At 44.8% G+C, this 72,089-nt stretch overlaps 1 protein-coding gene across 1 annotated transcript; it reads right to left on the bottom strand.

Annotated features, from left to right (window-relative positions):
* Positions 1 to 21,535: 21,535 nt before the first annotated feature.
* Positions 21,536 to 24,035, bottom strand: NEUROD6 (neuronal differentiation 6). The gene is made up of 2 exons (XM_066584467.1): positions 23,802 to 24,035; positions 21,536 to 22,920 (listed from the first exon to the last, which is right to left on the bottom strand). The coding sequence occupies exon 2, from the start codon at positions 22,897 to 22,899 to the stop codon at positions 21,886 to 21,888; it is 1,014 nt and encodes a 337-aa protein (XP_066440564.1). The 5' UTR covers positions 22,900 to 22,920; positions 23,802 to 24,035; the 3' UTR covers positions 21,536 to 21,885.
* Positions 24,036 to 72,089: the final 48,054 nt, after the last annotated feature.

Here is a 72,089-nt window from a genome sequence, read left to right as displayed (position 1 = left end):
TTCTGCAGGACACCTGCATAGCACCGAAGGAAGAGTCGCACCAAAGAAAAATGCAATAGAACAAAACATATATATATATGTTATATATGTGAACCATATATATGAACCTGCTTATATATATGAACCATAACGAAAACTCCTTAGCCCGAACTTAGAACAGGTTTAGATCCCATAATACCCAACTTTGCATTAGGCCTGCCCCCAGAAAAGCAACAGAGAAACTTTGGACAGAGAGAGTAAATGTAATCATATGATCCCCCTGCGAAAGAGTAAGAGACAAAATCCTGTAGGTGTTGGCTGTCCCACCGCTGCCTGCATATGCTTCACTATAATACAGTTATACAGGCTGGTTTCCTCGGGAGGAGAGCCAACAGGGCCATAAACCTCAAGAAGGCGTCCACCAAGGGAAGGGAGATGCTGTCACATCCAGGGGGTTTCACCTTTGGTCAATGGGGCTGGCGGCAGAAGTGGTGGCCCGATTGACATACAGAGAAGATCACGCTCTTTTGCGACAGCTATGGCAGATGACTCCAATGCTATCCCATTGAATTCAATGGAGCCAGCTCCATTGAAAGCAATGGGCTGCCGGCAAGCCCTGCAATGATTTTCGGGGAAGGGCTTTAAATATAGGCCCTTCCTGGAAAATTATTCCTAAAATGTGTAAAAAATAAAAATAATATATACTCACCTCTCCGCAGCTGCCAGGGCTCAGTCGCATCCAGCCGGGTCTTCTCCCTGCACTGCTCTGGACTGCTTTCAGCTGGCTGCGATTCAAAATCCCTGCCTGCTGAAAGTGCTGCCTCTGATTGGTTGAACATTGTGACCAATCAGAGGCAGCTCTCAGCTGTCATTCAATAGCTGAGTTCTGCCTCTGATTGGTCACAGTGCCCAGCAAATCAGAGGCAGCCCTTTCAGTAGGCAGGGATTTTAAATCCCTGCTTGCTGAAAGCACTTCAGAGCAGTGCAGGGAGAAGACCTGGCTGGACGTGCCTGAGCCCCGGCAGCTGAGGAGAGGTGAGTATATATTTTTTTTCATTTTTTACATATTTTAGGGATGATTTTCAGGTAAGGGCCTATATTTAAAGCACTTGCCCGAAAATCACTGCAAGGCTTGCCCGCAGTCCATTGCTTTTAATGGAGCTGGCTGTAGTGCCGGCTCCATTGAATTCAATGGTAGAACATCGCACTTTTGTGCCACAGCTGTGCCAGAGAATCGCGATCTTCACTGTATGTTCTCAATGGGGCCGGCGCTGCTGCCGCCGGCCTAATTGAGCGCCGGGTGAAACCCCTGGATGTGACAGCATCCTGGGGCTTCCCATCTAAAGTCCGCTGCCCTATATTTACCGCTGCGCATTTTTGTGCGCTGGTAAATATCGAGCATAAGACAGCTGCCATTGAAAAGCATTGGTTCTTAATAGATACGGATCGCAAATGCAAGTAACATGCGTACATAAAACGCCCATCTGACTGAGCCCTTATGACAAGGCACATATATGGATGTGAACAATTTGCACTTAAAAGAATACTCAATTATAAGGAACTGAACCACTTTTATTATATAATCCTGGACAATTAAGAAATGTGGCTCATCATCTTTCAATAACGGACTGTTTACAGGGCTGTATTCTTATATTTTATTATTCAGAAATTTTGATTCTTTTCTATAGCAACTTAAAGCCCATTTACACGCAACGATTCGCTCAAAATTCATTCAAATGATGGCATATGAGCGTTAATAATTGTGTGTAAACGCTACAATCGTTTACTTTTCAACTAAACAATGATTTTATGGTGATCTTAAAATCCATAGTTCAGCCGGAGAGAGATAACAGGAACCGTATGCTGTGTTCTCCACGGGAGTCCGAGATTAGATTGTATTCTGTCGACAGCCCGTGGGAATACAAAAGAGCTGTTTGCAGAGCTCAGATCACATGCTGTGCTCTGCAATCAGCTCCTGGAAGCCCTTTTACAAGCAAATGAAGCTGATAAAGTGCTAATGGACATTAGTGTCCACTAAAACTTTATGCAAAACGATCGCTAAAACTGTCAATCTTTCAATTGTTTGAAAGATTGTCTTTGCGTGTAAATGGGCCTTAATATAAGAAGAGGAATGTTCAGACTGTTGTAAAGCTAAACAAGTTCTAATGACATTAAAAAGAAAACAAGTTGTTCTTCTGCATGTTATACTTGATCTTGCTCTAGTACACACTTGGAGCTTATTCACACGGTAATGTCCATGTTGTACTCATAAAAATCAGGCACAAAAAATTTGGGAGAGCACAAAAACACTGCTTGTGTGCTTTTTAATATTCGCAGAGTCCCATTGTTGCATGTGCTATTTTTGTCCTTGAAAGTGCCATGGGGTCCAGGTAAAAAACTGCTCATATAAATAGCTTCATTGGCTATTATTGGTTTGCGTTCTGTCTGTGAAAGACACAAACAACACATGACCCAAAAATATAACCCTCTAAATGGGCCTTTATTCTTACATATGTAAAAGAAATATGGAGAGGAGTCCAGCAGCTGCTTGCATCCAACTCCCTATGGCAATAGAGGTGCTCCAGTAATTTTTTTCCTAGTTAATGGTGCAGGCAGAGAGGGTATCAAAGCTCTATACAAAGAGAACCAAGCTCTGACCTTTAGTAATAAAAGCTGCATAATAAGCTTTTTGAAAATATTAAGAAATTAAAACTTTTATATAGCTGAAAGAAGACTTTCATCCATGTCTTGTTGCTGCTAATATCTAGAAGGATGTAAAAGGTGGAGGTCTGCTAAGTTCCAAAGGTGGTAGAACCCTCCCTTGAGTCAAGCCCTCCCCTTTTTAATGGGGATACATAATGAAGCCTCATTTACAGGGCTGTATTCAGTTCACTACTTATGACCCCCAAACCATGACTGGAACCTGCAGAGAGATAGTAAAAAGGAAAGATTTGCACCTCTTCCAGATAGACGCACTCCTGGTTTGGGCTTAGAAAAACTGCTGCAAAATACTAACGTGTAAGTGGGTCTTAAAGGGGTTGTCTGACATAATTTTAAAAAATGGGTTTTCCATGACAGAAAATAATAGTAACATACTAACATAGTATGTAAGGCCAAATGTGTTCTGCATCCCCGCGGGATATGGCAGCGGTGGAGAGGTAAGTTTTTTTTTACTTTTCTTTTTTTACACTAAAATGTTTCTTTTTCAGGGAAGGGCTTATATGTAAAGCACTTCCCTGAAAAAGAATGCAGGGATGCCGGCAGAGCATTGTTTTCAATGGAGCCGCCGGCAGCAGCCGCTGCTCCATTGAAGACAATGTATTCATTCCCAATGGTGCACGCATGTCCTATCTTTGTAGGCACGCACCTGCAAAGTATGGACATGTGCACACACCATAGGGAATGCAATGGTGCAAATACAACCCTTTTTTTGTGCCTGCGTATGCACAAAAAATCCCCACGCTTCTGTTCTAATCCCCACCACCTAAAAGAGAATGTGACTACTCCCCAACCCACCCACTTAACTTACTCCAAAAAATGAGCCTCTGCATACTCCTATTATTCCATCTGATGGATTTGTAATAATTCATTCTCTTAAATCACAAAAATCTCCTAGTGCAGACAGGTTTGTTAACAAATACCCTTCCACTTGATCACAGCTTTTAACAAAGCAAGTTTTTAGCCGTTTGCCAGAGAAGGTGCTCCCGGATACTATAGTTACTATTCCTAAATCAGGGAAGGGCCCCAAACACACCAACTAAGTTTAGGCCATTTTACTTACTCAATTGCAACACCAAGATTTACTCCAAATTATTAGCCCGAAGACTTCTTACAGTTCTTCCCAATATTAACCATAATGATCAGGTTGGTTTCACAAAAAAAAGATAGCATCTTGCTGAAAGTAGGAGGATACTGGATGTTATTGCTAAGGCTGGGGCCTCTCAAGAGCCTTCTTTGCTATTGGCTTTGGATGCAGAGAAGGCTTTTGACAGACTGCACTGGGGTATTACTTTGCAACTCTACATAGGTTTGAATTTCAGGGTAACATTTTAAAGGCAAAACGAGCTTTGTACAGTTCTTCCTCTGCTAGGGTCCTTGAGGATGGGGTTCTCTCCAACTCATTTCAAATCACTAATGGAACATGTCAAGGCTGCCCCTTATCCCTGTTTCTCTTTACCATGGTGATTGAACCACTTGCTGAACGTATTAGATAAAGCCTTGACATCAAAGGTATTCCGGTAGGTCTAAGACAACACAAAATTGGATTGTTTGCTCATGATATAGTACTGACACTTTCTGATCCATTGCCATCTTAAGAGCTGCATACAAAACTTTGCTCCACTTTTTTCAAGTGTCATTCTATAACTTGTACGTAAGCAAATCACAAATTCTAGGGATTAATGTTAATGAGGGAATCCATTAAAGGGGAAGTTACTTTCCAGTAGCAGCACAGCAGTATTCCTTATCTTGCGGTGAAACTCCTGTTTTACGCCTCCTGATCTTGCTTCAATAAATTTTCTTCCATTGCTTTCTGACCTTCAGCTGGAACTAGACTCTTTCTCTAAGAATGGCTTCACACGAGTGTGTGCGTATACAGGTGCGTGCATAGGTGCGCACCCCTGTACGCGCAAAAACACGCGTGTGAAGGTCCGTGCATTGCCTTCAATAAAACCACAGGGGGACACGGCAGCGACGGACAAGTAAGTATATATATATATATATATATATATATATATTTTTTTTTTTTTTTCCTTACACTAAAAGGGATGATTTTCAGGGAAGAGCTTATAGCTACTCCCTGAAAATCGCTTCAGGGGTGCCGGCAGACCGTTGCCTTCCATGGAGCTGCCAGCAGCAGCCACAGCTCCATGGAATGCAATGTGCGCATTCCCTGTGGTGCACACATGTCCTACCTTTACCGGCACACGCCTGTAAAACACGGACATGTGAACACACCATAGGAAATGCAGTGGTTGCAATAGACGCGTGTTTTTGTGCGCGTATAAACATGCTCATGTGAAGGCACCCTAACCAGAAATTTTGGTTGATTTTCTACAAGATGATGGTTTTACAAAACATTTTGTACTGTTTTTGTGCGTTGCCTATTCTTATTCCCTACTCCACCATAGCCAAATTCCAAAGACAATCATCAGATTTTGTATGGAAGCTTGGGAAACCTAGAGTCACTTCTTCTATCCCATTTTTCCATTGTAAGCAAGGAGGTTTAGGTATGCCCAATATATGGGCGTATTATAACTCAATTATTTTCAACCAAACCTGGTTTACTTACTCTTCAAATTGCGGTTGGCCTACCATAGAATGCACCTTAACAGATCCAAGTCCTTGGGATCACTTTTAATTGCCTCCACTTTAACTTCTATATACCCCAATTGAACTTTACACTTACACACCTAATTTATGTCCCCTCCCATGCAGGCTTCACCTCAATGTTGGTTTTTCTGCTTCCAAAAAAGAAGTAAGGTCTCCTCAGAAAAATATTAGCTAAAATCCCAATAGAGACTCTTGAATATTTTATACCTGACTTGGTCTATAAAAGATGTTATTCATCTTACAGACCTCATAACTAATGGTGAACTTAAAACATAATGGCTCTATTAGAGGGGCTCAGAATACCAAATAACGACCTCTTTAAATATACTCAAATTTCTTATTTTATTAAATCGTCTCCTATATATGAAATCCTGATTCATTGTTCAATCATCCTTTAAATCTGATGTACAAATGTTTAATTACATTTTTGCAGGGGATCTGGAAGACTCCAATTGGGAGAGAGACCTGGATAATAAACTCCCTCTCGACCAATGGTTACAGTCGTTCATTTGGGTTAACCAATCTGCACTCTGTGCCTCCATTTTAGAAGTTCATCTTAATCAGCTGACTAAATGGTCCTTCACCTCTATAAAATTAGACAAATGTTTTCCGAGCTCTGGAGATTAATTCTTGGGGGAATTGTGGACATGTTGGTTCTAGCTATCATATTTTCTGGAAATGCCCCATTCTGTCCACCTTTTGGAGAGACGTGTTCTTACTCATTGGAAAGATTACTGGGGAACCTGCATCCATGAATACGAGAATTACCTTATTATTTATCTGATGCTGATTCAATCTCCCCTCCCTATAGAAAATTGATATGTCACATTATATTATCTGCTAAGCGTCTAATAGCCACAAATTGGACATCTCCCATGTCTCCTTCTATAAGTGCACTAATAAATATGATCTCTGAACACAGAAAGATTTTTAACCCCCTTAATAACATGTTATACAAATCTTATTCAATGTGAAATCCTTGGCTCCAGCACTTTCCGATATAACTTTGCCTTTGCAATGGTTTTAGTTATGTCTATTTTCTTTTATGTTAAAATTTTAATGTTTAGTTCTACTTTTTTATGAAAATGTACTTCTCCCTTTTCTTTTACTTTTGCTGTATCAGAATGCTTACACTATCTGGATCTGCGTTTCTCTGTTATTATAAATTCTTGTCTGTAGAAAAGCTAATGAGAAAAAAAAGAAAAATGGCTGCAATGGGGAAACTCATACTTTGTAACATATAAGTGTCTCATACATTGCATAGTCAGCAAGGAAAGAGGGCTCAGTTGCTGACTTTGTGGAAGGTAGGCCATATATGGTATGGGATATGACTACTCACTAAAAAAAGGACCAAGAGTGGGTTAAACCTGGAAGCAGTCCTGGTACAGGTTCCTATGCAGTGCCTCTTACTGCCTTCCATACTGGTGTTTGATCTATAAATAGACGCTGCTAGGAAATTCGTGGACCTACTAAAGAAGGTTCCCTAGTCTCCACTACTCATTTCAAGGAGATTTAACAGGGCTGGCACTCAGCTGATACATAGTTACTCACCTATGCAGTATTCCTTCACTTCTTGAGCTCATCAGCTGCTCTGCTTTAGCCACTCTGTCTCTTTGTTGACTTCTGCTTTCTGGCTCACTTTTTTTTATTACTCTCCTCCCTCTTGTCACACAGTGATCTTCAGCTCCACCGGAAATCACTTCCTCTTCTCCTACTGATGTCACTCTGTTTTCCTCCCTGCTGTTTTATTTCTCCACTCTCCTTGTAGTGGATAACAGGACTAGCCATATTGGCCAAGCCTCAGCTCCTGGATCCCACTACAAACTTTCCACCTACTGTACTATGTGGCATTTATAATCTTGGTGTCTACTTACATGACAGAAGGGCAACCTCAGACACAGTTTACTGAGCTATCTCTGAACTTCCTGCAGCTATTTTCCTGCAGTGTAACAATAATAACTTATTGTAAAGGTGATCATACACTTTATAGCTGGGCCTAAGTAGATGTCTTCCAAAGAAAAAGTTCCACAGCTCCAAGACTTCTGGAGGCATTTATACCAAGGTTTGCTCACTCTGAAAATATGAGAAAAAAGAATACATCTCTTTTAAGCCTGTATAAATATACTTTTAAATTCCCAGACATCATGATACAGACAACACATCAGAGACATAAACAGGTACCATTTTATTAGTCAAGGGATTTGCATTTCCCTGAAAGGAACTTAAAGGGGTTGTCTCACGGCAAAGATCAACATTTTACATCAGCCCATTCCCCCTGTCACCCCCCTGGCATAAAATAGCAATTTAAAGCGGTTTTTAAACCGCTTGCTACTCACCGATCTGACGAAATATGAAGTTTTAAAAATCTTCTCCCTAAGATGGCCGCCGGTCCTTTCCCAGGGATGCACTGCGGTTTTCTCCCATGGTGCACCGCGGGTCTTCTCCCATGGTGCACCATGGACTCTGTGCGGTCCATTGCTGATTCCAGCCTCCTGATTCGCTGGAATCGGCACACGTGATGGGGCGGAGCTACAATGACGACGCGGTGACCAGCTCTCCGGCACGAGCGGCCCCATTCACCAGGCAGAAGCACGGACTGCGCAAGCGCGTCTAAAAACGCCAGAAGACATCAGAATTAGACGACACCATGGAGACGAGGACGCCAGCAACGGAGCAGGTAAGTGAATAACTTCTGTATGGCTCATATTTAATGCACGATGTACATTACAAAGTGCATTAATATGGCCATACAGAAGTGTATAACCCCACTTGCTGCCGCGAGACAACCCCTTTAAGCCAAGAAATGGTTTGAATTTTCATAGATGCATCAGGTATGTCAATGGACACTTAAATGAGTTAACCTAACCTGCAGGGCTGTAAGGATGTAAATAGATACAAGTATAGCACAACATGTGGTACATGAGACACACCATGCTATATAATTATCTCAAAAATTGTCATGTACCAATACATTAAGGCAAACATATACAGTATTCACCTGTAGTCATATAGCTTCCCTTTTTTTTACTGAGAAAGAATAAATGAAGATGTTATTTAGTAAGTTTACTTCACTTACATTTATAAAAACCTCTATTACAGAGAGAAATAAAGGGAACTAAGTTTTTTTTAAAGTTTTCATCTGCTCCTGTAAATAAAACTTTTTAAAGCAGTCCTTATCAGATGTAAACTTCAGTCAGGATGCTCAACCATGGGAAAAGCACATTTCACAAAAGCAAATTATGTTACAGGAGCAGATTTTCAACACTGACAATTGCTGACATTTGAATATGTCGCCGTGAATGAAAAAACACTGAAGCCATTTCCTTCTGGCAAGGAACATATGTGCAGAATTTGCTGATTAGCTGTTTATGTGAACAAAAAACAATGCTTTCTTAAAAATAATAGTTCTCACCATATTTGGGATAGTCCAATCGTGATAAAATACTACAGTAATGTCAATAAAGTCTGTAGAAATGTTTTGTAAAACAGAAAGAAAAAAAATCAGTCCTCTAATGAGCATAACATGTCAATATTTACAATATATTTTCTTATTCAAGCAAAATAAAATACAATAATATATCAAATTGATCTTTTCACCTTTTTTGCTGTAAATTATTATTTTTTGATCAACAGTCCCCTTGCATATGCAATGAATTGGAGCATTAATGAGCTTACGTTCCTGTGTTACTGTTAGAGAAAGAGAACACAGCAGATGGAGGCATCACAAATTAGCATTTTAACTTGTATAGGTATGGTTTACATGGGAATACATTTAATTTATACCAGCTTTTTCAAAAACAGCACTTAAGATAGTTGGACATGCTATGGGGTTAATTGTTCCCTTTGCTAGGAACGTAAGTGAACGTGTATGATGTTACGTTTTCAACGCTCATCGTTGACCCCTTCATATTTCTATTGAGGTGTTTAATGGGAGTGATATAAAATCATGATATAGGAAACTAAAATATATATTCGAAAAAAGATACAGCTGAATGCATCTCCGGTATGTCACAGCCTCTTATTGGCATTAAAAAACAAAAATAACCATAAAAAAGCATAAGTGTATTTTGGTTACAATTCCTGTTTGTTATTACCTCATAGGTGCTACCGAATTATACCTCACTGTGAAGGGTTCTCTCTCATTTCCACAATTAACTCTATCTAGGAGAGCAGAACATAATCTTTTTCAGATTAAAAAAAAGAAAAAAAAATAATTTTATATATATATATATATATATATATATATATATATATATATATAAAACATATATCTATATACATATACAGAATGATCCCCATGTATAGTATAAGCCGAGAAGATCATACCGGATTTGGTTCTCTTTTATCTTTATCACTTTGGAATACTAGGCTAGACTCATATGACATTTGATTAAATATATTATTATTAGAGATGAGCGAACACCAAAATGTTCGGGTGTTCGTTATTCGTAACGAACTTCCCGTGATGCTCGAGGGTTCGTTTCGAACAACGAACCCCATTGAAGTCAATGGGCGACCAGAACATTTTTGTATTTCGCCGATGCTCGCTAAGGTTTTCATGTGTGAAAATCTGGGCAATTCAGGAAAGTGATGGGAATGACACAGTGACGGATAGGGCAGGCGAGGGGCTACATGTTGGGCTGCATCCTAAGTTCACAGGTCCCACTATTAAGCCACAATACCGGCAAGAGTGGGCCCCCCCCCCTCCCAACAACTTTTACTTCTGAAAAGCGCTCATTAGCATGGCATACCTTTGCTAAGCACCACACTACCTCCAACAAAGCACAATCACTGCCTGCATGACACTCCACTGCCACTTCTCCTGAGTTATATGCTGCCCAACCGCACCCCCTCCCCCCCACAGCGCACAGCAAACTGTCCCTGCGCAGCCTTCAGCTGCCCTCATGCCACACCACCCTCATGTCTATTTAGAAGTGCGTCTGCCACGACGAGGGACCGCAGGCACACACTGCACAGGGTTGGCACGGCTAGGTAGCGACCCTCTTTAATAGGGGCGGGGCGATAGCCCACAATGCTGTACAGAAGCAATGAGAAATACAATCCTGTGCCACCGCCATCAGGAGCTGCACACGTGGGCATAGCAATGGGGAACCTATGTGCCACACACTATTCATTCTGTCAAGGTGTCTGCATGCCCCAGTCAGACTGGTTATATGCACCTTAACAGTAACCGCGTTGGTGGTAATGTGGTGGTGACTGCGGACCTAGTACCACGGTTGTATTTTGTTGGTTTTCGGAATGTGGCCAGGATTAAGTGGGCCGTGGCGGGGGGATGGTGGGGGGGCTCTCTTGTAGTGTCGGTAAAGGTGAAATTCTTGGACTGCCGCCAGACGAACCAATGCAAAGGCATTTGCCAACAATGTTTTCCCTGTTGGAGGAGGAGGGGGATGTTTTTGAGGCACTACGTGTCCTCTCCACGTGTCCGTGGTTATATGCACCTTAACAGTAACCGCGTTGGTGGTAATGTGGTGGTGACTGCGGACCTAGTACCACGGTTGTATTTTGTTGGTTTTCGGAATGTGGCCAGGATTAAGTGGGCCGTGGCGGGGGGATGGTGGGGGGGCTCTCTTGTAGTGTCGGTAAAGGTGAAATTCTTGGACTGCCGCCAGACGAACCAATGCAAAGGCATTTGCCAACAATGTTTTCCCTGTTGGAGGAGGAGGGGGATGTTTTTGAGGCACTACGTGTCCTCTCCACGTGTCCGTGGTTATATGCACCTTAACAGTAACCGCGTTGGTGGTAATGTGGTGGTGACTGCGGACCTAGTACCACGGTTGTATTTTGTTGGTTTTCGGAATGTGGCCAGGATTAAGTGGGCCGTGGCGGGGGGATGGTGGGGGGGCTCTCTTGTAGTGTCGGTAAAGGTGAAATTCTTGGACTGCCGCCAGACGAACCAATGCAAAGGCATTTGCCAACAATGTTTTCCCTGTTGGAGGAGGAGGGGGATGTTTTTGAGGCACTACGTGTCCTCTCCACGTGTCCGTGGTTATATGCACCTTAACAGTAACCGCGTTGGTGGTAATGTGGTGGTGACTGCGGACCTAGTACCACGGTTGTATTTTGTTGGTTTTCGGAATGTGGCCAGGATTAAGTGGGCCGTGGCGGGGGGATGGTGGGGGGGCTCTCTTGTAGTGTCGGTAAAGGTGAAATTCTTGGACTGCCGCCAGACGAACCAATGCAAAGGCATTTGCCAACAATGTTTTCCCTGTTGGAGGAGGAGGGGGATGTTTTTGAGGCACTACGTGTCCTCTCCACGTGTCCGTGGTTATATGCACCTTAACAGTAACCGCGTTGGTGGTAATGTGGTGGTGACTGCGGACCTAGTACCACGGTTGTATTTTGTTGGTTTTCGGAATGTGGCCAGGATTAAGTGGGCCGTGGCGGGGGGATGGTGGGGGGGCTCTCTTGTAGTGTCGGTAAAGGTGAAATTCTTGGACTGCCGCCAGACGAACCAATGCAAAGGCATTTGCCAACAATGTTTTCCCTGTTGGAGGAGGAGGGGGATGTTTTTGAGGCACTACGTGTCCTCTCCACGTGTCCGTTCCATGTAAGCAATAGTAGCACTCAAGACAGGCCCCAGTAACAATTCTGAAGCAGCAGTATAGCGGGAGCGCAGTCTTCGTTCCATTTCAGTAGCCTTAGTATAGCCAAGGCACAAGTGACATTTATGTAGCTAAACTGTAGGCCAACCCCACACACCTTTCTGTACCATGAGTGCAGGCGAAGAACATAGAAATTACTATGATTACACTGTAGGTGAGGGCCCCAAAAAATTGGTGTACCAACAGTACTAATGTACCTCAGTAAAAATTGGCCATGCCCAACCAAGATGGCAGGTGAATCGCTTTGGTTAATGTGGCTTAAGTGGTAACTAGGCCTGGAGGCAGCCCAGTGTAACGAAAAATTGGTTCAAGTTAAAGTTCCAACGCTTTTAAGCTAATTGAAACTTATAAAAATTGTTCTGAAAAATTATTTGAGTGAGCCTTGTGGCCCTAAGAAAAATTGCCCGTTCAGCGTGATTACGTGAGGTTTCAGGAGGAGGAGCAGGAGGAGGAGGAGGAGGAATATTAGACACAGATTGATGAAGCACAAATGTCCCCGTTTTGGATGGTGAGAGAGAACGTAGCTTCCATCCGCGGGTGCAGCCTACGTATTGCTTACGTATCGCTGCTGTCCGCTGGTGGAGAACAGAAGTCTGGCGAAATCCAGCCTTTGTTCATCTTGATGAGTGTTAGCCTGTCGGCACTGTCGGTTGACAAGCGGCTACGCTTATCGGTGATGATTCCCCCAGCCGCACTAAACACCCTCTCCGACAACACGCTAGCCGCAGGACAAGCAAGCACCTCAAGGGCATACAGGGCTAGTTCAGGCCACGTGTCCAGCTTCGACACCCAGTAGTTGTAGGGGGCAGAGGCGTCACCAAGGATGGTCGTGCGATCCGCTACGTACTCCCTCACCATCCTTTTGCAGTGCTCCCGCCGACTCAGCCGTGACTGGGGAGCGGTGACACAGTCTTGGTGGGGAGCCATAAAGCTGGCCAGGCCCTTAAAGACTGTTGCACTGCCTGGGATGTACATGCTGCTCGATCTACGCACATCCCCTGCAACATGGCCCTCGGAACTGCGCCTTCTGCCACTAGCGCTGTCGGCTGGGAATTTTACCATCAGCTTGTCCGCAAGGGTCCTGTGGTATAGCAACACTCTCGAACCCCTTTCCTCTTCGGGAATCAGAGTGGGCAGGTTCTCCTTATACCGTGGATCGAGCAGTGTGTACACCCAGTAATCCGTAGTGGCCAGAATGCGTGCAACGCGAGGGTCACGAGAAAGGCATCCTAACATGAAGTCAGCCATGTGTGCCAGGGTACCTGTACGCAACACATGGCTGTCTTCACTAGGAAGATCACTTTCAGGATCCTCCTCCTCCTCCTCCTCCTCAGGCCATACACGCTGAAAGGATGACAGGCAATCAGCCGGTGTACCGTCAGCAGCGGGCCAAGCTGTCTCTTCCCCCTCCTCCTCATCCTCCTCATGCTCCTCCTCCTCCTCCTGTACGCGCTGAGAAATAGACAGGAGGGTGCCCTGACTATCCAGCGGCATACTGTCTTCCCCCGCCCCCGTTTCCGAGCGCAAAGCAGCTGCCTTTATGGTTTGCAGGGAATTTCTCAAGATGCATAGCAGAGGAATGGTGACGCTAATGATTGTAGCATCGCCGCTCACCACCTGGGTAGACTCCTCAAAATTACCAAGGACATGGCAGATGTCTGCCAACCAGGCCCACTCTTCTGAAAGGAATTGAGGAGGCTGACTCCCACTGCGCCGCCCATGTTGGAGTTGGTATTCGACTATAGCTCTACGCTGTTCATAGAGCCTGGCCAACATGTGGAGCGTAGAGTTCCACCGTGTGGGCACGTCGCACAGCAGTCGGTGCACTGGCAGCTTAAAGTGATGTTGCAGGGTGCGCAGGGTGGCAGCGTCCGTGTGGGACTTGCGGAAATGTGCGCAGAGCCGGCGCGCCTTTACGAGCAGGTCTGACAAGCGTGGGTAGCTTTTCAGAAACCGCTGAACCACCAAATTAAAGACGTGGGCCAGGCATGGCACGTGCGTGAGGCTGCCGAGCTGCAGAGCCGCCACCAGGTTACGGCCGTTGTCACACACGACCATGCCCGGTTGGAGGCTCAGCGGCGCAAGCCAGCGGTCGGTCTGCTGTGTCAGACCCTGCAGCAGTTCGTGGGCCGTGTGCCTCTTATCGCCTAAGCTGAGTAGTTTCAGCACGGCCTGCTGACGCTTGCCCACCGCTGTGCTGCCACACCGCGCGACACCGACTGCTGGCGACATGCTGCTGCTAACACATCTTGATTGTGAGACAGAGGAGGAGGAGGAGGAGGAGGGTGCTTTAGTGGAGGAAGCATACACCTCCGCAGATACCAGCACCGAGCTGGGGCCCGCAATTCTGGGGGTGGGTAGGACGTGAGCGGTCCCAGGCTCTGACTCTGTCCCAGCCTCCACTAAATTCACCCAATGTGCCGTCAGGGAGATGTAGTGGCCCTGCCCGCCTGTGCTTGTCCACGTGTCTGTAGTTAAGTGGACCGTGGCAGTAACCGCGTTGGTGAGGGCGCGCACAATGTTGCGGGAGACGTGGTCGTGCAGGGCTGGGACGGCACATCGGGAAAAGTAGTGGCGACTGGGAACTGAGTAGCGCGGGGCCGCCGCCTCCATGATACTTTTGAAGGACTCCGTTTCCACAACCCTATACGGCAGCATCTCAAGGCTGATGAATTTTGCGATGCGGACGGTTAACGTTTGAGCGTGCGGGTGCGTGGCGGCGTACTTGCGCTTGCGCTCGAACACTTGCGCAAGCGACGGCTGAACGGTGCGCTGAACTACACTGCTGGATGGGGCCGAGGACAGCGGAGATGAGGGTGTGGGTGCAGGCCATGAGGCGGTAGTGCCTGTGTCCTGAGAGGGGGGTTGCATCTCAGTGGCAGGTTGGGGCACAGGGGGAGAGGCAGGGGTGCAAACCGGAGGCGGTGAACGGCCTTTGTCCCACCTTGCGGGGTGCTTGGCCATCATATGTCTGCGCATGGTGGTGGTGGTGAGGCTGTTGGTGTTGGCTCCCCGGCTGAGCTTTGCGCGACAAAGGTTGCACACCACTGTTCGTCGGTCGTCAGGCGTCTCTGTGAAAAACTGCCAGACCTTAGAGCACCTCGGCCTCCGCAGGGTGGCATGGCGCGAGGGGGCGCTTTGGGAAACACTTGGTGGATTATTCGGTCTGGCCCTGCCTCTACCCCTGGCCCTGGCCACCGCACTGCCTCTTGCAACCTGCCCTGCTGATGCCCTTGACTCCCCCTCTGAAGACCTGTCCTCCTGAGTAAGCGTTGCACACCAGGTGGGGTCAGTCACCTCATCGTCCTGCTGCTCTTCCTCCGAATCCTCTGTGCGCTGCTCCCTGGGACGTACTGCCCTTACTACTACCTCACTGCAAGACAACTGTGTCTGATCGTCATCGTCCTCCTCACCCACAGAAAGTTGTTGAGACAGTTGGCGGAAGTCCCCAGCCTCTTCCCCCCGACCCCGGGAACTTTCGAATGGTTGGGCATCAGTGACGATAAACTCCTCTGGTGGGAGAGGAACCGCTGCTGCCCAATCTAAGCAGGGGCCCGAGAACAGTTCCTGGGAGTGTTCCCGCTCCTGAGCAGGTGTCATTGTAGTGGAGTGAGGAGGCTGGGAGGAAGGAGGAGCAGCAGACAGAGGATTCGGATTGGCAGCAGTGGACGGCGCAGAACTGCGGGTAGACGATAGGTTGCTCGAAGCACTTTCTGCCATCCAGGACAGGACCTGCTCACACTGCTCATTTTCTAATAACCGTCTCCCGCGTGGACCCATTAATTGGGCGATGAATGTGGGGACGCCAGAAACGTGCCTCTCTCCTAATCGCGCAGCAGACAGCTGCGACACACCTGGATCAGGAGCTTGGCCTGTGCCCACACCCTCACTTGGCCCTCCGCGTCCTCGGCCACGTCCACGTCCACGTCCTCTAGGCTTACCCCTACCCCTCAGCATGCTGTATTACCAGTGATTAGATTTCCCAGGCAGGAAATAAATTGGCGCAAGACTGCAGGCCAAATATAATTTTTGCCCTTTTTGGAAAACGAAAGGCCCCACTGCCTCTAGTGAATGAATTATCTAAGTTTAATAACTGTGCTGTGTCCCTGCTTATGTGTCACAGAACGTGAGGGTAGCAGAGTTATTAACTGTGGCAGAGCAGGTATTTTTTTTTCCCAATTAAGGAAAGCAAATGGCGAAGCCAGCAGTAAAGCGTAGCTGGGTGCGTATGATTTAGCAATGTTTTTCACGCAGCTCACACGTCTCCACAGGCGTAAGGACGGACACAGGCTGGACAAATAGATTTCTTTTCAGTTTTTTCCCACCAACAGGCAGCACTGCGTATATTCAATGAACCTGAGAAGTTTAATAACTGTGCTGTGTCCCTGCTTATGTGTCACAGAACGTGAGGGTAGCAGAGTTATTATAACTCTTGGAGAGCAGGTATTTTTTTTCCCAATTAAGGAAAGCAAATGGCGAAGCCGGCAGTAAAGCGTAGCTGGCTGCGTATGATTTAGCAATGTTTTTCACGCAGCTCACACGTGTCCACCGCCCTTAGGACGGACACAGGCTGGACAAATAGATTTCTTTTCAGTTTTTTCCCACCAACAGGCAGCACTGCGTATATTCAATGAACCTGAGAAGTTTAATAACTGTGCTGTGTCCCTGCTTATGTGTCACAGAACGTGAGGGTAGCAGAGTTATTATAACTCTTGGAGAGCAGGTATTTTTTTTCCCAATTAAGGAAAGCAAATGGCGAAGCCGGCAGTAAAGCGTAGCTGGCTGCGTATGATTTAGCAATGTTTTTCACGCAGCTCACACGTCTCCACAGGCGTAAGGACGGACAGAGGCTGGACAAATAGATTTGTTTTCAGTTTTTTCCCACCAACAGGCAGCACTGCGTATATTCAATGAACCTGAGAAGTTTAATAACTGTGCTGTGTCCCTGCTTATGTGTCACAGAACGTGAGGGTAGCAGAGTTATTATAACTCTTGGAGAGCAGGTATTTTTTTTCCCAATTAAGGAAAGCAAATGGCGAAGCCGGCAGTAAAGCGTAGCTGGCTGCGTATGATTTAGCAATGTTTTTCACGCAGCTCACACGTGTCCACCGCCCTTAGGACGGACACAGGCTGGACAAATAGATTTCTTTTCAGTTTTTTCCCACCAACAGGCAGCACTGCGTATATTCAATGAACCTGAGAAGTTTAATAACTGCGCTGTGTCCCTGCTTATGTGTCACAGAACGTGAGGGTAGCAGAGTTATTAACTGTGGCAGAGCAGGTATTTTTTTTCCCAATTAAGGAAAGCAAATGGCGAACCCAGCAGTAAAGCGTAGCTGGCTGCGTATGATTTAGCAATGTTTTTCACGCAGCTCACACGTCTCCACAGGCGTAAGGACGGACAGAGGCTGGACAAATAGATTTGTTTTCAGTTTTTTCCCACCAACAGGCAGCACTGCGTATATTCAATGAACCTGAGAAGTTTAATAACTGCGCTGTGTCCCTGCTTATGTGTCACAGAACGTGAGGGTAGCAGAGTTATTAACTGTGGCAGAGCAGGTATTTTTTTTCCCGATTAAGGAAAGCAAATGGCGAAGCCAGCAGTAAAGCGTAGCTGGGTGCGTATGATTTAGCAATGTTTTTCACGCAGCTCACACGTCTCCACCGCCCGTAAGGACGGACACAGGCTGGACAAATAGATTTCTTTTCAGTTTTTTCCCACCAACAGGCAGCACTGCGTATATTCTATGAATAATAACTGTGTTGTGGCCCTGCCTATACAATTCTTTCCCTGCAGTATCAATGGAGGGTGGAATGCTCTGCAGAGGCGATTTTGAGAAGCCCAAAAAAAATGCAGCACAGCCAACAGCAGCCTGGACAGTACTGCACACGGATAAATATGGCCCTAGAAAGGACCGTTGAGGTTCTTGAAGGCTACACTCACTCCTAACACTCTCCCTGCCTATGCAGCACTTCTGTCCCTAATGCCAGGTGCAACGGTCTGCAGAGGCGACTTTGAGAAAAAAAAAAATCCCACTGCTAACAGCAGCCAACACACAGCTATCAGTGGCCCTAATAAGGACCTTTGGGGGGTCTTGAAGCCTACACTAACTACCAATTCTTTCCCTACAGCAGCTCCGGTATAAACAGCACTGTCCCTCATCTAACTCACACCGCATCTGAGGCGAGCCGCGGGAGGGGCCGACTTTTATATTAGGCGAACACCTGATCTCGCCAGCCACTCACAGCAGGGGGGTGGTATAGGGCTTAAACGTTGCAGGGGGAAGTTGTAATGCCTTCCCTGTCTTTCAATTGGCCAGAAAAGCGCGCTAACGTCTCAGGGAAGGAAGTGAAAGTAACCAGAACACCGCATGGTGTTCGTCACGAATAACGAACATCCCGAACACCCTAATATTCGCACGAATATCAAGCTCGGACGAACGCGTTCGCTCATCTCTAATTATTATCCTATTATATACTACATATTAAAATCCTATTATATACTACATTACGTGAATTTACATGATTGTAGATTCACATAATGTAGTATATAATAGGATTTTAGGAAATTCTACAAATAAAATATCAAGAATCTTCTAGATTTTGTAAATAAAGGCTTCTCTGATATACTGGATTCTATCTCTGCGTACTATAGACAATATTATTCATCTCATGTACTTTATATAAGAATTTCTACGACTTTAGTTCTGCTGTGTATATTTCATTATAATACAAGTTATTAGATGGACTTTTGAAATTCTAAAATCTAAACTTAATAAAGAAAACAATATCTATCTATCTATGTATATATTTTGGAGGGGGTGAACTGTTTAACGTCTTATTAACACAGTTTACATGAAAACAACTTAGAAAAGTACAAATAGCTGTAGTAAGCACTAAGAGGGGAGCCATGCTCATCTGCTTAGACAGAGATTTGGACACTAAAATCAAGCTTAAATGTACATGAAAAATTGTGTTATAAAGACTGATAAACATGAAGTAGCGAAGCTTATGGTCAAACCGAGAATTACTGTGTAATAATCAAACAATAGCCCAGACTGCTATATATTTTATTTTACTAATGCATTGCGATATCTGCGAAAAAATGCAAAGTTGTGCCTCTTCTTTATATGTCATTACTCAATAATTAATCCTGAATCATGTGATTTTATTTTTTATATAAAAGCTAAAAAGTAAACTTTGCAGTAATATTCATTTTGGATTCACTTTGCCATGTTAATAATAACGAGATTCTGTAAAATTACTATATTATGTAATTTCTGTACAGATTCTAATGAGTTTGTTCTCTGATTCTAAATATTAGCAGATCTTATTTTCATCTAATATCATTATTTTATCAACTGGTAAAAATATAACGCGAAATGTAATTTTTCCCTATCGGCGTAGCAGTCTCTGCAATTAGTGCGCAAATAGTTGATTTGGTTGTATCATAAATGCTGTAAATGCAATGTTATCACTGCGTGTGCGTATATATATATATATATATATATATATATATATATATAGAGAGAGAGAGAGAGAGAGAGAGAGAGAGAGAGAGAGAGAGAGAGAGAGAGAGAGAGAGATGTATATAGATATACATACATATGTATAAAACCCACATATTGTATCAGTAAGCACATTATCACCTGTTGGCTGCTTGGCCCTGCAACAAAGAAGACTGAATGCTTTCACGATAAGTATGTTAGCAAACCTAAGTAGATCGTATTTAATAAAATACGTATGACTTATAATTGACCGAAATGTGATTGACTTAAACTATTTCTTAAGAGGTCTTTTAAACTCTTTTTTTATCCAGCTTTTATTTTTAAAGTGGCCTGCTGGATAGTGCATGATGGGACCCTTTTTCATACATTGAACTGTTCCTGACAAATGTCTAAATGAATGTATGTGACTGTAACATGTCAGTTAATGAGGTCACAATGTAAAAACTTAAACAGGAGAATTTCCGATATTGAATGTACTTGGAAAGGTTGGCATTGAACATGTCATATGGTATATCAACAACCCAATGCATGACCTCTCTATGAAACCACACCTTATACAGCCTGAGATTACAGCTTTAAAATGTTAAGAGTTACTCGGATTTCAGCATATACGACATTCTGTTTCCTTACTTTATTACGTACCGTCTACTTCCAATGCTTTTCAATGTGATTATACTTTATATATATATATTCGTCATTAATAGAATTTTGTTTGGATACTCTCTATCTAATCCTCTATATTTGCTGACATTTATCCTATAGTCTAATTATTTCAAGCCCTCAAATACTGTATAAGAATTGAGAAACAATAGTTTAACTAATTAAAACTCTTAAGCTTTAGCTTCTGCTATGTAGGAGTAAACATAAAGTTTTTGGTGGCACGGTATAAGTTCACGTAGATCAATTGGCCTCCTTGGCCTAGTTATAGTAAAATAATTTAAGAAAAATAAATGGTTGTGGCAGTTGTATTAATACATTCATTCAAAACTAGAATTTTTCCAAAACAGACAAAAACAGATGATGCAGCTTTGGAAACTTCAAGATTTGATGTCAGATGTGCATTGTCTGATATAGTATGTGCTATGTATATCTTTGGTTCTGCATTGTTCATGTATCATTATAATGCTTTGACACAGTAAAATAATGCAAAAACATTTTTCTGGTGTTTCAGATGTAAAACCACCTGAAACACACAAAGAGAAATCACCCTGCTGCATCAGACAAATTCAGCTCTGCTACCTCTGCAATAAGACTTAAAATATTAAATATTTGTAATTAATTTATATTATTTCATATAACATCCAGGCCTCAGCAAACACACCAAGAACTAATATTTCAAATATTTCACACATGAGAGGTTAGCTACATAATGATGTTTTAGAAGAGTTTTTGTAATAAACTGCATGTAAATTGCTAGTTGATAAGTTTATATGAAAATAAACTTAGATTAGATTTCATTTCCGTGTACAATAAGCTGAACATAATTTGTAGCTTTATCAGATATGTAGATGTTTAATAATGAATTATTATTAATCTCTTATTTTGTATCGCATCACCATGTTTTGAAGTGATAATATACGGTAAAATAAATCCAAGTAGTTTATATGCACATATGTTGTAAGAGTGATGCCAAAGTAAACTCCTAGTGGTGTTTTATATTCCATTTAATCTATGCAGAGTAGTGATGCATTTTAGTGAGATGGTCTGTAACACCTATTAATTAAAAATTCAGAATCTTACACTTGATCCCCAGCCATCTGCGTCCACTGATTTACTATTCTGTGAATAACAGGTTTTTTTTTCTAGACCTTTTCGTTTGCCGGGAAAGATTCTTTTTTTTAAGTAATCTTAAAAATCAAATTGCCACAATTTTCAATTATTTTGAACTTTTCTTGTACATGCTTAACTTTCCTATTCAGGACCTAATGAGCTTGAATTGTGCATTGTTATGTAGTCACTAATCTGTTCGTTGACAATGAGGCCTGCCTGCGAGGCATCTCTTTTGAATAGTTTACAGGCCCTTCTGGCAGAAAACGCCTTACCATGTGATTGCCTTGTATTGTCTGTGTGTAATTAATATAGACATAGGAATGGTGTAGCGTACATTTCTTTATTTTATCACGTAATCTTAACAGATTGCTTAACAAGTAAACATAAAATACGGCTTTAGTGCAGGGCGAAATCACAGTATTCAACTAATAAAAGGATCAGGAGTGACAGGTTTTCTTTTAAATATGGCAGAAAATTTGGCTTTTTACAAAGAGAGAAAAAAAAAAAAGCAAACAAACAAACAAACTAGAGCACAGAAGTTTAAAACACACTTTTGGGACCGTGGTGATACCTTAATCGAGCCGTGTCAATTACTTTGTGAACAAGCATCTGCTTTATCTTAATTAGATTGGGGGAGGGAGGTGAATGACCACTGTTTATATTCATTTTCCTCATTAATTATGAAAAACTGCATTTAATTCATCTTGCATGGAGAGAGACTGGCTGCGCAGATGGAAGTCATAAGGGAAGTGGCTGTCTGTAGGCAACCTGAACATAGAGCTCTGCCCGAGGGGACCCCTGCCTGGCACTGCACAGTAATGCAAGCCATAATTGTAATTTTTCCCATAGTCCAAGGCCTCTTCTTGCTTCAGGGAAAATATCCCATTATAGTTCATGGAGGGAGGGCTTAAGGGACCTTCAAACTGAGGGCTGGTGCACTCAGGAGAAGTGCTTTCATAAAAAGATTCATAAGCACTACAGTAATTGTACGGCTTTCCTGTCTTGGAATTGTCAAGGCTCCCATGACCAGGTGGGGTGCTAAGCTCGGGGCTGTGATATGGAGGGTAAATAGAAGTATATGGAGATCTTGAATGATGAACTGTCTCACCACTCTGACCCATGAGAAAACTCCTGGCATTGAGCTGCAGGCACCCAGCCACCAAGTTTGTGGTAGGCTGGGACAAACCTTTGCATAGGTTTTGCACAAAGGTGAGCAGATCTGGTCTCTTCCCAATACGCAAGATCTCAGACAGCGCCCAGATATAGTTTTTGGCCAGCCTCAAAGTTTCTATTTTTGACAGTTTTTGTGTCTTAGAATAGCATGGCACAACTTTCCTTAAATTGTCCAGGGCATCATTTAGGCCATGCATTCTCCCCCTTTCTCTTGCATTGGCTTCTACTCGTCTAACTTTAATCCTTTCTATTCTGACTTTGGTCATCTTTTTTTTCCTTGGCCCCCTCCTCCGGGGCAATCCATTTTCATCCTCTTCTTCCTTGTCCTCCTCCTCTTCTTCTTGCTCTGTTTCCTCTTCAGGTGTTCTTTTGATATTTTTCCCATGGGACACTATCTGTTTAGCACAGCTTTCTACTTTCTTTGCAGGTTTTTGCTCCTCGTTTTCCCGCCCATACTTTCTACAAAGCTGCGACTCTGTCATCACAACAGATTCATCAAATGGAAGTGTTAGCATTGCTAATTTGGATTAAAATATCTGAAATGACAAAGCAATATTCACAGACATTACCAATGAACTTAACTGATAAATCATTTATACATCTCATAGAGTATCTTTTCAGTATATTTTCAATGTCATTTTAAGTATATGTATTTGAATTGTGTAGCATTAATCCTATATAAATGTCACAGTAAAAATTTAGGCAATAGTATAAAAAGCAACATTTCTGATTTTTTTAGAGCAGAACTACATAAGCTTGTTAGAAATCTATATTTGTATTATTTTTATTACTAGATACATATTTAAACTAAATAAGTTTCAATTGCCCACAGTAACTAGAAATAATTTTTTAAACAAGTTATTTTCACTTAAATACACTTAAAAAATGTAGGAAATAAATGTAAACAATCATCTCTTCCTCAAAAGAAATCTCCTTTCACCATGAAATGATTACACATTCTTATCAATGGAGGCATCACTAGAGGAAAACAGGAAGGAAATGACGACTGACATATAACAAGCATTTATAGGATCTCCTGCTTGCTCCGTACCTAGATACAATCGGGCAGCATTGGTCTAAATATATGATATGGAGATACTGTCTATGTGAAAATAGAAAGAAATCTGTATACAAAGTCAGAGAGCACACAGTGATAAGCACAGGAATACCCCTTGTGCCTAAATGAAGCAGCAATTAGTAACATAATCCCTTCATTACGCAGTTATGATAGCATTCTACAGTACAATACTGATGCAGATTAACCTACATGACAACCTTGTGTCATGATATTACGGAAAGAAATAACATGATATTGTAGAAAGTAAATGAAGTATAACAATACATGCTAGCAAATAATTGCAATGTGTAAATATTCTATACAATAATTCATATAGTAAAGCTTGAAAAGGTTCGTTACCTTGAGACTTATTCAATCAACATCCAGATTTCATTTTTTCGCCTTCAGAGTCAGTCCGTATGTCGCATTGTCTCCAGGAGTCTAGATATGTGTGTATCTCATTGATCTCTAAAAAAGTGACATTGATGCCAACTGCCAGAGCTGGTACCCATGCCATCTGCTAGTGACGTCACAGGGCAGAGAACCACATGATGCGTTCCCTTGGGACCTTCATTCTGCACTGATCATCTGGCATCCCTGTAAGTGGGTACCAGCATTCATGTATCAACACAGAAGGTTAGACTGATAAAAAAATATTCTGCACTAGCATTTCACATAGAGACTATGCAGTTCCATCAGAGCGACTCCTTTTTTTTCCCAAGGAATCTTAAGGGACACATTAAATAGAAGGCAGTGGTGCCAATGCTAAGTTCTCATCTCCAAACGACACAGCATGGAATGAGGTGAATTCATTCCTCTGATGCTATGTTCCCTTGCTTACGTGAAATTAACCCATTCTTGATTCAGTGGCTGATATATTGCATAACAATTGCTGTGTGCAAAAAAATGGATTTTTTTTATGTGGAGAGATTTTATATTAAAAATACCAGGGAATTCTGAAGGAAGTAAAACAAATAGAATTTAGATAGAAAATAATTATGTAAATTAAATAGCAGTAACATAAAAAAGGACACGTAGATTGTCTTTATTGACTTAATTTTATTAATGATGCAGAAAACATGCTAACTGTATAGGAAATACGTGATATATATGCACATTATGTTGTAGGAAATATGTTGTTGACAAGCATTGCAGAATGAACCAATTTAACTAATGTAGATGTATTTATTTGTATAGTGTTGTTGTTACTATTATTACATAATAATTATTACGTTATTAGCAGCTCTGATTTGCGACAACTACATGGTGTAGAATACATTTTCCTGCTTAATTGCTTATATGAAAAGTAAAGAAATTAAACATAACAATAAAATTCACAATAGCTATAAACACCCGAAGTAAGCGCTAGTCATTTCTTCACAATCTGCACTATTACTGGTACTAATGGTGCTCTCTAAAAGTTGCCCTAGTCCTTTTTCTAATCAGAAATATTAGATTTTCCTGATTTTAATAACTAATTATTCAAATTAATGTTGTATTTTTTTTCGACCTTTCAATATTATTATTAGTAGTAGTAATAATAAATTAGTCCACTTTTTCTTAAAGGGAACCTTTCAGGAAGCCTTCTACTTTATTTGACTCTACTTTTTGGCTCTTTCTGACATAGGCAGCAGATTTCCCTACAGAGCAATGCAGGGAAGTAGCAGCCCGGGATTGAGTCTAACTAATTTATGCTTGACCAGAGACAGGACTTCTTGGTTTGTGGTTGAGTGCCTTTTAGTTACACTTGGTCCAAAGTAACCACTTTCCTACTCATCTTCGAAGGGGAAGCAGTTCCTGTCTTGCAGACGTATTATGCACAAATACCCTATATACAAAGCAAATAAAATATAGCATGGGAGTTGAAAACTGGTACCTTTTATAGATCATATGCTATGCTGTAGATTAGTAGATAGTAAAGGTCTTCTAGGTGATTCGTAATAATTAATTACATGGACTAATGTAGCATTCAAGCAAATCTATCTATCTCATATTTATCTCCTATCTATCTATCTATCTATCTATCTATCTATCTCATATCTATGTATCTATCTCATATCTATCTATCTATCATATCTATCTCATATCTATCTATCTATGTATCTCATATCTATCTATGTATCTATTTATCTCATATTTATCTCATATCTATCTATGTATCTATTTATCTCATATTTATCTTCTATCTATCTATCTATCATATCTATCTCATATCTATCTATCTATCTCATATCTATCTATCTCATATTTATCTCCTATCTATCTATCTATCTATCTATCTATCTATCTCATATCTATGTATCTATCTATCTCATATCTATCTATCTATTTATCTCATATCTATCTATGTATCTATTTATCTCATATTTATCTATGTATCTATTTATCTCATATTTATCTTCTATCTATCTATCTATCTATCTATCTATCTATCTATCTATCTATCTATCTCCTATCTATCTATCTATCTATCTATCTATCTATCTATCTATCTCATATCTATCTATCTCATATCTATCTATCCCATATCTATCTATCCCATATCTATCTATCCCATATCTATCTATCTATCTATCTATCTATCTATCTATCTATCTATCATATCTATCTATTTATCTCATATCTATGTATCTATCTCATATCTATCTATCTATCATCTATCTATCTATCTATCTCATACCTATCTATCTATCTATCTATCTATCTCATATCTATCTATCTATCTATCTATCTATCTATCTATCTATCTATCTATCTATCTATCTATCTATCATCTATCTATCTATCTATCTATCTCATACCTCTCTGTCTATCTATCTATCTCATACCTCTCTATCTATCTATCTATCTATCTATCTGTATCGGTTTAGTCAGGCTGACTCTCGGACACTTAATGGATCAGCCCTTTCCATGCAATTCTGTTTTATATGGCTTATTTCAGATTGATCATTTGCATGTTGGTGTCGGCTTTGATAGTATCAATCCAATGCATTCTGTGGCAGCCAGGTCTGCTTTTGCCACTGACCACTTTGAGCATTATTGATGTTTCTAATGAATTAGCTCGCATTATGTAGCCGAATAATGAGAGTCACTGTTTCATAATTTTGCCCTCTAATGAAAACTTTGCCTTGATACAATCTGGGACTGTTTTGTTCTCGATTTTGGCAGTCCAAGGAATTCATAGGAGTTTCCTCCAGCACCAAAGTTTGAAGGCATCAATCTTTTTTAGGTTTGATTCTTTAGTGTCTAAGTTTCACCAGCCGTAAGTTGTGATTGGGAACATGATTGTGTTGACTATCCTGCATTGTGTTGCAATATTTATGTTTTTCTTTTTCCAGATCCTATCCATACTTAACATTGCGCTGCAACCTAGTGCGATTCGTCATTTTATTTCTGGCCCTGATTCTCCATTGCAGTTGATTTTTGATGCAAGGAAGATGAAGTCTTGAACTGCTTTGATTTCCTCATTGTTAATTTGTCCTGTACCGTCCCCATCTGTTGTCATAATCTTAGTTTTCTTGATATTCAAGTATTGGCCGCTTTTTCACTTCCTTTTTTATCTTTTAGTATAAGTTTTACAACATCTTCCTGACTTTCTGCCAGTAAGGTTGTATCATTTGCATATCTGAGATTGTTGATGTATCTTCCACTGATCTTGACTCCGATGTTGGATTTGTCTGAATTGCATTCAAGCATAATCAAGTCAATATACACGGACAAATCTCCCTCTGAGCCTATTAAGAGAGAACATTCAGCTGAATGATTAAATTATTTTTGTGGCCACTTGGGGGAGTTCACTACATGCTGATTGATTATTGACTTTGATGGGAGCTGTAAAAACGCAGGGAGCTCCCTCTAGTGCTAGTTGCAATCAGATAGAATTTTATTTCTCAAGGCAGTAGTCCTCTTGGGACCTGCAACGGCTCTCTGATCCACACCTGAAAAGACCAAATAGCGCACACACATTTGGTATCACCTTGGCTGTAACAATCTGTCCTATAATTTTAATACATTATTATTAGATTATTAGGAAGCATAAAATAAATAGCATGGGAAATTTGCTGTTTTGCTAGTTTCATCAAACTATAAATTAACATAACTAACATAAATGTACCCATGGTGTCTCCCTCTAAAGAAGACACTGGCTTTGGCTTATATTTCCAGTCATTGTTACAAGGACTATTAAAAGGACTGCCACTGACTTGCAGGAATGCTGCTTTCTAATTGGTGGTGCTGTAGAGGCATTGTTCCATCTTTCCATTTACATAAATGTACCAAAAAGGAACCAAAAGAAAGCACGGCTAGTCCCACAAAAAACAAGGCCTTGTATGAGCACATTGACCTACAATTAGAAAAGTGATGAGCAACAGAATGCCAAAATGAAAAAAATTATTTTGGTCTTTTAACCCCTTAACGACCACCCCATCGGGAAACTACGTCCTCAGTAAGTGGGCTTTAATCCTAGAGGACGTAGTTTTATGCATCCTCTTTGGATTAATGCCCACTTGCCTGAGGACGTGACAGCTCCATGCGGTCGGTGCCCGCAGGTAGCTGACAGCATGGAGCTGTCATCCCAGGATGCGGGCAGTCCCCCCCGGTATTGCGATCGGCGCTATGCAATGGATAATGCCGATCGCAAAAAAGTAAACAAAACAGTGAAAAAAAGTAGTAATTCAGCTGCTCTGATACATCGGATCCCGGACCCGCCGGCGGCCTTCTGCGAATGCGCGCCAGGCGATGATGTCACGCGCACGTGCAGAAGCCCGGGTGTCCCCGGCAAATTTAAAATCTCCTGGCTCCCGGCTCCTGAAGGTAGCCGGGAACCAGGAGGTGTTACCAGGGACCACTGTGAGCGGTCCCCGGCCCGCGATCACCGCTATCCATTGGATAGCGGTGATCGCTAAAAAGTTGAAAAAGTAAAAGAAAAGTAAAGTTTCACCTCCTGTCATGGATCGGATCCATGAGGGGAGGTGAAAATACTCACTCCCGGTCCTCTGCGATGTCCCGATGTCCCGGGACCCGAAATCCCCGTCTGCGCATGCGCGCCCGATGATTGACATTGGGCGCGTGCACAGAGGGGCTCGAGCCCCGGGAAATTCAAAATTGCTCTGCTCCTGGCTGCCATGTGTAGCCAAGAGCAGAGGGATGTCACTGGGGGCATGATTACTGTTATCCAATGGATGACAGTGATCATGTAAAGTTAAAAAAAAGTGCAAAAAGTAAAAATAAAAAAAGGTAAAAAGTAAAAAAAAAAGTTTAAAAAAGTTAAAAAAAGCTTGCGTTTCATCTCCCCCCAGGGATCATATCCGTGAGGGAGGATGAAATGACGTACCTAAGGCCCGCGGATTTATCCGTGGACCTCACCCCAGCTTCTGCGCACGCGCCCGTCGCCACTATGGCAGGCGCATGCGCAAAAACCGTGGTAATTTAAAATCTCCCTGCTCCTGGCTACAAAACTTAGCCGAGAGCCTGGAGATTTCACGGGGGGCCGCGGTGAGCGGTTCCTCGTCACGTGTTCGCCGTTATCCAAAGAATAATGGCGATCACGTAAAAGTTAAAAAAGGGGAAGGTTCATCTCCCCTCACCGATGCGATCGGTGAGAGGAGATGAAACTTTTTACCGGAGGCCTCCGTATTTGCACCCCGACGCAATCTTCTTCCGTGAACTTTCCCGTATAATGCGCATGCGACCGCCGGCAAAACACTGGACACATGCGCAGGAGTCGGGGAGCCTAGGAAACTTAAAATCTCCTTGCTCATGGAGCAGTAACGGGTGGCCTCATTGAGCGGTCCCCGGTCACGTGAAAAAAAGGTAGCGATCTACCTTTGGCCGGTCTCACATGACCGGATAGGAATTACGGATTCCGCATGCGTCTGATCCGCGGTAATACGCTGATCAATCACATTGGATTACACAATTCCGCTCACATTAGTGGGTTGGAATTGCGTAATCGACTCGCAGAAAAGAGAATGCAGCAGGTTCTATTTTGAGTGACATCATGGACATAGACATGCTTTAGTCCTACTCCCTGGTCCCTACATAGAGCTGTTAGCACTTTTTCAGCACCAAAACTGCTGATAGAATCCCTTTAGTCCCAGATAGAGATGAGCGAGCGTACTTGTCCGAGCTTGATGCTCATTTGAGCACCACACGGTGTTCGAGTCACTTCCATTTTCTTCCCAGAAAAGTTTGTGCCGTTTTCTGGCCAATAGAAACACAGGGAAGGCATTACAACTTCCTTCTGTGAAGTTCCAGCCCTATCCCACCCCCCTGCAGTGAGTGGCTGGGGAGATCAGGTGACACCCGAGTATATAAACTGGGACCAGCCGCGGCTCGCCACAGATTCACGCTGAGAGACATTAGGGAAAGTGCCGTCCTGCTGCAGCTGCTATAGGGAGAGTGTTAGGCTGTTATCTTCGTCTTCAAGAACCCCAACGGTCCTTCTTAGGGCCACATCTGACCGTGTGCAGTACTGTTGAGGCTGCTTTTAGCAGTTTTGCACATTTTTTTTTTTTTTTGTATATCGGGCGTGCAGACCATAGCGTCCTCAGTCTGCAGTCATTTTACTGAGTATAGGGGCAGTACTGGTGAGGCAGGGACAGTGGTACAGGGAAAGAGATATACTGGCTATATAGGCAGTGGGCTTTTTCAAAAAAATTGGAAAAAAAAAATCTTTGGGCTGCCTGTGACCGTGTTCAGTTTACTGCGTGTCTGCTGGGGGTAGTAGTTGCTCACTATTACCCAGCTAGGTGTTACTGCAGCCTTGCACATAATTTTTTTCTGGCTGCACTGTGCTTTCAATAACCACAGTCATCCTCCAACAGGGAAATCCTTATACAGGCTATATAGCCAGTGGGCTTTTTCCCAAAAATTGGAAAAAAATACTATATTTGGGCTGCCTGTGACCGTCTTCAGTTTACTGCGTGTGTGCTGGGGGTAGTAGTCGCTCATTATTACCCAGCTAAGTGTTACAGCAGGCTTGCGCATAATTGTTTCCTGGCTCTGCTGTGTCCGTTACATGATCGCCGTCATCCCGCCAGAGGGAAAGAGTATACATATATACGCTGCATACGGTGTCTGTCTGGTTTTTCACCTCACCATTTTAAAAAATTGAAGCAAAATACTTAAGGCCTACCACTGGCCTTTGGCCACTTGACTGGTTCTTCGCTGTGAATTCCAGTAGCTCAGTCATACGCACCTAGGTCTGACTACAGGCTTGCGCATAATTGTTTCCTGGCTCTGCTGTGTCCGTTACATGATCGCCGTCATCCCGCCAGAGGGAAAGAGGGAAAGAGTATACATATATACGCTGCATACGGTGTCTGTCTGGTTTTTCACCTCACCATTTTAAAAAATTGAAGCAAAATACTTAAGGCCTACCACTGGCCTTTGGCCACTTGACTGGTTCTGCCCTGTGAATTCCAGTAGCTCAGTCATACGCACCTAGGTCTGACTACAGGCTTGCGCATAATTGTTTCCTGGCTCTGCTGTGCGTTCCGTAAGCGAAGTCAGCCTTCAACCACAGGCCCATAAGCGGCACATTTAATTACAGCGTTCTGTTTCTGCTCAACTCGTAATACACCATGCTGAGGGGTAGGGGTAGGCCTAGAGGATGTGGACACGGGCAAGGACGTGGAGGCCCAAGTCAGGGTGTGGGCACAGGCCGAGCTCCTGGTCCAGGTGTATCGCAGCCGACTGCTGCAGGATTAGGAGAGAGGCAAGTTTTTGGGGTCCCCAGATTCATCTCACCAGTAATGGGTCCACGCGGTAGACCTTTATTAGAAACTGAGCAGTGTGAGCAGGTCCTGTCGTGGATGGCAGAAAGTGCATCCAGCAAACTATCCACCGTCACCACCCAGTCTTCTACGCCGTCCACTGCTGCATCCCTGAATCCTCTCGCTTCTGCTCCTCCTTCTCCCAGCCTCCTCCCTCCCAGCAAATGACACATTCAGAAGAGCAGGCAGGCTCCCAGGCACTGTTCTAGGGTGCCGGCCTTGAGTGTGAAAAAATGGATCCTCTATCACCTGAGGAGTTTCTCATGACCGATGCCCAACCTTTGGAAAGTTCCCAGGATCCGGGTGAGGATACTGGGGACTTCCGGCAACTGTCTCAAGAGCTTTAAGTGGGTGAGGAGGAAAATGACGATGAGACACAGTTGTCTATCAGTGAGGTAGTAGTAAGGGCAGTAAGTCCGAGGGAGGAGCGCACAGAGGATTCGGAGGAAGAGCAGCTGGACGATAAGGTGACTGACCCCACCTGGTTTGCTAAGCCTACTGAGGACAGGTCTTCAGAGGGGGAGGCAAGTGCAGCAGCAGGGCAGGTTGGAAGAGGCAGTGCGGTGGCCAGGGGTAGAGGCAGGGCCAGACCGAATAATCCACCAACTGTTTCCCAAAGCGCCCCCTCGCGCCATGCCACCCTGCAGAGGCCAAGGTGTGGCAGTTTTTCACTGAGAGTGCCGACGACCGACGAACTGTGGTGTGCAAGGTTTGTCGCGCCAAGATCAGCCGGGGAGCCACCACCACCAGCATGCGCAGGCATATGATGGCCATAAGGTGGGACGAAGGCCGTTCACCGCCTCCGGCTTGCACCACTGCCTCTCCCCCTGTGCCCCAACCTGCCACTGAGATCCAACCCCCCTCTCAGGACACAGGCACGACCGTCTCCTGGCCTGCACCCACACCCTCACCTCCGCTGTCCTCGGCCCCATCCAGCAGTGTCTCTCAGCGCAGCGTCCAGCCGTCGCTAGCGCAACTGTTTGAGTGCAAGCGCAAGTACGCCGCCACGCACCCTCACGCTCAAGCGTTAAACGTGCACATAGCCAAATTGATCAGCCTGGAGATGCTGCCGTATAGGCTTGTGGAAACGGAGGCTTTCAAAAACATGATGGCGCCGGCGGCCCCGTGCTACTCGGTTCCCAGTCGCCACTACTTTTCCCAATGTGCCGTCCCAGCCCTGCACGACCACGTCTCCCGCAACATTGTACGCGCCCTCACCAACGCGGTTACTGGCAAGGTCCACTTAACAACGGACACGTGGACAAGCACAGGCGGGCAGGGCCATTATATCTCCCTGACGGCACATTGGGTGAATTTAGTGGAGTCTGGGACCGAGTCAGAGCCTGGGACTGCTCACGTCCTACCCACCCCCAGAAGTGCGGGCCCCAGCTCGGTGCTGGTATCTGCGGCGGTGTATGCTTCCTCCACTAAACCACCCTCCTCCTCCTACGCAACCTCTGTCTCGCAATCAAGATGTGTCAACAGCAGCACGTCGCCACCAGTCGGTGTTGCACGGGGTGGCAGCACAGCAGTGGGCAAGCATCAGCAGGCCGTGCTGAAACTACTCAGCTTAGGAGAGAAGAGACACGGCCCACGAACTGCTGCAGGGTCTGACAGAGCAGACCGACAGCTGGCTTTCGCCGCTGAGCCTCCAACCGGGCATGGTCGTGTGTGACAACGGCCGTAACCTGGTGGCGGCTCTGCAGCTCAGCAGCCTCACGCACGTGCCATGCCTGGCCCACGTCTTTAATTTGGTGGTTCAGCGCTTTCTGAAAAACTACCCACGCTTGTCAGACCTGTTCGGAAAGGTGCGCCGGCTCAGCGCACATTCCCGCAAGTCCAAGACAGATGCTGCCACCCTGCGGACCTTGCAACATCGGTTTAATCTGCCAGTGCACCGACTGCTGTGCGACGTGCCCACACGGTGGAACTCTACGCTCCACATGTTGGCCAGGCTCTATGAGCAGCGTAGAGCTATAGTGGAATACCAACTCCAACATGGGCGGCGTAGTGGGAGTCAGCCTCCTCAATTCCTTACAGAAGAGTGGGCCTGGTTGGCAGACATCTGCCAGGTCCTTGGAAACTTTGAGGAGTCTACCCAGATGGTGAGCGGCGATGCTGCAATCATTAGCATCACCATTCCTCTGCTATGCCTCTTGAGAAGTTCCCTGCAAAGCATAAAGGCAGACGCTTTGCGCTCGGAAACGGAGGCGGGGGAAGACAGTATGTCGCTGGATAGTCAGAGCACCCTCATGTCTATATCTCAGCGCGTTGAGGAGGAGGAAGAGAAGGGGGAGGGGGAGGAGCATGAGGAGGAGCAGGGGCAGACAGCCGGGCCCACTGCTGAGGGTACCCATGCTGCTTGCCTGTCATCCTTTCAGCGTGTATGGCCTGAGGAGGAGGAGGAGGATCCTGAAAGTTATCTTCCTAGTGAGGACAGCCATGTGTTGCGTACAGGTACCCTGGCACAGATGGCTGACTTCATGCTAGGATGCCTTTCTCATGACCCTCACGTTAGATGCATTCTGGCCACTATGGATTACTGGCTGTACACACTGCTCGACCCACGGTATAAGGAGAACCTTTCCACTCTCATACCCGAAGAGGAAAGCGGTTCGAGAGTGATGCTATACCACAGGACCCTGGTGGACAAACGAATGGTAAAATTCCCATACGACAGCGCTAGTGGCAGAAGGCGCAGTTCCGAGGGCCAGGTAGCAGGGGAGGCGCGGAGATCAGGCAGCATGTACAGCACAGGCAGGGGAACACTCTCCAAGGCCTTTGACAGCTTTATGGCTCCCCAGAAAGGCTGAGTAGGCGGGAGCACTGTAAAAGGATGGTGAGGGAGTATGTAGCCGATCGCACGACCGTCCTCGGTGACGCCTCTGCTCCGTACAACTACTGGGTGTCGAAGCTGGACACGTGGCCTGAACTCGGGCTGTATGCCCTGGAGGTGCTTGCTTGTCCTGCGGCTAGCGTCTTGTCAGAGAGGGTGTTTAGTGTGGCTGGGGGAATCATCACGAATAAGCGTACCCGCCTGTCAACTGACAGTGCCGACAGGCTTACACTCATAAAGATGAACAAAGCCTGGATTTCTCCAGACTTCTCTTCTCCACCAGCGGACAGCAGCGGTACCTAAACAATACATACGCTGCACCAGCGGATGGAAGCATCGTTCTCTATCACCATAAAAAACGGGGACCTTTTAGCTTCATCAATCTGTGTATTATATTCATCCTCCTCCTCCTGCTCCTCCTCCTGAAACCTCACGTAATCACGCCGAACGGGCAATTTTTCTTAGGCCCACAAGGCTCAGTCATATTACTTTTGTAAACAATGTTTATACGTTTCAATTCTCATTAAAGCGTTGAAACTTGCACCTGAACCAATTTTTATTTTAACTGGGCTGCCTCCAGGCCTAGTTACAAATTAAGCGATTAATGGGTTTCACCTGCCCTCTTGGTTGGGCATTAGTACTGTTGGTACACCAATTTTTGGGGGCCCTCGCCTACAGTGTAATCCTAGTAATTTTTATGGGCTTCGCCTGCACTCATGGTACAGCAAGGTGTGTGGGCTTGGCCTACACTTTTGCTACATAAATGTATTTGGGGCCTTGTCTATACTGCAACTACTGAAATGTGAAAGAGACTGTTATCTCCCTAAACTGCTGCAACGGGAATGTTACTGTGGCCTGTCTTGACTGTTACTATTACTGAAATGAAACTAAGACTGTGCCCCCCCTATACTGCTGCTAGTGATATGTTACTGGGGCCTGTCTGGACTGCTACTACTACTGAAATGGAACTAATACTGTGCTCCCCCTATACTGCTGCTAGTGATATGTTACTGGGGCCTGTCTAGACTGCTACTACTACTGAAATGGAACTAATACTGTGCTCCCCCTATACTGCTGCTTTGGAATTGTTACTGGGGCCTGTCTAGACTGCTGCTACTACTACTGAAATGGAACTAATACTGTGCTCCCCCTATACTGCTGCTTTGGAATTGTTACCGGGGCCTGTCTTGACTGCTACTATTACTGAAATGGGCGGTTGGGCAGCATGTTACCTAGGAGAAGTGGCAGCGGAGTGTCATGCAGGCAGTGATTGTGCTTTGTTGGAGGTAGTGTGGTGCTTAGCTAAGGTATGCCTTGCTAATGAGGGTTTTTCGGAAGTAAAAATTGTTGGGGGGTGGGCCCACTCTTGCCGCTATTGTGGCTTAATAGTGGGACCTGGGAACTGGAGATGCAGCCCAACATGTAGCCCCTCGCCTGCCCTATCCCTTTCTGTGTCGTTCCCATCACTTTCTTGAATTTCCCAGATTTTCACAAATGAAAACCTTAGCGGAGCATAGGTCCCATACAAAAATGCTCGAGTCACCTATTGATTTCAATGGGGTTCGTTACTCAAAATGAACCCTTGAGCATCGCAGGAAGTTCGACTCATTTTGGTGCTCGCTCATCTCTAGTCCCAGAGGGATTTGACAGGCATACTATCACTACAGCAGCTCTGCACTAAATAAGTTTCAGCCAAACCTGCTATCTACTGTTTATGGTGTTTTCCAACTATTTCCCTCTAACAGGAAAAGTAAAGAAGGGTCAAGTTAGTTGGATTTCAACATGCTCGATCCTTTATTCCTCTGGGAAATAAGCTGCTGCCAGACATGTCTGGCAGTGGTTTAATCTTTTCTTCCCGCTGGAAAAATCATGTATGTTTGGTCATTTACAGTAGTGTAAAGAAGTATTGTTTGGTGATAGTTATCACAGAGGTATAGCTAGTTTAACCCTTAAAGGGGATTTCCAGGCACAAATACTACTGATGACCTATCTTCAGGATAGTTGATCAACCGGGGCCCGCCACTTGGGAGTCCAGCCAGTCAGCAGAGTAGACGCATGCTGGCAGCACCATCACACATAGGGATTGCAGCTCAACCTGCTGCACAAACCCCTGTATAGTAGCTGGCACTTATAACTGCATGCTGGGTCTCATTAAAATCAATGGAATGACCTGAGGATAGGTCATCAATAGTATGTGTGCCTGACAAGCCTTACATCAAAATCATATAGTACATGTAAGTGAAATTGTGCAATTTAAAGTAAGCGTAATTGTGGTTGAATGGGTATGGAGGGTAACTCTAACATCTCCATTGTGGACACCAACACTGTCCACAACGGACACCAACAATGTAAAATTACTGCTAACGGCATAATGCACATAAACACACCCATAAATATTCTATCTATCAATCTAATATCTATCTATCCATTTATCTCATATCTATCTATCTATCTCTATGTGTCATATGTATCTCATATCTATCAATCTTATGTATCTATCTCATATCTATCTATCTATCTATCTATCTATCACATGTATCTATCTCATATCTATCTATCTCTATCTATCATATGTATCTATCACATATCTATCTATCTCTATCATATGTATCCATCTCATATCTATCTATCTCTATCTATCATATGTATCTATCTCATATCTAATGCTTCTTCTATGTTTTGTGCCAAGTCTGTATTACTGTGCAATGCCCGCTTAGTTTTTCTCTCCTCAGAAACACCCCGTGCTCTTTGCTCCCTCCCTTCTAGCATTTTTGTTCAAATTAATCTTTGTTGTTGTCTTCAGCTGTTTTTTTCCTCACTTGCCATCTGCTTTTCTCTTCTTCCCAGCTACATTATTTTTACTTTCCTGCTTATTCACTGCTCTTATGTTTCTATACTGTTTGTCATAGACTGTGCAATCACAATATACATTTCCTGTATTTCATATAGAGTAAAATATTTCCACGTATATATTTAATAATAAAAATCTGGAAATATTAAACTCATTATATATGGAAAGTTCACTTACACACTAGTATTAATTATATATTGTAAACTTCCATAGAATTGCGCACATAGTGATATTAAACTAATACGCCAACTCTCCTCAATTACAGGTTAGCAATAGCATATATCAATAAAATTAGAGAGATTCAAACAGTGAATGTACTTAGATGAGTTCTGATCAATGAGCAGACTATGTATACTATACAATTACCATCACACTAAATTAAACTTACGAACTATACCATGTTCAATACTGGGTCAATGAAAATTCTAATCCTAGGAATTTAACCCTTCAGTTGCAGAGATAAATAGTGAATGTGTCACAAAGTTAAACAGAAGCTTAACATTGAATGCTTTGATATACATATTAGCTCACGTTTAATTTTTGAAAAATTACTACTAAAATCATTGTGATGGGTCATTTTTATGTGTTTCTGTTGAGAATCCACAAGGAGCTTGCAAGTGGCAGAAAAATTGGATTTAAAAGGGTTAATGGTAAACTGCGTAAAAAGTAAATGAAAAAAAAACAATGACAGAATTCCTTTTTTTGTTGTGTATAATAATACCAATGATGATATGGAATGTAGCATGTGGAATGTAATTCTATAAATCAGCTACTATCTACAATGTAGAAACTATACTGTGACATCATATATAAGGGGCACACAATCTTCATATTGTACAGTTAGTTCAAAAGCACAAACTAACCCTTGTCATGTTTGATTAGAGTTTCTTAATATTCCACATTGTAAAATGTGTGTTTTTAGTAATGTTTATTGACTGAGTAAAGCAAAATGTAACTTAGTAAGCGATACACCCACCCAACAAGAAACTCCCATGAGTATTACTCTACCTTGACACTGATATTTTCTCTTTTAAAAGAATTTGTTTAAAAAGTCATAACAGATGTTTTCCCTAGAAGCAACCATCTAAGAATGCCTCTCAGTGCCCCAGGATAAAACGATACAAAAATATTCTTAATGAGCTCTTGAGCCTTATTTAATTTTTCATTGAAGAAGACCCATAGGCTGAAATTGCTCAAGCACCCTAGCAGAACAATTGGGCAAGCTGTAATGATATAGATGTTATAGAGGATTGCTGGTAAACTTGACAAAGCCATCTGTTATGGCGTTAATACAACTAAGTATTTCCAGAAAATAGCTTATAAGACCATACTCGCCACCCTTCCAGGGCAAATATGATATTACCCAATGACACTGTAAAACATATCACAGGCAATTGGCTAAAGAATTGCTACTAATATACTTTGACATAGTGATGAGCAAAGAAAAGTTTAGAAATGTTTGGTCCAGCTGGTTTGGCAAATTTCAGCAAAAAAGTTTGGTTTGGTTCGAATTAGTTTCAACTGAACTGGAACTTCAGCAATGTCCCTAAAACTAGTCTAAGAGTCATAAAAGCTATATATAACACTCTTAGGTAACCTAAGGCTTGGTCACACGAGCGTGTGTTTGTGCGTACGTAAGTGTGTACATAAGTGCGCACCTAGGTACGAGCAAAGACACACGTGAACACAGCTGCGTGCTTGTTGTCAATGGAGCCACGGCTGCTGCCGGCGGCTCTATTGAAAACAATGCTCTGCCGGCACCCCCGCATTCTTTTTCAGGGAAGGGCTTTACATATAAGCCCTTCCCTGAAAAAGAAACATTTTAGTGTAAAAAAAAAAAAAAAAGTAAAAAAGAAAAACGTACCTCTCCACTGCTGCCATGTCCCGCGGGGATGCCGTGTGCAGCAGTTGTTTCCTGCATCCCCGCAAGGAAAAACAATTCCCTGCTGCACCTGCCACATCTGAGACAGATGCAGCAGAGAAATTCTAAATCCCTGCGGGGAATAAAGGATTCCCTACCGCAGCTGTCACACATGACAGCTGCAGTGGAGGATCCTGCTGCCGGCACCTCTGAAATGTTTTTCAGGAAAGGGCTTTAAATATAAGCCCTTCACTGAAAAACAAAGAAAAGTGTTTAAAAAAAAAAACATACTCACCTCCCTTCAGCTGCCGGGCTCAGTACTGAGCTATCAGCAGCTGGGGATTTAAAATCCCCGCCTGCTGGTAGCTCTGATTGTGATTGGCTGAAGCACTTCAGCCAAGCACAATCAGAGCTACTAGCAGGAGGGGATTTTAAATCCCCGGCTGCTGATAGCTGAGAACTATAGAGTCGGGGAGAGCGTCAGAAGTCGAAGCTGAGCCCGACAGCCACCAATAGCTTTTCAGGGAAGGGAGGATCCTGCTGCCGGCACCCCTGAAATGTTTTTCAGGGAAGGGCTTTAAATATAAGCCCTTCACTGAAAAACAAAGAAAAGTGTTAAAAAAAAAACATACTCACCTCCCTTCGGTTGCCGGGCTCAGCCCCGTCTTCTCCTGGCTGTCCCCAGCTCTGTAGTACTGAGCTATCAGCAGACGGGGATTTAAAATCCCCGCCTGCTGGTAGCTCTGATTGTGATTGGCTGAACTTCAGCCAATCACAATCAGAGCTACCAGCAGGCGGGGATTTTAAATCCCTGGCTGCTGAAAGCTAAGAACTATAGAGCCAGGGACAGCGGCAGAAGTCGCCGCTGAGCCCCGGCAGCCATCAATGGCTTTTTAGGGAACGGCTTCATTAGCCCTTCCCTGAAAAGCCATTTAAAATAGTGTAAAAAAATAAATAAAAGGGAAGGAATCCTTTATTCCTAGCAGGGATTTAGAATTCCTCTGCTGCATCTGTCACAGATGTGGCAGGTGCAGCAGGGAATTCTTTTTCCTTGCGGGAATGCAGGAAACATCTGCTGCACGCGGCAGATGTATTCTGCATCCCCGCGGGACATGGCAGCAGCGGAGAGGTACGGTTTTTTTTACTTTTGTTTTACACTAAAATGTTTCTTTTTCAGGGAAGGGCTTATATGTAATGCCCTTTCCTGAAAAAGAATGCAGGGGTGCTGGCAGAGCATTGTTTTCAATGGAGCTGCCGGCAGCAGCCGTGGCTCCATTGAGAACAATGCGTGCATTCCCAAAGGTGCACGCATGTCCTATTTTTGCAGGCACGCACCTGCAAAGTACAGACATGTGAACACACCATAGGGAATGCAATGTTGCAAATACAAGCGTGTTTTTGTGCGTGCGTACGCACGCACAAAAACACGCTTATGTGACCCCTCCCTAAGAATGTATCTAACTTATTGTGAGGAAGTGTTAATAAAGAAGAATAAGAAAGAAAAACAAAAAGAAGATGAAGAGAACGAAGAAGAGCAAGAAGAACTGTTTGTAAGGCATTGTGAGCTACCCTGAGGTCATCTGATCCTTCCTCTGATCCTTCAATGTGGCAAAAGCCATTTTAATGGATTCAACCAAGATTATCACCAGCAGTTCAGTTTGCTCTGAACTGAACGTTTAGCAAAGTTTGACTGTTTTGGTTTTCTCAACACTGGTTATATATGTATATAGTTAAATTTTAAAACATGCAACAATTCAATACAGCAAATTCAGGTCAACCATCACAATATTCTGGATATTGAAAGTGCTGTACATGTGTCCACCTTTAAGTATCAGCTTATGATATGGAATTAATCTACTATTCATGTTTGTTGTAATATTCATATCTCTGCAGGGCAGTGGAAAAAATTGTTGCTCACATACTTGCAATGTATTATGAGAGGTCTAAGGTAGCAACATCAGGGCTTCAGAAGATGTTGCAAATTTGAAATGAAGCTTTTTCCATGGGCTTTGTTCACATTTACAAGTCCTATGGTATTATGTTTATGGTGTTTCTTTGTTTCTCAATCATTGACGTAGATTGGCCCAGCCTTATCATTCCATGAGTGCTACTCCAGAGCACGACACTTGCTGTCTACCGTACTCTGTTTTGGCTATCTCTACTCCAAATGATATATCTCTTCGGAATATAAGTGCTACTTCAGAATGCCAGCCACCACTTTCTGCCATCCTCTTCTCTATCAAACTACTAACGACCACTTGTCCATTATATATATGTATGGGTGTGAGTGCTTCTCATGCTCTGCCCCTGGTGACATCATCACTCTGCCCCTGGTGAGGTCATCATAGGTCTTACAACATATATAAAACACAGAACCTGACTGACAGAAGAACCACAAAGTGTGGGCTCTCGGAAGGGGGGGACAAAAATTACAAAATGAGAATGCAACTAAGCCATTATTATCTTAGACACAACTCAGCGGTCCTGACAGAAAACACCGACCTACCGCCACCACAGAGATCTGGTGGCCTGAAGGACCTGCGTTGACATCACTGCTGTGGAAGGAGCCATTGTGCAGTTTGGTAAAAGAGATCTGGTGGGCTGAAGGACCTGCAGTGATGTCACTGCTGTGGGAGAAGCCATTGTGCAGTTTGGTAAAATAGATCCGGTGGGCTTAAGGACATGCGGTGACTTCACTGCTGTAGGAGGAGCCATTGTGCAGCTTGGTAGAAAGTACTGTATACTAGATAAACCGACAGCAGCCACCAGGACCTGTGATGATGTCACTGTCATGTGATCACCTGTGTATATGGAGCTAAGGATCACATAACCAGGGGCTGATCACTGTATGCAGGAGTCTGATGATGTCTGGAAATCAGCATGGATGTACCACAGCTGTATGTGTGTAATGTGTGTGAATCAGGATGCATGTCATAGAGCTGTGTGTGTGATGTGTGGGGATCATAATGGATGTACCATGTAACATAGTAACATAGTATGTTAGGCTGAATGAAGACAATGTCCATCTAGTTCAGCCTGTATCAACCTCCTTGTTGATCCAAAGGAAGGCAAAAAAATCCCAAGAGGCAGAAGCAAATAAGCCTATTCGGAGGAAAAAATTCCTTCCCAACTCCATAATGGCAGTCAGAATAATCCCTGGATCAACCTTTGATAGTTCCTACCTGAATGTAAGACCTGGATCAACAACCCCCTTCTGTGTTGATGGTGAAACCTGCTTTCTTCTAGACGTAGCAGATAACCTCTTGTTACTAACGCAGTATAAACAGATCATGGGAGAGATCCTTGTATTGTCCCCTAATGTATTTATATATAGTTATTTGATCACCCCTTAGATGTCTTTTTTCCAGGGTAAATAATCCCAGTTTTGTTAGCCTCTCTAGGTATTCCAGTCCTTCCATTCCATTTATTAATTTAGCTGCCCTTCTTTGAACCCCCTCAAGCACTGCAACATTTTTCCCGAGCACCAATGTCCACAACTGTACACAGTATTCCATGTGAGGCCTGACAATGTTCTTGTTCCTTGCCCCATGCCTCTTTTAATGCACCCCAAGACTTTATTAGCTTTTGCAGTAGCTGACTGGGATTGGTTGCTCCAGTTAAATCTACAATTCACTAGTACCCCCATGTTTTCCCATATCACTTTTCCCTAGCTGTACCCCATTTTGTGTATATTAGTGACATCTGTTTCTCCTGCCTAACCTGCCTAATGTGCATAACCTTACATTTATCAACATTGAACTTCATTTGCCATGTTTCTGCCCAAGCCCCCAGCTTGTATTGAATTGTTGCATTATCTAGGTCATTTTATAGCCGTACATTGTCCTCAGGGGCATACCTAAGGGCTCAGGGGCCCGGGTGCAAAAGTTCAGCTCGGGGGGGCCCCCCTTGGGCCTCCACCCTACACTCCCCCGTACCCATACCTAGATCGTGCTGCATACATGATCTGCCCCTTGGCGTAATCTTTCCAAACATGACGCATTTCCTGCACATGAATACACTATCTATCTATCTAATATCTATCTATATACTATCTATCCCATATCTATCTATATACTATCTATTTATCCCATATCTATCTATATACTATCTATCTGCTATCTATATACTATCTATCTATTCATCCATCTATCTATGTTCTATCTATCTATCTCATATCTATCTATCCCATATCTATCTATCTACTATCTATGTATCCCATATCTATCTATCTCATATCTATCTATCCCATATCTATCTATCCCATATCTATCTATCCCATATCTATCTATCCCATATCTATCTATCTACTATCTATCTATTCATCCATCTATCTATCTCATATCTATCTATACACTATCTATATACTATCTATACACTATCTATCTATATACTATCTATTTATCTATCCGCTATCTATATACCATCTATCTATTCATCCATCTATCTATATACTATCTATATACTATCTATTCATCTATCTATCTCATATGAGATAGATAGTATATAGATAGCAGATAGATAGTATATAGATAGATATGGGATAGATAGATAGTATATAGATAGCAGATAGATAGATAGTATATAGATAGATATGAGATAGATAGATAGTATATGGATAGCATATAGATAGATAGTAGATAGATAGCAGATAGATAGTATATAGATAGCAGATAGATAGTATATATATAGATAGATAGATAAAGGAGGGAGACACACACACACATATGCACTTACCCCAAGGCCCGGTCCACTTCTCCTCCATGTGACAGCAGCAGGAGAGGCAAACTCAGAAGCTTCCCGTTTAGCAGGAAGCAGGGGGCAGCACATGATCACATGATCACTGTGCCCTGCCATCCCATGTGACTTCCTCCCTCCTCCCCTGCCGGCCCATGTGAGTTCCTCCCTCCTCCTCCCTGCTCTGCCGGGCCTTCCTCTCAGGCTGGCCATTCTGGCTGCCGCATGATGAGAATTTTGCTGCAGTCAGAACGGCCAGCCATTAATGCACTAAATGTGCATGTTGGTATTGCGGAGGGTGGCCTCGGGGCCCCCTGAGCACAGGGGCTGGGTCGCCATGGTGACCCCAGCACCCCCTGACGCTACGCCTATGATTGTCCTCCGTTCTATTAATTATCTTGCATCATGAACCCATGCTGGTGAGGAGTTATTCTGTTGTTCTCCTTGAGGTATTCTAGGATGGAGTCTCTCAGAAACGCCTTGAATATTTTTCCAGTTATTAAACTGAGACTTACTGGCCTGTAGTATCCAGGCTCTCTTTTGGACCTCTTTTTGTATATCGGAACCACACTGGCAATGCACCGATCCAATGGTACAACCCCGGTCTTGATAGTGTCCATAAATATAAGAAATTGCGGTCTAGCTATTACATCAGTTAGATCCCTTAGAACCCTTGGGTGTATTCCATCTAGGCCCAGCGATTTATCAATTTTAATCCTCTTTTACCAGCCCTGCACTTCCTTCTGTGTTAGGTATGCAATATTTAGCAGGGAGTTTGTTTTATTCCCCTGCATCTCATGTGACATTTCTTTTTCGCTTGTGAATACACTTGAAAAGCAACTATTTAATAGATTTGCCTTCTTGCCTTCATCGTTTCTCGTGCATTATTTGTTACACGTGTAGGACAGCTGTGTAGCGCATTGCGCCACCAGAAGCACTGGTACTATAATTTCCTAATAATTAGTAGTCTTTCTCTATGTTCCATCTAATATGCCTTACCAGTGAGTGCTACTCCAGAGTACTTGCTGCTGGTGTCTGCCATCATCTGCTTCAGCTGTCTTTACCCTCCAGCTTTTAAGCCTAGCCACTGAAAGGGACCGAAGGAACCAGAAAGGGGGAGGGGTATGTCTGTACATCAATTCGAACTTGAAGCCGAGGCTACGGGAGGATATAGGGGTAGGAGAAGAACAGGTGGAATCTCTGTGGGTAGAAATACAGGGAGGAAAAAATAACAAAATCCTGATAGGGGGCTTCTATAGACCACCAAAAGCAACAGAAGAAACTGATAACTTACTATTAAGGCAGATAGAAGAAGTGTCAAACCGCAACAAAGTAATTATCATGGGGGACTTTAATTATCCAGATATAACATGGGAAAACGAAACCTGCAAATCACACAGGGGTGATAAGTTCTTGAGAGTAATTAAAGACAGTTACCTGAACCAACTGGTACAGGAACCAACAAGAGGGAGGGCCATTCTGGACCTAGTACTAACTAACAAACCGGAACGTATAAAGGGGGTGCAGGTTGAGGGACACTTGGGGAACAGTGACCACAATATAATCAACTTCCAGCTGTCATTCAATAAGAAGCCTTATCAGGGAGCGACAAACAAACTAAACTTTAGTAAAGCAAAATTTGATCAGCTCAGAATTACTATCGGTACCATTAATTGGGACAACATCCTCAAAAATGACGGTACAGAGGACAAATGGGAAAAGTTTAAAAGGATCCTAATCACCTCATGTGAGCAGTTCATTCCCTTTAAAAATAAAAGAAACTCAACTAAAAGGAAACCAATGTGGCTCGACAAGACGGTAAGAGGGACAATAAACCAAAAAAAGAAAGCGTTCAAACTACTAAAGCAAGAAGGCAGCGAAGAAGCGCTAAAATCATACAGGGAAAAAAACAAAATATGCAAAGATAAGATCAAAACTGCCAAGGAGGAAGCAGAAAGACTGATCGCCAAAGAGAGCAAAAACAACCCAAAGCTATTTTTCAACTATATTAACAGCAAAAGGATTTGCAGGGAGAGCACTGGCCCTTTAAAAAATAATGCAGGAGAGATCATTGATGATGACGGAGGGAAAGCAAATCTACTAAACAGTTTCTTCTCAAGTGTATTCACAAACAAAAAGGAAATGCCACACGAGATGCAGGGGAATAAAATGAACCCATCACAAAATATCTCATACCTAACGCAGGAGGAGGTGCAGAAGCAACTAAAAAAGACTAAAATTGATAAATTGCGGGGCCCAGATGGATTACACCCAAGGATACTAAGGGAACTAAGTGACGAGATAGCTAGGCCGCTATATCTAATATTTCTAGACACTATCAAGACCGGTGTAGTACCATTGGATTGGCGCATTGCCAACATGGTTCCAATTTACAAAAAAGGTAGCAAAAGTGAGCCTGGTAACTACAGGCCAGTAAGTCTCACTTCAGTAACGGGAAAAATTTTCGAGGGGATTCTGAGAGACGCCATCGATGAGTACCTCAAGGAGAACAAGGGAATAACTCCTCACCAGCATGGATTCATGGAGGGTCGCTCATGTCAGACAAATCTGATCAGTTTCTACGATGAAGTAAGCTCTAAGCTGGACCAGGGAGAATCTATTGATCTCGTATATCTGGACTTCTCTAAAGCCTTTGACACCTTGCCACATAATAGGCTAATATACAAAATGAGGCAGCTCGGACTGGGTGAAAACGTGTGTAAATGGGTAAAAAATTGGCTCAGAGATAGAAAGCAGAGGGTAGTAATAAATGGTTCGTACTCTGATTGGACCACAGTCGCTAGCGGGGTGCCACAGGGTTCAGTATTAGGCCCCACTCTGTTCAACATATTTATCAATGACCTGGTAGAGGGGCTGCACAGCAAAATATCAATATTTGCAGATGACACAAAATTATACAATATAATTAATGCAATGGAGGACAATGTGCGGCTACAAACGGACCTAGATAAACTGGGGGCTTGGGCAGAAAAATGGCAAATGATGTTCAATGTTGAAAAATGTAAGACTATGCACATGGGCAGGAGAAACGGATGTCACCACATTCACTTAATGGGGTACCACTAGGGAAAAGTGATATGGAAAAGGATCTGGGGGTACTAGTGGATTGTAGACTGAACTGGAGTAACCAATGCCAGTCAGCTGCTGCAAAGGCAAATAAAGTCTTGGGGTGCATTAAAAGAGGTATAGGGGAGAAGGATGAGAACATTATCCTTCCATTATATAAGGCACTTGTCAGGCCTCACATAGAATACTGTGTACCGTTCTGGACACCGGTGCTCAGGAAAGATGTCACAGTGCTTGAGGGAATTCAAAGAAGGGCAACTAAACTAATCCATGGAATGACGGGACTGGAATACCCAGAGAGGCTATCCAAATTGGGATTATTCACCCTGGAAAAAAGATGGCTAAGAGGTGATCAAATAACCATGTATAAGTACATGAGGGGACAATATAAGGATCTCTCCCAAGATCTGTTTACACCCAGGACCGCGACGGTAACAAGAGGACATCCGCTACGTTTAGAGGAAAGTAGGTTTCATCACCAACATAAAAGGGGATTCTTTACTGTAAGAGCAGTTAGACTGTGGAACTCTCTGCCGGAGGAAGTGGTGATGACAAAATCCATAGAGGAGTTTAAAAGGGGACTTGATGTCTTTCTGGAGAGGAAGGACATTATAGGATACAAGTCTTAGGCTAATTGTCAATCCGGGTATACAGGCAGGTAGGAACTATTAGGGGTTGATCCAGGGAACAGTCTTATTGCCATTAGGGAGTCAGGAAGGAATTTTTTCCCCAAAAGGGCTAAATTGGTTTCTGCCCTTGGGGTTTTTTGCCTTCCTCTGGATCAACACAAGAGGATAGACAGGCTGGACTAGATGGACATTGTCTTCATTCAGCCTTACATACTATGTTACTCTACGAGTGCCACTTCAGAATGCCAGTTGCTGCTTTCAGACATACTGTACTCCAGTCATCAATGGTCCTGTCAGCTCCTGGAATATTGTTCTACACAATCAGATCCGATGTCTACTTCCGAATCAGTGCTCTGCCATTGTCCTTTAGGCTTTTGTTACCTTTATATATATATATATATATATATATATATATATATATATACTTATATTCCTTCTGACTTATTTCATTACTGCAGTCCTAAAAGCAAATAGAGCAAAATAACAAAAGAAATGATGTTTGCATTTATCTTAAATCCGTAATATAGGTTAAAATAATAAAATATAAATGCCAGCAATGACCAATTAAGAGAAGCCTAGAGTGGTCACATGTGTTTGAATGGCACATCACTACTGAAGCCAGTGATTGGCTGCAGAAGTAACCTGAACAATCTATAAAGTTTGATAAAGACCTGTTTACATAGGTCGAAAGGTCGCCAGCTATTTTATTACTGAGGAATAAAGAGTAACTTTTTAATACATCTTATGCTGCCAGGAACATGTATTTTTACCCGAACAATGTATGTCACATGACAGCTACAGGAGTACCTAAAACCATATTGGTGGGTACTGTAGGGATTTTCTTTACATTTTATCTGCCATCTGGATTGTTTTAAATCTTGGAAAATCCCTTTAAAATACTTGCAAAAAAAACCAAAACTTATTTTTCTTCAATAGATGAAAGAAAAAGAGCAAGTGTCAAACTTATTGTGGGTTTATTTATGTTTTTGAAACCTAGATAATCAGCAGTTAGTGTCTCCCTCTCCACTTTGGTCTGGTTGCACAATTTCTGAATGTTAAACTCGACTTCTCTGCGTATCACTCCCAGTCTAATAACCAAGTTGAGCATACAAATCAGTCTTTAGAACAGTATCTCCATCACTTTGCATCTTCCCACCAAGACAACTGATCCTCCCTCCTCCCATGGGCTGAGTTCTCTCACAATAACCATACCAACCAGTCGTCAGGGTCAACACAATTTTTCGGGGTCTACACTCAGCATTCACAGTAGTTGGAGCACTAGTATTGTATCCATATGCAATTTGCCTGACTGTGCACCGTCTCACCACCAGTACAATTCTTGACATCCTTCTCTGACCCCTTTAATTGACATATTGTTTATGTCCACAACATTGCTGGATGTTTTTCAGCAATATGACTGGCTTTAATAAATACAAAAGAAGAAACCTTTTGGCTGAAAGGAAAATTCTTTGGTGGCTGCATAGATGTGTTGGAACCAGGAGGGGGAATATTGGACATCATAACCCCCTCCTCCAAAGTAAGTCTCCTTTATCTGGAGGAATATTTATACTACGTCTTTTAGGTAGGTTCTGTGAGCTCAGGAAGGAATTTTTTATTAAATGACCATTTCTTTACATGATCTATTCGAAGTCTCACTCAATTTTCCGATTCTAATGTGTATTTATACTTAGGCCAGTTTAACAAGAGCGCCTTGTGAAGGCATTTCTGCATCCATAATATGGATGTGTGTTCCAGTCTGAACACAGGGTTTACCATCCTAGATCTTTATGACGTGACAGTCTGAGTTAGCAATTTCACAGTTGGGCAAGGACACATGCCCAAACTACAGTCCCAGAAATATTGCCATAATATTCATGTGTTCTACTGCTCTAAAATTGATCCACAGAAACTTGCTCACTTGGTTTTATGCTGTTCTCTTGGTCACTTGTCTAATTTTCATAAGGGAATTTCCAATAGCAAAACGTCAGCTGTGGCTAATAACATGGCTGAGGATTATCTGTTATTATATGTAAAATTCATTGAAATGCTGTGGAGGAGCTTTTAATGGATGGCACAGGCAAAAAACACCCCAGGGATACCTCAAAAAATGTTCTAAGGACAAATAGGAAAAATTCTCTATAAAGTCTCCACTACACCAGCCAACCCAAAAAATTTTTTGGAATGTTTCCTTAACTCCATAAGTCAAATGTTACTAATTTTGGGGTGAAAAAAAAATGACAACAACATTTTTTTATTAGTTCTAGTTTTTGTGATATACAATAAGTGGAAGTATGTTATTTTAACGGATTATGATAAAATTATACATTTAAATTACATATGCTCACAACATTGAAAGTGCATTTGAAATTTTTTTAATGACAGTTACATTCTAAGAGTTCTAAATTGATGGAAGATTTTCTGGCAGGTTGTTCGGTGTGAAGAGAATCATGTGGTGACTTTATGAGATTGTTTTCTTTTGGCTTGCCTCTTGTGAGTTCCGGAGCATCTCTACACACAGACCAGCAGTAATCTGCAAGCATTGCTTTATTCCAACAGCCCTGCTATCTTTGTTCCATTACAGAAATATCCTGGTGGAATCTTTCTCCATGTTCATCACTGACAGCTCCACAACTAGGAGGGAAAAAGTCTAGGTGGGAGTGGAGAAAATGGATTTTAAGGGACATGTTGCATCTGATTTGATGGTATTTTTCCAGGAGTACTGTCACCAACTGAGTGTAGTTATCATCTATTTTGTTGCCTAAGAATCCATGAATAACTCCCTTTAAGGCTTGCCAAGCTTCCTCTTCTTTTCCCTCCAAAACTTGGTCAAACGCAGAATCCTTTACAAGTTGTCGAATTTGTGGCCCAACAAAAATACCTTCCATAACTTTTGCATCACTCAATCTAGGAAATTTGTCTTAAGTACTTAAATTCCTGTCCTTCCTGGTTCATACTTTTGACAAAAGGTTTCATTAAACCCAGCTTTATATGAAGTGGTGGAAGAAGAACATCTTTTTGGTCTACGAGAGGCTCAGGAACGACAATGTTTTTGGTAGAGTCAAGAGTTTTTGCAGGCCAGTCCGCTTGAATGTAATGTGATTTCCTCTCCTTACTATCCCACATACATAAAAAGCAACAGTATTTAGTGCATCCCAGTGGCATTCCTAAGAGTACAGCGATGACTTTTAGATTGCCACCGATTTTCCATTTGATTGAGTCGAGGAGGGCTGCCATGTTTGCCATGAAAATTTTACAATTCAAAAGCATACAAAACCAGAAATTCTGAAAAAAAGAAAAGCAGAAACAATATGAAACTCAGTCATAGCAACATTCATTATGTTTATATAACCTACAAACATATGGAGACCGTTGTGTTACGTCTGTTGAAAGGTGTCACAACTCCCCCCCCCCCCAAAAAAAAAAAAAAATTCCCACAAAATTAAAGTGTAAACTCTAAAAGATGACATGTCACTGTATCTCCAAAGCAAGAGCTAATCGGTCATTTTTATGGTGATTTTTGAATTCAGCAGATGGAAATACATAAGAATACGCTCATTTTGAGTCAGAAACGAAATCATCTGAGACTGGAAAACATCTCTAAGAAATGCATGATAGAAGTTGTTTCTTCCAATACCTGATAATAGACTAGAGATGAGCAAGCGTACTCGTCAGAGCTTGATGCTCGTTCGAGTATTAGGGTGTTCGAGATGCTCGTTACTCGAGACGAGCACCACGCGGTGCTCGACTCCATTACATTTCCTTCCCTGAGAAATGTGTGCGCTTTTCTGGCCAATAGAAGCACAGGGAAGGCATTACAACTTCCTCCTGTGACATTCCAGCCCTATCCCACCCCCCTGCAGTGAGTGGCTGGGGAGATCAGATGACACCCGAGTATTTAAATCTGCCCCGCCCGCGGCTCGCCACAGATTCATGCTGACAGAGATCAGGGAAAGTGCTGCTGATGCTGTTGCTGCTATAGGGAGAGCGTTAGGTGTTATTTCAGTCTTCAAGAACCCCAACGGTCCTTCTTAGGGCCACATCTGACCGAGTGCAGTACTGTTGAGGCTGCTTTTAGCAGTGTTGCACAATTTTTATTTTTTTTTTGTATATCGGGCGTGCAGACCATAGCGTCCTCAGTCTGCAGTCATTTTACAGAGTATAGGGGCAGTACTGGTGAGGCAGGCAAAAAGGTATACTGGCTATATAGGCAGTGGGCTTTTTCAAAAAAACTGGGGAAAAATACTATATTTGGGCTGCCTGTGACCGTCTTCAGTGTACTGCATGTTTGCTGGGGGTAGTAGTCGCTAATTAATACCCAGAAAAGCGTTACAGCAGGCTTGCGCATAATTGTTTCCAGGCTCTGCTGTGCCCGTTACATGGCCGCCGTCATCCCGCCAGAGGGAAACAGTATACATAATATACGCTGCATACAGTGTCTGTCTGGTGTTTCACCTCACCATTTAAAAAAAATAGAAGCAAAATACTTAAGGCCTACCACTGGCCTTTGGCCACTTGACTGGTTCTGCACTGTGAATTCCAGTAGCTCAGTCATACGCACCTAGGTCTCACTACAGGCTTGCGCATAATTGTTTCCTGGCTCTGCTGTGCGTTCCGTAAGTGAAGTCAGCCTCCAACCACAGGCCAATAAGCGGCACATTTAATTACAGCGTTCTGTTTCTGCTCTACTCGTAATACACCATGCTGAGGGGTAGGGGTAGGCCTAGAGGACGTGGACGCGGGCAAGGACGCGGAGGCCCAAGTCAGGGTGTGGGCACAGGCCGAGCTCCTGGTCCAGGTGTATCGCAGCCGACTGCTGCGGGATTAGGAGAGAGGCAAGTTTCTGGGGTCCCCAGATTCATCTCACAATGAATGAGTCCACACGGTAGACCTTTATTAGAAACTGAGCAGTATGAGCAGGTCCTGTCGTGGATGGCAGAAAGTGCATCCAGCATTCTATCGACCACCTAGTCTTCTACGCCGTCCACAGCTGCAACTCTGAATCCTCTGGCTGCTGCTCCTCCTTCCTCCCAGCCTCCTCACTCCATGAAAATGACACATTCTGAGGAGCAGGCAGACTCCCAGGAACTGTTCTCGGGCCCCTGCCCAGAATGGGCAGCAATGGTTCCTCTCCCACCGGAGGAGTTTGTCGTGACCGATGCCCAACCTTGAGTTTGTCGTGACCGATGCAAGTACGCTGCCACGCCCCAGCACGCTCAAGCGTTAAACGTGCACATAGCCAAATTGATCAGCCTGGAGATGCTGCCGTATAGGCTTGTGGAAACGGAGGCTTTCAAAAACATGATGGCGGCAGCGGCCCCGCGCTACTCAGTTCCCAATCGCCACTACTTTTCCCCGATGTGCCGTCCCAGCCCTGCATGACCACGTCTCCCGCAACATTGTACGCGCCCTCACCAACGCGGTTACTGCCAAGGTCCACTTAACAACGGACACGTGGACAAGCACAGGCGGGCAGGGCCACTATATCTCCCTGACGGCACATTGGGTGAATTTAGTGGAAGCTGGGACCGAGTCAGAGCCTGGGACCGCTCACGTCCTACCCACCCCCAGAATTGCGGGCCCCAGCTCGGTGCTGGTATCTGCGGCGGTGTATGCTTCCTCCACTAAACCACCCTCCTCCTCCTAAGCAACCTCTGTCTCGCAATCAAGATGTGTCAGCAGCAGCACGTCGCCAGCAGTCGGTGTCGCGTGGCAGCACAGCGGTGGCCAAGTGTCAGCAGGCCGTGCCGAAACTACTCAGCTTAGGAGAGAAGAGGCACATGGCCCATGAACTGCTGCAGGGTCTGACAGAGCAGACCGACGGCTTTCGCCGCTGAGCCTCCAAACGGGCATGGTCGTGTGTGACAACGGCCGTAACCTGGTGGCGGCTCTGCAGCTTCACGCACGTGCCATGCCTGCCCACATCTTTAATTTGGTGGTTCAGCGCTTTCTGAAAAGCTACCCACGCTTGTCAGACCTGTTCGGAAAGGTGCGCCGGCTCTGCGCACATTTCCGCAAGTCCAACACGGACGCTGCCACCCTACGGACCCTGCAACATCGGTTTAATTTGCCGATGCACCGACTGCTGTGCGACGTGCCCACGCGGTGGAACTCTACGCTCCATATGTTGGCCAGGCTCTATGAGCAGCGTAGAGCTACAGTGGAATACCAACTCCAACATGGGCAACGTAGTGGGAGTCAGCCTCCTCAATTCTTTACAGAAGAGTGGGCCTGGTTGGCAGACATCTGCCAGGTCCTTGGAAACTTTGAGGAGTCTACCCAGATGGTGAGCGGCGATGCTGCAATCATTAGCGTCACCATTCCTTTGCTATGCCTCTTGAGAAGTTCCCTGCAAAGCATAAAGGCAGATGCTTTGCGCTCGGAAACGGAGGCGGGGGAAGACAGTATTTCGCTGGATAGTCAGAGCACCCTCATGTCTATATCTCAGCGCGATGAGGAGGAGGAGGAGGAGGAGGGGGAGGAGCAGGAGGAGGAGGGGAAGAGACATCTTGGCCCACTGCTGAGGGTACCAATGCTGCTTGTCTGTCATACTTTCAGCGTGTATGGCCTGAGGAGGAGGAGGATCCTGAAAGTGATCTTCCTAGTGAGGACAGCCATGTGTTGCGTACAGGTACCCTGGCACACATGGCTGACTTCATGTTAGGATGCCTTTCTCGTGACCCTCGTGTTACATGCATTCTGGCCACTACGGATTACTGGGTGTACACACTGCTCGACCCACGGTATAAGGAGAACCTTTCCACTCTCATTCCTGAAGAGGAAAGCGGTACGAGAGTGATGCTATACCACAGGACCCTGGCGGACAAACTCATGGTAAAATTTCCATCCGACAGCGCTAGTGGCAGAAGGCGCAGTTCCGAGGGCCAGGTAGCAGGGGAGGCGCGGAGATCAGGCAGCATGTACAGCGCAGGCAGGGGAACACTCTCCAAGGCCTTTGACTGCCTTATGGCTCCCCAGCACGACTGTGTCACCGCTCCCCAGTCAAGGCTGAGGCGGCGGGAGCACTGTAAGTGAGGGAGTACGTAGCCAATCGCACGACCAGCCTCCGTGACACCTCTGCTCCCTACAACTACTGGGTGTCGAAGCTGGACACGTGGCCTGAACTCGCGCTGTATGCCCTGGAGGTGCTTGCTTGTCCTGTGGCTAGAGTCTTGTCAGAGAGGGTGTTTAGTGCGGCTGGGGGAATCATCACGGATAAGCTTAGCCGCCTGTCAACTGACAGTGCCGACAGGCTTACACTCATAAAGATGAGCAAAGCCTGGATTTCCCCAGACTTCTCTTCTCCACCAGCGGACAGCAGCGGTACCTAAACAATACGTAGTCTGCACCCGCGGATGGAAGCATTGTGCTCTATCACCATAAAAAACAGGGACCTTTTAGCTCCATCAATCTGTGTATTATATTCAACCTCCTCCTCCTGCTCCCCCTCCTGAAACCTCACGTAATCACGCCGAACGGGCATTTTTTCTTAGGCCCACAAGGCTCAGTTATATTACTTTTGTAAACATGTTTATACGTTTCAATTCTCATTAAAGCGTTGAAACTTGCACCTGAACCAATTTGTATTTTAACTGGGCTGCCTCCAGGCCTAGTTACAAATTAAGCCACAGTAACCAAAGCGATTAATGGGTTTCACCTGCCCTCTTGGTTGGGCATGGGCAATTTTTTCTGAGGTACATTAGTACTGTTGGTACATCAATTTTTTTGGGCCCTTGCCTACAGTGTAATCCTAGTAATTTTTAAGGGCTTCGCCTGCATTAATGGTACAGCAAGGTGTGTGGGCTTGGCCTACACTTTTGCTACATAAATGTAACTGGGGCCTTGTCTATACTGCAACTACTGAAATGTGGAAGAGACTGTTATCTCCTTAACCTGCTGCAACGGGAATGTTACTGTGGCCTGTCTTGACTGCTACTACTACTGAAATGGAACTAAGACTGTGCTCCCCTGATACTGCTGCTTCGGAATTGTTACTGGGGCCTGTTTTGACTGCTACTACTACTGAAATGGAACTAAGACTGTGCTCCCCCTATACTGCTGCTTCGGAATTGTTACTGGGGCCTATTTAGACTGCTACTACTACTGAAATGGAACTAAGACTGTGCTACCCCTATACTGCTGCTGATATGTTACTGGGGCCTGTCCCTAATGCTACCGCTGAAATGTTACTAATTCTGGGCTCTGACTATACTGCTGCTAATGCTATGTCACTGTGGTGTGGAAACGGAGGCTTCCCAAAGACATGATGGTGGCGAGGCCATTTCCCACCAACGTGGTTACTGTTAAGGTACATATTACCAGTCTGACTGGGGCATGCACTGTGGGCCAAAGCCCACCTGTATTGTATGTGACGTTAGCTCTGCTGAGCAGGGCACTGCAATGGGATACATTTATGTACCGCCGATGGGATCCAGGGAGCCACCCATGCTGTGGGTCCAGAGGGACTTCACATTAGGGATTTGTACCTGCCAGTGTCTATGTATTAAAAACCCCGGTCAGACTGGGGCATGCAATGTGGGCAGAAGCCCACCTGCATTTAATCTGACGTTACCTCAGCTGTGCTGGGCAATGCAATGGGATTTATTTATGTACCGCCGGTGGCTTCCTGGCACCCACCCATGCTGTCGGTCCACAAGGAGTTGTAACTGCATGTGTCCACTTCTAAAGAACCCCAGTCTGACTGGGCCATGCAGTGTGGGCCGAAGCCCACCTGCATTTAACATGACATTACATCAGCTGTGCTGGGCAGTGCAATGGGATTTGTTTATGTACCGCCGGTGGGTTCCAGGGAGCCACCCATGCTGTGGGTGTACACGGAATTCCCATTGCAGAGTTGTACCTGCCTGTGACTATTTATAAAAAAACCCGGTCTGACTGGGGCATGCAGTGTGGGCCGAAATCCAGCTGTATTTAATCTGCCGTTAGCCCTACTATCCGGGGCACTGCATTGGGACAAACTACAGGAGCAATACAGCACTAATGAGACGTGCACAGCTGCGCTAGCATTGGAGTCCGCTGTTGGCACGCGACTGCTGAGGGTTTGTGCAGAGGCCTATATCCTGGGTGCAGTGAAAGTCCGCTTCCTGCCTAGGATTGCTGAAGCTGTGGGCCGGGGCCTATGTCGTGGGCGCGGTGCAAGTCTGCCATGTTTGGCCGCTCATATCAATTTTTTGTTCATGTCTTGGGTTTCCTACGACCCACCTATGCTGTTGGTGCAAACCTAGTTCCCATTGCGGTGTTTGACCTGTCTGGCACAAAGACACTGACTGACTTGGGTAGGGGGCAGAGCGCAGATGGCTTTCCCCTTGCAGTGTGGATTGAGCTATGCGACACCTTGACAGAATGAATACTGTGTGGCACATGGATTCCCCATTGCTTTGCCCACATTTGCAGCTCCTGGCGGAGGTGGCACAGGATTGGAGTTCTCATTGCTTCTGTACAGCATTGTGGGCTATCGCCCCGCCCCTTTTAAAGAGGGTCACTGCCTGGCCCTGCCAACCCTCTGCAGTGTGTGACTCCAGTTCCTCTTTATGGCAGACGCACTTATAAATAGACATGAGGGTGGTGTGGCTATGAGGCCAGCGTGTGGCATGAGGGCAGCTGAAGGCTGTGCAGGGACACTTTGGTGTGCGCTGTGGACACTGGGTCGTGCGGGGGGGGGGGGGGGGTTGGGCAGCATGTTACCCAGGAGAAGTGGCAGCGGAGTGTCATGCAGGCAGTGATTGTGCTTTGTTGGAGGTAGTGTGGTGCTTAGCTAAAGGTATGCCTTGCTAATGAGGGTTTTTCAGAAGTAAAAATTGTTGGGAGGGGAGGGGCCCACTCTTGCCGCTATTGTGGCTTAATAGTGGGACCTGGGAACTTGAGATGCAGCCCAACATGTAGCCCCTCGCCTGCCCTATCCGTTTCTGTGTCGCTCCCATCACTTTCTTGAATTTCCCAGATTTTCACAAATGAAAACCTTAGCGAGCATCGGCGATATACAAAAATGCTCGAGTCGCCCATTGATTTCAATGGGGTTCGTTACTCGAAACAAACCCTCGAGCATCGCGGGAAGTTCGACTCGAGCAACGAGCACCCGAGCATTTTGGTGCTCGCTCATCTCTATAATAGACACAACGGCATATGTATAACCTTTTTTTTTTATTTCAACCCTCTGCCTATTTAACTTTTATTTACTTTGAAAAAACCCTTTAACCTCTTAGTGATCATCAATATGACTTTTTTTTGGTTGTCACTAATGGGCTTTAAACTTGCATATCACGTACACTTTTTTAAAGCTGTGCACTGCAGGTTTAATCCAGCATGGATCTTTCATGCCAGGAAGGGCTCTGCAGCCTGTCCACTCCTTCCTGCTCTAACAGCTGACCATTTAACACGCAATCGCTGTGACAACCACAACTCTTCACATAGCTCCTTTGGCGGGTAAAAAAAAGTTTTGTTTCTTAAAATGTTGCAATGCAAATGCAATTTTTTTTTCTTGTGCAGAGTGATAAAAAATACAAAACTTATAAATTTGGCATCACTATACTCATATTGAGGCCTCGTCCACATAAACGCTGTTTTAGTGCAGTATAGGTGCGTGAAAACAATTGCGCCTATACTATGTTAAAAATCACGTGACCAGGCAGCTGATCACTGGAGCAACTGCGCTTTAAAAAGCACAACTGCTCCTGGAGGAGAGAGAGAGAGAGAGAGAAGAAGCCCCACAGGGCTTTGGGATTTCTCAGCTATAAGGAAATCCCTTGGGGAAAGAGGTGGTGGTAGTCCCCTACTGCCCCTTGCTGCTGGGGAATTGCCCTGCAGCGGGGCTGGAGGAATACCCCACTGCTTACAGCAGGACATTTAAAACTTGCTCTCCAGAAGCACATTTTAAATGTCCCATTGCAAATTCCTGTTATTCCCCCAAGGATTAAGGTAACCTTCAGGAAGTCCCTTCTTTCCCTCGGGGACTAACAGTAGTTTACAGCTGGCCACTTAAAATGTGCTCCTGGACAGCACATTTTAAATGTCCTGCTATAAGCAGTGGGTATTCCCTCAGTCGGCAGAAATCTTCTTTTCCTGCACAGGAGTTTTCATAGACTCCTGCTCCCATAGGAGTCAATGGAAACTCCTGCGCAGCTCACACCAGATATAGGTAAGGTCCTATATTTACTCGCAGTATGGACCTTAGATGTGGCCATTACAGCATGTCCTATCTTTGATTGGTACGAGCATTTAGCACATCTAAGATTCCTTCATGTGAACCCTTCTATAGAAAACTATTAGTTTTTATTTAAGTGCTCTTTTCTCACGCCTCTAATGTGCAAAAACAGCGCTCGTATAAACAAGGCCTGGTGCCCAGAAGGTACTTAAAATGTCATTTATGCTGTAATGTAAATGTAGACAAAAAAAACTAAAACAATTTGCAGTTTTTTTGCTTATTCTACATACCCCCCAAAAAAATGGAAGAAAAAAGTTATCCCGCAAAAAATAAGTCCTTATACAGCTTTGTCAATGAAAAATAAAAATATTGTATTGCAGCGACAGAGAAATAATTTCATTTTTTAAGTTCTTTTTCTTGCAAAATTATTAATACATAAAAATAACTATGTAAACTTAGTATTGTCATAATCAGGCTGATCCCGAGAATAACCTCATCATGTTTTTTTTTCTTGCACAGTGAACTCTATAATACTCAAAAATACGTCGTGCAATTGCTGTTTTTCCCCCAAAATTAATCAAAGTTGCACAACACATTATATGTACCCCAATGTGCTATTAAAAAATACAACTTGTTCCGCAAAAAAAGCAAGCCATCATACGACTACCTAGACAGGGGTCAGAAACGCTCTTTTCTCCTTAGGGAGAGCAACTATATACTATAAACTAAGTGAGGAGACTCAAATGGCCACGCACGCTCCTCTGGGTAATATGCAGACATAAACACTTATGGCTCCTTCAATACAATGATGAAAATCACTTGGTCATTGGGGTGCAAAACAGGACAATCACAATTTTCGTCTGCTTATATTGTAAGGAACTTTGTGAAAATAGTGCGGTGTACTTGAATGCTTAATAGTAAAATGTGTTTGTTTTAACCTTACTTTCCATTTTTAAGGAAGTATAATGACAGTTACATTTTCGTTGTTTTCAAGCACTCCGTTGCTCTTACTTCTAGACCTTTCTTCTGAAATGAGGCATAGATCCATTCCCTGGTAGTCTCCTTTCTGATACTGATTTTACAAACAAGCAGTATATATATATGAAGTTCAGGGAGAATACATGATGAATATTACATACATATAAGTGACTGTATACATATTGTCAGGAATTCAACTGAGGACCTCCTGGACTTCAGTCAGTAGTTCTCCCTGCTGAGCCATCCACCCTCTAAGTCTCTGCCTTGTTCCCAGATCCCACAAACCCAGCTCCTGTCCTTAGCTCGCCTCTGTTCCTAATTAGGCTCATTATAAAAGCCTGACCCTACTATTGCACCAGTGCATGATTATTGTGCTTCAGCCGTCATCAAGCTCCTCTCATTCTCCACATCAAGTGAACCTGAGACCCCTTGATACTGACCTCTGGCTTTTTCCCCGACAATGATACCTGGCTTCTCCATTGTACTGTGAACCCAAGACTACCTGATACTGACCTCTGGCTTCCCCCTGACTACTCTCTGGACCAGCATGGTAACTACACCAGTGGCTCCATACCAAACCCTGCGCCAGAAATGCTACACACCAAATTTTACCTATTTATATGCAGAATGTAGTTTGCTGTGGGTATTATTTTCAATGGTGATATACCTGTAAATTCTGAATTCTGTGAGTTCTGAACCATTTCTGCAGTTTCAAATATGCAAAGCATTACTGTTACGATTGTGTGGGCAACCTAAGCACGGGAGCCCACACGATCGCACCCAAAAAAGGGAAATGTATGAATGGGATGGAAGCACACAAGTAGCACCAGGGTCACACAGGATTCACACAGGTTACAAGCAAACTGACCCTGTACTACTGGGAGGTCGGCCAGGCCCTACCTAAGCGGGGAACATTGCCCCAATAAGGGCAGCCCAGCGGTCTTCGGAACTCGGCCCTAGCTGATCCTAGGAACCATGCCACAGAACAGGAGGCATACACATGCCACAGGACAGAGACAGAACAGGATACACAGCACACAACCTGCAACCACTAGAAACAGATAAGCTGAACGTAAATACCAGGTATTGGTTGACATGTTGTACAATATGTGGAAGCTAGCGGGCCACTTCACGGCTCCTGGTTATACCGCTAGTCCCTACACTAACCAGGAGTCCAACAGAACCAGACAGAGATCACACCGAACACTGAAAAAGGACAGAACACAGATAGCAGGTCACGCAGCAGACTGACAAGAAACTGACAGAATTTAAACGTACAAACGGACATGAACCAGCAAGACAGAAATCACTTAGAACTCACATGCACACACAGCAAGTCTATGCGTCCTCATACCGGGGGAATAGACAGTCACCTACACAAGCTGACATAAGGGAGTGTCCAGTTACACCAACTGACACCCAGAGTAAGACATAAGATTTCTGGAGGCTGCACCTGAACAGGGGGAAGGAAAAGGGGGCTGCATGTACTGCAGACTAGGACAACAGGTGTCCAGACAATCTTGGGGAAGCAGAGCCACACAATAGACTTACTTGCAAACACAGATCTGAGTGGGACAAGCAGAACAAGACTGATAACAAGTTACAGGACACAGCACCAACATGAGTACTCACCATAGGGAACCCACACAGAGACTGACAAGGAACTGGGCTATATGGGAGCACAAATCCAGGAGATTGGCTAGCAGGAAGTACCACACCCAGCCAGCTCAATGAACCCTGAGAGTGCTGCTAGGAGTACATAGTACAACAGATCCCAGCAGCACACGTAACAGTACCTCCCCTTTAAAAAAGGGGCCTCCAGACCCTTTAAGCATAACATCAAAAATTATGCAACTCCACCAAAAGACAGGGGCGCAGTACAGGACTTATCCCTATGGCCTAGTACTGCCAAAACTGTCACCAGGATAGGTGTAGCACAGGACTGGGAGGACTCCCCTTTTCCCACCTTAGCTCCCCACTATCTTATAAAATAAATCAACACAACAACTTGCTGGCGTTTTACGTGGGTAGGCCACAGCTTTATTGATTTTCTCTTTCAACCAAACAACTTTATAACTTTCCCTCTTCCATGCCGCTTAAACTGCTTCGTAACTTTTTTAACTTTAAACGCGAAAGAACCAGGCATAAGAAAGCCCCATAATGGGCCTGTACAGCCCTTCCATCCATTGCTGGCATGGAAAGAAATTTACCGCCATGAAGGATGCAGTATAACCCTATACTGCACTCCGCCCCCCACATGCCAGCCACAACGCCTCCTCTACCCCGTCCTGCAATCCTGACAGAAATGTGTCGGTGCCAATATCGCTAAGGTGTACACCGTCACCTCTGAACATACCTATCTCTCTCTTCTCTAACTCCCAGTGTCTAATAGCTACCCCCCCTATAGACTGAACAAACCTCGACATTTTAAAATTAACATTTCTCCTTGCTCTTTCTATCGCTTCCATATCCCGCGCTTCTCTCCAGAACCTTCTGGCCACAATATCTGACCAAACTAAAATAACTATTAAAAAATTTTTTAAAACGACATAAATCTTCTTTCATGAACGTCAACAATTCTCCCACTTGCAGTACCTCGTGGAGCAGCCCGGTCCATTTTAACCCTCGTATGCCGTGCCATTGCACGCATACGTCCATTTGTCCCAGATGGGCACCCATCGGCCTTGCTCTGGCCCTCTTCTCGGCCCAATATATGTATGAGTGGCCCAATACCCACACTGTCCAGTTTGAACCTGTAGAATAAATCAAGAACACAGGGAAGAAATGTCCCCAACATCAACCTCATAACCATTTTTTACAATACCCTCAAATCCGGCCTTACATAGGACCGGTATGCCTCCGACTTCCACCTACCGACCCTTTTTACTTCCTCACTCCGTAAACCGCATACAAAAGCCGACGTGGCCGCCCCAATTCTAAATGAATGAGAACCAAAATCGTTCAGCGCAAAACCCAGACTTTTTAGGCATGACCTCATTACCGCCGTGAACTGGTACCTTGTTAATGGAGCACCCGCCGCGTGCACCAACAGCGGGCCGTCCCCGCTGTGGTGTACCATAAAGTCCCTTACTAACCTTACTGGGCACCACTCTGTCCCCAGCGCTCCTATTCGCAACCATTCCCCCGCTCCGTACACGTCCGTTTTCGATTTTCTTATACGAATTTTAACATCGTCGCTCCCGACCAAAACATCCGAAAATTGAAGACCTCCCGGCTTATTTCTACTCGCCGAGACCAGTTCCCCCAGCCATAAAGCCGCAAAAAAGGCCAAGGAAAAAGCCGCTCTAAAAAGCGTCGCTTCTTCCACGTTCACGCATACTGACCCCATGGTTTTCATCATCACGCAAAGCAGCTCGAAAGTGATCGGGCGTCTCCCATCCCGAGAAAACTTCTCTTTTCTCCATCCTTTCAGTATCTGTGTAAAAACGAAATCTTTTGTCACGTCGCGACTCCCGTGTAGGCGTAACAAAAACGCTATCGCCGATACGTGTTTTTTCGCCGCATCCGCCGAAGCTCCAAGCCCACGCAGGTTCGCCAATATATCCAACGTTACCGCTCTAGCCTGTTCCGAGTTCGGAAAAACCTCCCCGGCGACCTCAAACCACTGTTTCCAAATTGCGTTATACTGTCTCCAAGTGGCCTCGGTTACCGACTTACGAACCAGATTCAGGAGCTCCTTTCTATTATTTGCCATAAGAAAGCAGGGCAACATACCCCCTCGACGTCCGCCGTCGGGTGAAGCTCCCTGAATTTCGACATCTGGAATCGAGAAAGAGCGTCAGCTTTGTTTTTCAAGTGTCCTGGGACATGGTTCGCTTTGAACTTTATGTTATGCTGTAAGCAACACAAAACCAAATGGCGTAACGCCGCCAATACCAGTTTGGAAGCCGAAGACTGTTTATTCACCGCTCTCACCACCGTCTGGTTATCCGACCAAAAACATATACTTCTGTTGGCCAAAACCGGGCCCCATAGTTCAATGGCGACCATGATGGGAAAAATTTCCAGCAGTGCTATATCTCTTGTCCATCCTCTTTCAACCCAGGCCTCCGGCCACCCGCAGTTACACCACCTGTTACCAAGGATCACACCAAAACCGCAGGCTCCGGATGCGTCAGATACTAACCCTAACTCTTCGTTGTCCACTTCCTCCCGTTGGCAAATGACCTGCCCATTGAAAGTTTCGAGGAAAACCTTCCAAATGTGCAGATCCGCCTTCATTTCCTTTGTCACCCTGACAAAATGATGAGGCTCGCTTGCCCCTTTCGTTGCCAAAGACAATCGCCTTGAAAACGCGCGACCCATGGGGATGACCCGACACGCAAAATTTAGCAGACCCAGAAGCACCTGCATTTGATGCAGTGTGACTTTCCGCGCCGTACTAACCGTCTCCACCATTTGACGCAACCGCGCGATTTTTTCTTCCGGTAAACGAAAAACCATTTCCCTCGTATCGATCTCGATACCTAAAAACTCCAAAGATGTCACTGGCCCGACCGTTTTTTCCGCCGACAGGGGGACGCCTGCTCTTCTCATCAGCTTCTGAAAAGATGCCAACAAAAAACCACATACGCCTGCTTCGGGGGGCCCCACGAATAAAAAATCGTCAAGATAATGTAAGACCGAAGGGATGCCCGTCTCGAATCTAAGCATCCACTCTAAGAACGAGCTGAAAACCTCAAAATAATAGCACGAAATGGAGCATCCCATCGGTAAACACATGTCGACAAAATAGTAACCTTCTATTCTACACCCCAAAAGATGGAAACAATCGGGGTGTACCGGCAGCAAACGGAACGCTGATTCAATGTCAGCCTTGGCTAACATTGCGCCAGCTCCAGCCCGTCGAACTAGATACACAGCCCGATCGAAAGACGCGTACGACACTGCCGCTTGCTATTTCGTAATCCCATCGTTGACTGAATCTCCTGCCGGAAACGATAAATGATGGATAAGCCGGAACTTGCCCGGTTCCTTCTTCGGGACCAGACCCAAAGGCGAAACCCGCAAGTTCCCGAATGGGGGTTCCCGAAATGGGCCCGCCATCCGACCGAATTCCACCTCCTTCAGTAACTTCTCCATCACTAATTCTTTATTTTCGCGGGCCGATTTTAGATTGCCGCTGAGCCTAAGGGAACAAGACGGGTTATGCGGTATCCGGAAGCCCTCCGTAAAACCCGCTCTAATTAGTTTTGACTCCTGCGTCCTGCGGTACCTGACGAGCCACTGCTCCAGGTACCTGACGTTCACCGGGGTCCCTGGTGTAGCTGTTGCTCTCTGTCGTCTAAAGCACCGTACTGCGGAGTGCGCTCCTCCGCATACTGAGCACTCGTGACGAAATTTGCACGAGGCGTAGAATCGGCAATGACCTTCGTTAAAGGCCCAACATGACCCGGAGGGTTTTGGGGCCACAGGTGCCTGCTGTCCACTGGCCCCTGTGGCGGTCCCCTGAAAAAACGGCTTCACCGGCTTTTGCGATAGAATAAGCTGGATCCATACATCCGTTGCCTTCGTGGCCCAGCTTATGTTCTTCATACCCGAAATACGACGACGAAAATCCTCGTCGTACCGCCACCACGCCGACCCTCCGTGTAGTTTATACGCACTGTGAATGGTGTTTATATACACCAATAATTCGGGACCTTTTTGAGGACTATTTTGACACGCTACGTGCGCCAGAATCAAAAACGCCTGTAGCCAATTACCAAACGTCTTAGCTACTTTTGCTTTTTTATCGGTCCCGTGCTCCGAGAACCGCTCCTTGTCGACGGCAATATGCTCCACCGACAGTAGTGACCATATGTCAACATATAAACCATTCTTAATCTTTTCCGTCAACTCTTCTGTCAAACCCACCCCCAGAGGGGCTACCCCGCAGAATAGAGTGTCTGCGAACTTCAAACCATCACTTCCTGACTCTTCGCCCCTACGACTCGCCCCTTGCGAGCTCTCGGGTGCGTGAGCCAAACCTTTTTCCACATCAAAACGATGTACCAGCGCTTTAAGCGCACCCATAAACTCTTCGTTACTCTTATCACTTGATGTTAAAGAGACATCCCAGACATTCTTATAGTGTGACTCACCCGCCTTGTTCCTCCCTGGTCCCGCGATGAGGAAGCTCGGGCCGGGTGGCGTTGATGTACGATCCCGCCTCTGGCCTGCGTGTCGTTCCGATCCCAATTCATGGGTGACACCACGGCTCCTCTGGCTTTGTGCACTGGAGGCCCTACCGGCCGAAGATGCCAAATTATGCCTGATGTTGCGGGCAGCGTACCTATTATCTGTGGAAGAAGCCGGCGAGAGAGATGAAGTATCACGTGAAACCCGAGCGCCCCGCTCGCGGCCACTGCGCCTATCGTATGCAACCGCCGCTTCTGCCCTTCTCTGCGCGTCCAATACGGGGGTCCTTCCTTTCCAACCACGATCCTCTGGAGATGCCGAAGAGCTAGTAGCTACACGCGCTCTCCTACTTGGCCTAACCCGCTGCGCCCCCTTTTCGCGCCTTCGCTCCCCCGTCTCATAATACTTACCTCGCCCTGCTGCATGTTCCTCCATACCGCGCCAACTTGCTCGCTCTGCTGCCGAGCTGCCCGGTGAGCGCCCGCCTGTGCGCCGCTCGTACCGCTCGCCCTGCCCTCTTCCGGGTGTCCTTACTGCTGCTAGCGCCTGCCGCTGTACAAAAACCCCTCGCCCCTCCCCCACCCTCCCACCCTCGGGCAAAGGGGCTGTTGCCAACGCCCCATGCGCACTCCTTACAGATGCTCCGCTGTCTACACAATCTTCACTGTCCCTACACTCCTAAAGACTCTCTTTGTAGTGCGACCCCCCCCCCCCCTTCCCCCTGCGCTACCTCCACTTTGCTCTCCCTCACCACCACTAACTTCATCCGGGCTGAAAAGGGGCTCGCTCCCGTAGCCCCCTGTGGCCTCTTTCAGTAGTGCAGGCCTCCTGCCGGGACTACTTCTGGCTCGCGGATCCCTCCGCCTGTTGAGGGAGACACGTGTCCCGGTCTCCATCTCCCTGCACACCTGCACAGCCGCGGGCCTCCCCTTGCCCGCGCCGGACTTACCCGACCTCTGCACCGCTCCTCCGCTCCTGGTGAGTGTACCTCCGGCCTCCGGTCCCATTGCGACTCCACTCCTGCGATCCCCCCGCCTGGCTGCGTCCGCCGGGCGCTGCGACCGCGCCGCTCCACTCCCGCACGCTCCCGCTGCTCTCGGACTGCTTCTGCCCCCCTTCTTTGCTGCTGGGCTGGGGCTCAATCTTGTTGGTGGTTGTCTTCTTCTTTGCGGTCTCCCACGTGGTTCTGCGCCGCTGCTCTCCGCTGGTGGCTCTTCCTCTGCTCTCACCTCCGGTACCGCCGCCGTTCCGAACTCTTCGGCCATCTTCATGAGCCACTGGGGACCCTGGCTGGCCACCGCTTCTCGAATCTGCTGCACCAACTGCTCCATGTTCAATCTTGCTTGCAGACCTCTTGCTTGCAGACGTCTTCCTTCTTCTTCTCCTTCTGCAAACTGACTCCTCCTCTTCCTCCCCTTCTCTTTCCTATCACTCCAAACCCCCTCCCTGGTCGCTTCCTTCCTCTCCATTCTAAAACCCCGCCTCCCAGTCCCCCACAGCTTCGTTAGGCACTCTGCTGTTTCTTAGACTTATCCATACGGGCTTAGTGCAGACACACAAACACCTGTGAAGGAGGGGGCAAACGTAACACATACTATGCACGTAGTCGGAGGGGTAGACATGGCAAGCCACCCTACTGATGTAGCGTGCACAGGACTTATCCATACGGGCCTAGTGCGAACGCCAGCTAGTCAGCAGGAGGAAGGGAAAAGCTGAGGTACATACAATACAGGGGTCTACAGCAAATTATGTCCGTTGGGCGCACCACACCGCAGGACGGACATCGGGACAGGAATACAGACAGAGCTGGAACTCAGACAAAACAGGGAAACGACCAGACAGGCCCTAACATCCGCCTACCAACGGACTAGGGGACAGAATACAGATCAGGCGTCCGCCCACCAACAGACGGGTAGGTATACAGGAACAGGAATCGGGCGTCCACAACCAATGGACAGGTGGCTCAGACAGACAGGGCCCTACATCCGCCTACCAACGGACTAGGGGTCAGGATATAGATCGGGCGTCCGCCCACCAACGGATGGGTAGACATACAGAAACAGGAATCAGGCGTCCACAACCAATGGACGGGTGGATCAGGCAGACAGGAAACAGATTGTCAGAAACAGATACAAACAAAACAGAGTTTACATGCATACCAATATAGCCAACATACTCAGAACAGAACTGGAATATATAACATACTCAGAATCAACATACTCGCATACCAACATCATACCTATAACATAATGCATAACATACTCAGAATTAACATGGGAACATACTAACATGTAACATAATGCATATAACATAACATAACATAATGCCCCCCACTTACGAAAGTGGGTGCGTTATGTTACGATTGTGTGGGCAACCTAAGCACGGGACCCCACACAATCATATCCAAAAATGGGAAAATGTAATGGATGGGATGGAAGCACACAAGTAGCACCAGGGTCACACAGGATTCACACAGGTTATAAGCAAACTGACCCTGTACTACTGGGAGGTTGGCCAGGCCCTACCTAAGCGGGGAACATTGCCCCAATAAGGGCAGCCCAGCGGTCTTCGGAACTCGGCCCTAGCTGATCCTAGGAACCACGCCACAGAACAGGAGGCATACACATGCCACAGGACAGAGACAGAACAGGATACACAGCACACAACCTGCAACAACTAGAAACAGATAAGCTGAACATAAATACCAGGTATTGGTTGACATGTTGTACAATATGTGGAAGCTAGCGGGCCACTTCACAGCTCCTGGTTATACCGCTAGTCCCTACACTAACCAGGAGTCCAACAGAACCAGACAGAGTTCACACCGAACGCTGAAAAAGGACAGAACACAGATAGCAGGTCACGCAGCAGACTGACAAGAAACTGACACAATTTAAATATACAAACGGACATGAACCAGCAAGACAGAAATCACTCAGAACTCACATGCACACACAGCAAGTCTATGCGTCCTCATACCGGGGGGAATAGACAGTCACCTACACAAGCTGACATAAGGGAGTGTCCAGTTACACCAACTGACACCCAGAGTTAAGACATAAGATTTCTGGAGGCTGCACCTGAACAGGGGGAAGGAAAAGGGGGCTGCATGTACTGCAGACTAGGACGACAGGTGTCCAGACAATCTTGGGGAAGCAGAGCCACACAATAGACTTACTTGCAAACACAGATCCGAGTGGGAAAGGACAGACCATGACTGATAACAAGTTACAGGACACAGAACTAACATGAGTACTCACCCTAGGGGACCCAGCTAGAGACTGACAGGAGCTGGGTTATATGGGAGCATAGAACCAGGAGATTGGCTAGCAGGAAGTACCACACCCAGCCAGCTCAATTAACCCTGAGAGTGCTGCTAGGAGTACATAGTACAACAGATCCCAGCAGCACACGTAACAATTACACTTAGAAGCTAGAAACTGGGGCTGAATGACAAATCCTGATGTTTGTTACCCATAGGTGGAAAACTGCTGTTTAAGTGTTGCTTCCTTAAAGGGGTTGTCTCGCGGCAAACCTCAAAATTTTACCTTACCCCATTCCCCCTGTCACCCCCCTGGCATAAAATAGCAAAGTAAAGCGGTTTTTAAGCCGCTTGCTACTTACCGATCCGACGAAATAAGGACTTTAAAAAATCTTCTCCCAAGATGGCCGCCGGTCCTTTCCCAGGGATGCACTGCGCTTTTCTCCATGGTGTACCGCGGGTCTGCTTTCATGGTGCACCATGGGCTCTGTGCGTTCCATTGCCGATTCCAGCCTCCTGATTGGCTGGAATCGGCACACGTGATGGGGCGGAGCTACGCGATGACGCGTAGAAGGGGGCGGAACCAGAACGCCGCTCGTGCCTGGACCGAGCAGAAGGGGAGAAGACCGCACAGCGCAAGCGCGTCTAAAAAAGCAAGAAGACATCAGAATTAGACGGACCCATGGCGACGGGGACGCCAGCAAGGGAGCAGGTAAGTGAATAACTTCTGTATGGCCAATATTTAATGCACGATGTACATTACAAAGTGCATTAATATGGCCATACAGAAGTGTATAACCCCACTTGCTGCCGTGAGACAACCCCTTTAAGGCAGCATTGAGTTGAATGAATTGTGTTGCTCAATGACGCCATATTTCTTAGAGCTCATTCACATGGGCGTATGCTGCATTTTTACTGTGCGTGGCTATGCATATTTTTGTGTATTTAATGCTTGGTTTTTTTGGGGTACATAACGCTTACGTATGTATTGTATGTTTTACATGCACGTCAGAACTGTCACCACCCATGGAACAGTCATATGACCGAACAGGCACCATTTTCTTGTGCTTTCCTGCATTTGTGTGATCTTTCTGTGGTAGTTTGGGTCTTCTGAACAAGTCTTCTATCCAAGATGGCATTCTTTTGGCTTGGTTACTATTTTGCACTTTTTGCAGAGACACATCCTAAGCTGCAGGAAGAATCTAAAAGGAAGAGAAGAAGGTTCTGGATTCACCCTCTGGTGTTGCAGCATGCCTATAATAGCCATTTCTACAGCCTTTACAGTGACTTGAGGCCCCATCCAGGCAAGTTCACTATCTTCTATTGATCACATCCTTCGATAGGCTGCTGGAGGATGTGCGTGCTGGATTTGCATATGCCAACACATGCAATAGTATATTTTTTCCTGAGGACCAGTTCCTGGTCACTCTGAGGTAAGAACATGAACTGTTGTCTTTTATAATGTAACCATGTCTCTCAAATGCTATAATTTACAGTGTAGAGTCAATTTTTCACAGAAATGTGTTCTTAGAGCGTGCAAAAGTTAGAATGTGCCACTATTTAATATTTCATTTTTCTTTTTCTTTTCTCACCACCGGTAGCTCGTTTTCATTGATGCATTTCGAGCTCCTATTGGGCAGCTCCATCATTATTGGAATAATCAGGAAGACTTATGATGTGATTTGGCAGCAGCTGAAGATGTTAGTGATGACTCTGCTCTATTGCCAAGATTGAATGGACTTTGCAGAAGGTTTAAAAGCTACAGCACAGTTTTTGATCTACATTGGGGCACTGAATAGCAAACACATCCGTTTGAAGAAGCTGACACACTCAGGGCCCAATATTACAATTATAAACACCATTTCTTTGTAGTTCCTTTGGCTTTGGCTAATAGTAACTATCAGTTTATAATTATTGATATTGGGTCATATAGGAGCAATACTGATGCTGGCATTTTCAGGGCTTCCCGAATGGGTCAGTGACTTATTTCCAACCAGCTGTCCCTGGCAGAACCATGTATACTTTCTGATTCTTCAAGTCCACCAACCCCAATCATTTTTGTGGCAGAAGAGGGCTTTGGCCTGACAACCCATGCTATGCGCCCATTTCTGCGCAGAGGCTTTGGATGCCAGAAGACACATGTTTAATTACCATCTCAATTGTGCGCGATATGTCATTGAATGTGCCTTTGGCATTGTTACCAGTAAGAAATGAGTCCCATTCAGGTGAACCCGATAATCTATCTGTGGTTCTTCCTAATTTTTTCAGGGCCAATGACACGGGTTGGAATGTGGGAGACGATCGACTTAGAGAAACCTCCAGAGATGTTTTAGTGGACCAGACCCCACATGGCAGGCATGCATCAATTAGACCCCATAGTCAGGGATATCTACACCAATTACTTTCTGACTCCTTAAGGAGAAGTTCTGTAGCTAATAATCTGGTCCAAACCATTTTTTTAACTAGTATTCCTAGTTTTTCTTTTTTTGAGGATTTTTTGTAGATAGGGACTTGAAAGACAATGAGGACCCTTGACGTGGGTTGTAAGCTTATTTATTTTGGCCAAAATATCCAATCTATTTTTTTAATACACCAAATTTAATATACCTTTTATTAGGTACTTTTATATTGCATACTTGGCCCAAATATAAACCAATATCTTATCACTAGCCTTTTTTTCTAAGTAAACTACTTTTTAAAATTGCGTCTGCTTTCTTTCTTGTCTGATAACAGAAATAACTTGAATCTTATTTTAAACATAATGATGCCAGCCAGCAAAAAACTGCTCAAGACAAAGCTGGATTTAGTAAGCACAGTGTGTACAGTAACCTGGCAACCTCTGCTGTGCGCTGCTGCTAGACAGCTAAATCATAAGTTGCATTAACTGATCCACGGTGGTGCTCAGTAGCAATTGGCAAATGACGTGGGCGTTGCGCTCTTTGTGCTGGCAGCACAAAGATTTTTGTGTAGAGAGGTGCCTTTTTGTGCTGGCTAAAATAAACTGCGGCGTTGAGGGAGCATGTTTTCAGGGAACGACTGTCTGGCGCAAAAGCGCTAAACAGCCATCCCAGTAATAATTGCTTATGTGCTATAACATTAGAGCATCGTTCAGTGAATGGAGGCAGTGTGGGCCAGGGATTGTTTTGTAATTGTTCCATTCACAGAAAACAGGCGTTCGTTAATACCCCGTTTCTCCAAAAATAAGACCTACCCCAAAGTAAAGCCCTAGCCTGATTTTTCAAGATTTTCAGGGAGGCTTGAAATATAAGCCCTACCCTGAAAATAACCCTTAGCTTCATTACATGGAAAAAAAGGAAATAAATACATTAACTAGCA

Source organism: Eleutherodactylus coqui, chromosome 12, assembly GCF_035609145.1.
Source record: "Eleutherodactylus coqui strain aEleCoq1 chromosome 12, aEleCoq1.hap1, whole genome shotgun sequence".
Taxonomy (NCBI): domain Eukaryota; kingdom Metazoa; phylum Chordata; class Amphibia; order Anura; family Eleutherodactylidae; genus Eleutherodactylus; species Eleutherodactylus coqui.
The sequence above is the reverse complement of the archived record's forward strand: the minus strand, read 5'-3'. Positions and strand labels throughout refer to the sequence as shown.

Bases quoted from the DNA above. Each gene is read 5' to 3' on its own strand.
- NEUROD6 (XM_066584467.1), bottom strand. From the start codon at position 22,899: ATGCTAACACTTCCATTTGATGAATCTGTTGTGATGACAGAGTCGCAG.